At 44.3% G+C, this 60,948-nt stretch overlaps 1 protein-coding gene across 3 annotated transcripts; it reads right to left on the bottom strand.

Annotated features, from left to right (window-relative positions):
* Positions 1-279: 279 nt before the first annotated feature.
* Positions 280-30,656, bottom strand: PRDM1 (PR/SET domain 1). Of its 3 annotated transcripts, none has more exons than XM_086745078.1 (7): positions 30,597-30,656; positions 20,838-21,086; positions 13,980-14,099; positions 10,583-10,835; positions 1,701-2,809; positions 1,272-1,400; positions 280-855 (listed from the first exon to the last, which is right to left on the bottom strand). In XM_086745078.1, exons 1-7 carry the CDS (start codon positions 30,654-30,656, stop codon positions 280-282), a joined length of 2,496 nt encoding a protein of 831 aa, XP_086601204.1. The 3 variants fall into 3 exon arrangements, with proteins under 3 accessions (XP_086601204.1, XP_086601205.1, XP_086601206.1); XM_086745079.1 differs by lacking the exon at positions 30,597-30,656 and adding an exon at positions 27,047-27,085; XM_086745080.1 differs by lacking the exon at positions 30,597-30,656 and adding an exon at positions 22,606-22,657.
* Positions 30,657-60,948: the final 30,292 nt, after the last annotated feature.

Below are 60,948 nucleotides of genomic sequence, written 5' to 3'. Positions count from 1 at the left end.
ATAATAAATTATGAAGTACTATCATTGAAAAAATAATTATGGATAGAAGATTGTCTTTTAGTAACTGGCGAGGCAACACAGAGTCCTTTGCCCCTTTTTCATGCCCTGAGAAAACAGTAACTTTGGAGTTCCTTCTTTCAGCTGGAGAGCGCAGGGAAACTACTGTAAGCCAAGATTGCTTTGCAGCATTGAAACTATGTACAAGCAACTGCTACAGGCACCCTGACTTGCCAAGTCATAAATTAAAAAAAAAAAAAAAAATCACTTTGCCAAAAAGTCTTAAGGGTCCATTGGTTCAACTGTTTCTTGCTTGACCTTTACAGGTAACAGAGGTAGTGGGTGACCATGAGGCAACTTCATAATTGACATATCTGACGACTCGTAAAGGTTGCATCCTGAGGAGATAAGTCCATTTCCCAGGTTCCTCTGTAGAGACACTTTCAGATTGGCTCCTTCCATTTCCCTCCTGAGCATGGTCAGTATATCCTTCTCCACAATCGATGTTAAGTCGATATTGTCCTCCACTTCTTCCAACTTGTCGGCATTGTCACTGATGTCGAACTTCTCGATCTCCTCGTTGATTCGATTCAGGTCCTCCATGGAGAGGCCGGAGGCAGGGGCGACAGGGCAGTTGCCCTTCATGTGGACCTGGAGGCTGCAGAGGTGAATGTAGCTCTTGTGGCAGTGGATGCATTTATGGGGACGTTCCCGGGTGTGGAGACGCTTGTGCAGCTTCAGGTGCACAAACTGGGTGAATTTGGCTGGGCAGAGCTTGCACTGGTAAGGCTTCTCTCCAGAGTGGAGCCGCAGGTGGGTTTTGAGATTGCTGGTGCTGCTGAACCGCTTGTGACAAACCTAACGTGGGGGGTGGCAGAGAAACAGCGAATGAGTGGGAGGGGAATTTATGGTTTAAATCACAGACACCTAGGAGGAGACGGCAGGATGAAGCAGCAGCTTTTTATACCTTCACACTTTCTCACAAGGGGAAAAAAAAAATCCCCGCCTTTTTTATTTAAATATTGCTGAATAGCATTTTGAGTACAGCCAATGGCAAAACTGTATCAGGCAGATGTTGCTCTAGCCGGCTAAAGGCAACCCTGTGTCGCACAGATGCTGCTGCACCACGGCTGGAAACGGCTGCGACATGGACTCCAGCCCCGAGCAGCCGAGAGTTTATCGCTCAGCCCTCCGCACACACCGTACGCGGTGTGCACGAGCCCTGTCGTCCCTTCGGCCTCCGAGGGAAGTTGTCTCTGTGGCGCGTTACATACCTGGCACTCGTGGGGTTTCTCTCCCGTGTGTACCAGATAGTGCTTCTGGAGGTGAGCCAGCTGCGTGAAGCCTTTATTGCAAGTCTGGCATTTAAATGGTCTCTCTCCGCTGTGTACTCGGAGGTGCACCTAGGGAGAAACAAAGCAATTAAGAATTTGCAGTTTCCAGTACTGTAACAGAAGTGCTTTCAGATGTTTCCTGAACTCAGAAGACTCCCTGTACCAAAATGCAATGTTACCTAGTTAATTATGTGCCGTGGGTATTAAAACATTGTCTTTACAACCATGCTTTCTCGCTGGGAGGTGCCATATTCAGACTGATAAACAGCCTGACGAGCAAGGGAGGCCTGTCCCTACTTCTCCTAGATAACCAGTACGGAGAAACCAGAGCCTTTGACAAAGACTTGTGTCTTATTCTCCACTGCCTACCTTCAGATTGGAGAGCTGGCCAAAGGTCTTGGAGCAAACGTTGCACTCATACTTGATCTTCCCATTCTGCTTCTTCAGTGGGTACGGGAGGGTTTTGTAACCGGTCACATTCCTCTTACTTTTAATGAGATTCATGGCTTCTTCGCCGCCGGTGGCAGCCAACACCACTGAGGTAGGTTTAGGTTGCATTATGTGTTCTGAACTGGCTGCTGTACCAGCTGTGGGTGACCCGCTGGTGGGGCTGCATGGCTTGTCCTTCATGCTGGCAGCAGTGCCCGTGATAGAGAAGGCACTGTTAGGTGCTGGTATGAGGAAGTCTCTCGGATGATCGGGCTGCAGCAATCGACGGCCTCCTTCACTGGGCAATGAACTGGGGAGCGTGGTGGGGTTCAGCATGTGGTGGGAAAGGCTGCCTCCGCTGAGCACGTTACCATAAAGAGGATACATCCTTGGGAAGAGATTGAAATTGTTGATGCCATTGATATTGTTCAAAGCGCTCAGGTTATTACAACTCATATTGAATGGAGGTAACAGGAATTTGGGGTAGTGGGGGTTATAGGACGGTAGAAAGGCAGGTGGGAGGTGGCCAGGAGGTGCATATCCAGGGTAAGACCCCAATCCTTCTGAGCCATACGATCCATTCAAGTAAGAGTACGGCTCTCTGTGCTCTTGGGAAGTAGGTGCCAGAGGTGAAACCGTGACCCCTGGACTGCTGTGAGGGCTTGAACTTTTTAAACTTTGGTCTGGGCTGCTCTTCCCAGAAGGACTCGGCGTAGTAGAGGTCTGGATGGGAGAGTGAGTAACGTAGCTGGGTCTGTCCATCCCATATGCTAAGGAAACTTTCAGATAGTCTTCTGGAATGTGAGGTCGGATTGGGTAGACAACTCGAGGGAAGAAACACCTCTCCGGGCTATAGTTCTTACGCAAATCATCCAAGTCTTTTTCTGGAGTAACTGGTGAAATGTTGGTCTGGAAGAAGTCTTTTCCTTTTGGAGGATTGGATTCCATTTTCAGGATTTCTTTCACACTATGCTCCTTCTTTGGGATGCTTTTCTGATAGAGCTCGTCTTTATCAGCACTGTGCTGCTTTGGATCAATGTGGGTTTGTGCTGAAACACAAAGACACGGTAATGATTATTCAGATATGCCACTGTCATTATCTCTTTTCAAAACACAATCTAACTCCTGCAAGTTTAGTGGGAAGGAAGGGCCACTCTCGGAGACGAGCAATCATTTAACTGGCCAAAAAACTAATTTCTGTGTGAAGAAATGTCTGCTGGTATTGTTAACAAAAAGCATGGTTAATTTAAAGGACATCAGCCAGTACATATGGATCTGGATGATGATTCATTTGCAGAGTGCTAGTCTCCACTTTGCAAACCGATTTCACCTTTCTTTCCCCTTAAATCTGACTAGCTTCACTGCTGCATGTCTATTTAGGGAGTATTTCTAATAAATGCGGTAATAAGCATTTGTTCACAATACAGGTTTAACAGAAGGACTTTGCAGAACGCAAGCTCTCAGAAATGTTCCTCAGTAAAATAACAAGGCATGACAAATCAGCTTTTGCCAAACCGCAGCAGTCACTTCACCAGCCAGTTCAATTACTTACAGTACCAAAAAACCCATGGCTGGCTAGGATGAAAGCCTTCTTCAAAGAGAAGGTATTCTCCATCAGTAAACAGATCATTACTCATTAAATATACTGCTTAGGAACATCTACAACAAAGCAGACTATTTACTGCAGATTTCCGTGGCATTCAGTCTATGCAAAACTCCTCTGCTTACAGCTGTACTTTATAAAAAAAGTGCTGAAGCAAAGCAAAAGAAAGCAAGGCTGGCTGGCTCCAGCTTAAGTTGAAATGTACTTTAAAAAAAAAAAAAGGCAAAAGAAATATAGATTTGGAAGGAAATGGAAGCTAGCATTCATTTGAATCAGTTCAGCACACACACAGTTTATTTGTATTCAAAGACTCTACCTTGTTATCTGGATGTAACATAATATAAACAGTAAACTGAAAGATGTCTTCAATAGAAAAAGAAGTCTGCCTTTATCAGATCTCCCAAAGCTAATAGTTATATCATCTTGAAATGATGACTTGTAAGATATTTTATTACAGGGGAAAAATGGCAAGAAGGTTTCATATTCGTGGTTAGTTATGTGCAAGGTTTTCCATCAGGAGGTACAAGCCAACGCTGACAGGTATGTGACTCGAAAGTATCGCAGCCCTTTAGCCAAATGTCTACTTTTGTTCGACTGACTGTTCTTACTTCACTCATCGGGCTGAGAAACAGTTATTTCTGATTTTTGTAGGACCAGCTGAAACCAGTGAGGAAGACAGGAACAGGCAATGACTGCGCTTTCAACGCAGATTCTTTGCTTCACTATTCACTACTCAGACGGAACCTATCATTTGGCAACATTACCCTATAAGGCAACGAAGCAGCCATTTATTAAATGTATCCAAGAAAACAGCTGTTTTCAAAGCATGCTCCTACTCACAGCAACCCACTTTTACAGTAGCATCCTTTTCCAAATGGAAAGCAAAGTCACTTTGAGGTATGTAGGGAGTTTGTATATTTTCAAGTTGCAATGAAATTCAGTTGAACACGGTTATGTTAAATTAAAATATTTATGATAAAACATCGGGCGTGTTGTACAGCATGCACGTACACACATAAGTGTGCAGGCTGCTTCCCAGTTACTTGTCTCAATGTCAGAATTTAATGCAGTTGCCTGGCACTAAAAATAAACTACTTTCTTTTGTCATTTTGTCTGTACTCATGGACTGGTAACTCACTTTCTAAATGTCCACCCAGATTTTTGGGTATAGCATAGAGGTCCTACTAGGTTCAAGAAGCTGCACCACGGCGCTGTGGATAATATTATCTAATCTTCTTATCAGCTGCCTGTCACCACCCCAGCCTCTCAGAGCAAACATTCCCAGTGACGCTATCAGCATCGGGAAGTATCGAGACGGGGAAGTATTGAAAGCTGCCCGGGGCGGGGGTGAGGGGTGGAAACGGGACTTGTGAAGCCTCACAGCAGAAAAAATAAATAAATACCATCTTATCAGCCCATATCAGTTTCTCAGTGGGGTCTGTCGAGCAGGAAGTTCAAATTGACACTTTTCTCTTTTAAAGAAAAAAAATCTGGGGGGAGGGGAAGAGGAAGGAGAAGTCCCGGCACTGCTGGAAAAGCGATAGAGAAACCGGGGCCACTTCAGCTGGAGGAATGGCTCCTGCTGTCACAAGGTTAAACATCAGGGTGGGGATGTACGTGCCTTATGCGCCGGAGCAAGCTCGCCAGTGACAGAAAGGAAGCTCACATGGAGAACGTAACTTTCTTTGTGCAACAAGCCGATGTCCCCACTTGACAGCCTGAAGATAATTGCTTTTCCTTCCCTTCAAAGTTTTCCTGGTAAAGCCTTCCCCCCTACTAATTTCCGTGTGTAGACAGAAGTTGCAATATTTAAAGACTATTTTTCAAGTCTAACTGTGACAGCTCTCTTCAGTTTGCAAGCTCTCTTTGGTCCATAAATCCCCTCTTGGCATTTTCCCCTGTTACCTGAGCACAAGGGACACTTGGGAACACCAGAGAGATCAAAACATAAACAAGTGTGTCAGCACTGTGTAAAATAAGAGAAGGTAATGTCGGGGGCCAAGGAGAGGAGGTTCTTATGTTTTATACTGAACGTGGATTTAAACCAGGGCTGAAACTGATTGAGAGGTTTACAGCCTTTCTTGTTGCTCTTAAAGGAGCCATACTTCAAAGTTAAAGAGATCTATTTCTTACAAATTGATTTTTTAAAAACTTGTGGGTTTAGATTTAAGTTCTTACCAATCACAATGTCTCCCTCTTGCTCTTGAAATGCATTTTTCCCTCCCACTCCCATATACATATATATACACTAAATATAGGCACATACTGTTCCAAGATCTGTGTAGTTTCTGTGGTCAGACAGACACACAGAAAAGAGGTTCATGACAAAAGAACAGTGCAGCTGCATTTGGAAGTTACTGATCTGAGGGGAGGGGAGGAAAAAAGAAAGAAAAAAAACCCCAGACATGCCTCTTTAGGAGCCTGATCCACTTCTAACCAAGGTCAACAGATTACTTGCTCAGATCTGAGATCAGTGAGTGCGTGCAAGAGGAAAAGGGACAAAACTGTTACTTTTAAGTATTAATAAAACGTGAGCGGAGGGGCTGCCTGAAGTCACTCCAATGTGGGTGTTCCAGCTACAGACTGCTGCAGGCTCTGCTCTCATTTCTTGTGCTCTGAGCTATAGCCTGAGACAGACTTCATAAAAACAATGATCTGTTTTTTTCTAAAAACTTGAAAAACGGTTTTAGGCAAACAGTAACTTCAACAGTAATTTCAGGAGTGAGATGGTGCTGAACACTTTGAGTGGTGGAGCTTAATTATGCCGATTCACATTTTCGATCTAAATTAAGCACCTCTTTTGCTAGTAGAAAGAGAACCTCGAAGTTGTGAAGCAGGCAAAACAAAAAGTGTTTCCACTCAAAATGAGAATGGAGACCAACATCCAGAAGTATATAATTTGATCATCTGTTTTCTAAATGTGTCCAAGGCAGGGTAACATGCCTTTGAAAACATTTTGCTTAGAGAAGGTCTTTAAGGGAGCCTTCAAATAATCCTCAATACTAAGTCAACTTCAGCCTCCAAATTCTGGTTTTGTGAAGACAACCTTTCATATCATTTCAAAATCATTTTCCTGAGCCCTTTTGAAGATTCCAGGAGGCATTTTTTTTAAGCAAGTGCAGATGTTTCCTCTCAACCCAAACAGCAAAGCTTCAAAACCAGAAAGTGAAACTGTCCATAAACAAAAGGGAAAGCGAGCGGCAGGGCTTAGCCAACAGCCAGCATGTCAGGGCCAGCAGGAAGAAGAAAAGAATAAATCACATGGAAGAAACAAGCATTAAAAAGTTAATCTTCACAGAATACGAAAGATTTTAAGTAATACCTCGTTAAACCTGTTAATGAAACAAAAAGATTGCCAAATGTTTTGTAAATATGCAAATTGCCTTTCCCCAACTCAAATTTTTTTCTGAAGCTTGACCAAAAGAAAATGTCACCTGCTTGTACTTGACTGAGGAGACAAACACGACATGAGCAGCAGGAAGTTGCATCATGTGATTGCAATACATGAACATTATTATCAAATAGCCATGTCCTGAGTCAATGCAGGTATTTTGGTTTAAAAAAAAAAAAACAAAAACACAACTGTTACCTTCTCCACCCTCTATCCCAAAATTATGCTCCTATGATGAGGTAGGAAAGAAATGTTAGATTATGTGGGACCCTGAAGCAAATTTCCTCGGTCTGTTTGCTAGTCCAAACACCTAGTGTATCACAGACTAATAGACAATCTGAGGGCACAATTGTAAGAAGTTAAGCACATCTCACTAATTAAAAAAAAAAAAAAATGGGGTTTTTGGCGAGCAGAATATAGAAAGCTTGTGCCACCACACTAAAAACCACCTATTGGACAATGGCACTATCTGAAGACAGCGTATCTCAAATCTTGATAGAAAACACCACCAGTGGCCTCAAAACAGGCAGGAAGGAGAAAGGGATCGTCTGAAGCCAGACTGAGTTTCCACTGCTGGAATAACACGGAGTTTTGCCTCTACAACTATTATGCAACTCCTTGCAAGCACTTCAACATTCACTCAAAGTTACGTAGCTCCACTTGGAGCTAATCAGGGCCATGAAGGTAGGTGTGCTCTTCAGCGTCTGAAGGACTGGGTCAAAGGCCTCAATTCAAGAAAACACAGAGGACAAGGTTAAACCCATAACTAAGTACATGTCTAATTGCTGTCTTGAATCCGGATGCTTTCCTTCTATGGCACAAATGAACTAACACTAGACAAGTTACCTTTAATTTGAAAGTTGCTGTTACAGAGGCAAGTAGATGTTATATGTGGGTGTGTAAATATATTTACGCTCTAAAGTGGTAGTTCTCTCATTTTTGAGGCCACTAATTACAGGAAATATAGCCAGAGAAATTCTCTGATACATTTTTGCCTGGAGGTCCATCCCACTTGAGTACTTAAAGAGGAACTGAGGTGCTGAACTCCAAGACCGTGATACCCAAACCCCTGAGGCACCTACGGCAGCTGCCTGTATTTTAAGTTGGCAAGACTGGAAGCTCTCCATAGGTGTGTGTCCCAGGTGGACTCTCCTGTGCCGGGCCAGGAAATCAGCCAAGGCACGGCTCTTCCAAGGCTTTCCGCGGGCATCGGCATGCTCTGCACACCCAAGATGCGGTGAAGGGAGGGAGGGAGGGAGCTGGGCTCAACACACCACGGCCGTGTGCTGGCACTGCTGCTGTCTCATGCTCGCGCATGTCCCAGTGAGAGGGAGCCCTGACTTCAGCCTGCGGTGGAACCCGGACCCCAATCGTCCTTCCCACTTCCTCAAAGTGTGCCAAAATCAGTAGCAAAGAGCTAGGAGAGGCGGTGATGCTCACTTGCTCCTCCAAGGGAAGCCATGTCACTTCAAACATCAAAATATTAGTGATCTGTTTGGCTGGAGAGGGCCTTCTCGACTTTACAGCAGGCGGAGGAGGTGACCAGTGATGGAGTCACCCCAAGTAAGACTGTGTTAAAACGTCTGATGGGGCAAAGCCCCACATCTGCAGCAGGCAGGCTAGCTATCTGGGGATGAGCCTTCTGCAGTTTATTCACAGATGAATGCAGTGTGAGGGCATCTTGGCCAGACTTGTGCTAGAGAGAGAGGCTGGAGAGGCAGCGGGATGGAATGTTTGCTAATTTTAGGTTTAACTAGAAGAAGTGGCCTGAGAGGAAGGGGAAGAAGAAAACTGAACAATACTGACATTCACTTTAAACTCATCTGCTTCCAGTAATAATGCTAGAAAAACCACCCCTGCTCAAACTGTTGCAACAGAACCTTCAGCACACAAGCATCTTTGGGAAACCTCTGGATTTTTTTCAGTACTTTTCAAGAAACGGCACCGAAACAGCACCGAAACTTTAGAAAACCTCAATCCATATGGTCCCCGGAGGGTTTCTGGCCTAACTACAGGCCATAGGCTTGAATGGGTTCGTCACAAAGATGAGGGGAAAAAGATTTTTTAAAAAACTGAGAACTTTTTCTCTTTTTTCTGAACTGCTATTTTCTTTATGTGGAGGGCGTAACATAAAATTTCTAAATGGTTTAAACATCAGAATTATCTTTAAAAAAGACGAGATAGTTCAATCTCAGCATCTGGAAAGACTGCTCTTTGAAATGTTAAGGCTGAACTACACAAACATTGCTCAAGATCCTGTCTCTTCAAATCCATGTATTGAGCCTACTTTTACTCAAATGAATTATTCTGCACATGTCCAGACACCCCCAGTTTGGACCTGAGTAAGAGTAACCAGGTAATTAGTTGACACTTTACAAATAAATTCCTTGCTAGATGCCAGCAGATGCAGGAAGCTGAGGCTGCATTTATTTGTGTATCCTCCTAGCCAGTGGCCAAATGCGTCTGGCTGGATCTTTGCAAACTCCTCATCCACAGGAACCCTTAATGCCATTGTCTCGCCTCACCTGAAGGTTGCACTGAAAAGTCAACAGTTCATCATATCAGGAAATAAAACTCACAGCGAGTGGTGAAATGACACATGCATAGACGACAGAATCAGTGAAACTTCTGAATAGGGAATATATTAGCATAGGATACTCTCTCCCTCTCTTCCCTCTGCCATTAGCAGAAAGCAAATTTTCTTCTATGATTTGTTACATTTAACAGGGAAAGACCAAAAATTGGTGAAAGAACGACATCCATGAATCCATGTAATCCATGATTACTTTTGATTAATCTGAATGTGTGACATCATTTTCATGATGCGGGGTTACGTTTTAGCTCTAATGATCCCCAAAGTAACACTGATGTTTTATAACCCATTATTTGTTGCCAAATAACAGTAAATAGTCATTTTTATTAAAAAAAAAAATGCTTGCAGTTTTTCCTTCAAATTTCAGCGTAGGCGCTGGCAGAAGGACAAAAGAATGCTCTGCTCGATCTCAGAGCTGCTAGCAGGAGGAGACGCAGCCTAAGAGTCAAATGAGGAGTCAGTAAGAATCTTTTCCTCTCTTCAAGGGGCTCTGGGTGAGGTGCTAAGCAGAGATTAAGCTATGAGTAAAGCGCTAAGGCTGGAAATGGTCAGAAACCACAGAGGAACAGAGAGATAAACTCCTGGAAATCTCTCTTCTCCCTGCTACTAGTGCTACTATTTTTGAACAGAAAACGAAAGCTGTGATATACAGCCAAGAAATGGGGACAAAATACACTGAGCTTAAAAAAAAGTAACCAGATTAGAAGACTGTATTTGCTCCCATAAGATAAGTAAGCATAGATGCAAGGCTCAAAGAGCATTATACAGTCAATACGTATTTTGTCAGACACCTAGACAGAGTCATGGCACATGGCCACTTCATTGTACAGTGAGGCAGCCCTTTGAAAGCATGACTGGACAGCCTTTAGTAAATGCTATCAAAGCAGACTTTTGCTCAGTGCACTATGAGATCTGGACTTGGAAAGTCTAAGAATGAACCAACATCTATGGTTCTGAAGGAAAAGGATATATTCAGGTTGTCGTCCAGAATTTAACCAGATAAGACTTAGATTGTAAACCAGTAACTGTTCAGATTTTTTATAATCTGTTTACATTTGAACAGGCATAGGGAACTCATTCTGCTGTGCTGGGTTTTTTAATTCCCCTTTTCCACTCCGAGCTACCTACTGTGACACAACAGATGATGCAGCTGTATAATTATAGAACTTATTATTAGATCATACAGGCTGAAGAGACATTACTAGCATTCCTTGTTTATACTGTAATTCACTTACTGAGGTTCATCATTGTCAGCTCTCTGGAGGAGGGATAGTGCAGCCTCTCTGCAAAGTCTCTGCAATACCACACAAGCAGCTCTTGGTTGGCAGGGATGGGCTTGATGGTGTAGAAGTAGATGTTCATTCCATTCTGACAAGCAGCCAAGTTCTGTTCCTGAACGGAGTAGCCAGGGTTTACATAACGCATCCAGTTGCTCTTGTCCTCATTAAATCCGTCAATGAAGTGGTGAAGCTCACCACCTGAATAGATCTGGAACAGAGAGGAAGTGCCTGTGAATATATATACACACAATATGCAACACGTGCACACAGACTCCAGAGAGGAAAAATGATAAGGTTGGTTTTGTTTTTTTTTTTTAAACCGAGATGACAGTACTGAAATAAGAATCCAAGCCGGGTCTCTCCCTTTCCAACTATGAAATCCTCTGCATTAAGAAAAGAGATGCTTATTCAAAGGTAAGTCCCCAGTCACCTTTTCCATTTCTACTTAGCCCAGGTGGCTCTGCTAGTACAGACAAATCAGACCCAAAATCTGAAATGCAGAGTATTTGTCCCTGCTACCTCAGAGTCCTTTTCCTGCTGCTATGATCAACAAGTGGGTGATGCTAATGACTGCAGGTCTGAGTGCATGCTTGCATTAATGCTTTGAGTCACCTGTGTATAAGACTAACTGGCTGTGCTACGTCAGAGTCTTTCTCGCCTTTTTCTATGGCCTCTGTACTTGCAGTTTCCTACCACCTCCGCCCAAAGGTTTAAACTATGCAAACATGCTCCACCCCCCCAGAGTCCTAAAGCAACACTTGCTCATAGTTGGACTGTAGCCCTTTTGTACAAAGGCTGGGCGAGGCAAAGATGAACTTCACCTGCCATAACTTAACGAAGACCTGGAGAGGGGCCAACCGATGAGAAGTCACTTTTCCTATCGAGGGACACGTTCTGGCTTGTCCACACAGGGGAAAGAAAACATTCACCTAAAAACTGCTCAGCAGTTTGGGGGAAAGAAGTCCCAATCATTGAGAGAGGCTACTCTTTCTATAAGAATAAGAGAATTATTAAAAAAAAAAAAAAAAAAAAAGAAAAATCCAGGAGACACGTTTGGTAAAGACATATCCCTTACTCTCGGGGGGAACTAGCTCTGTGCTGGATGAAGTGAGGTTCCTGGGTTTTGTGAAACAGATGACCAGGCAAAAGCCAGACCTTAAAGCGGGAGCAACTTGAACCAGCGACGCACCTCGCTGAGCAGGAAATGCCTTTCCAAAGGGGAGACAGTTTATCTCAGGGGGAATACACTCCACGGCATGGTCCTGCCTTTATGACACATAGGTGTCTTTCGCACCGACCTGGCCGGGCAGGGCAGCGCACTCCACGAGCGCCCGCCAGCTGGCCGGGACCTCTCCTCTTCACCCAGAGAGAACTGCTGGCGGAGAGGCGTGAGGCAGCCTGGCCCTTTAACACGGGCCGTAAACACCAGAATCACTTTCTTTAAGAGTAACTTCCTGTAAACTGAGAAGGGGGAAATACATGTGGCCTCATCAAAGCAGCTTGCGAGAGATTTTGCGGTGTGTTTGTTATGAGAAAATGGAAGGGAGCCGGGCGAATTGTGCTGCATCAAGAGGAGCCTTCGGGTTTCTTTGCTCACCCCAGCTCGCAAACTTCCAGGAACGCGGGGCTTTGGCGCTCGACACCCGCCACCACTTCCCAAACCAACCCTCCACGGCTCCCAAAGCAGGGCCACTGATGCTGCCGGTCACCGTGCTTCAGCTCTGGGGTGAAGGCGCCCCACCGGGCTCCCACCTATTCTGGGGAAGGCGACCAGATGTGCTGAGTCATGTCAGGGTTCCCAGAAATGACGTTGGCCCCGGGCAGCCTCGCTCCTCTCGTGTGGGCAAGGCACAGGCAGCGTCCCCCGTGCGCACAGCAGATGTTCCTGCTCCTGCCAGCAAGCCCAGGATGCCTTTAATAACATGTGGGAAGTTATCTCCCACAATTTCCTTTGCATATGCAAGCCTGTTTCAGACCCCTAGGAAGGAATTCATTTTCAGTGCAGCAGCGTGTCTTGAATGAATCAAGAGATTATAACAGGGAATTTAATGATGCTTAGATGGCTCCTAGGATATTGTTTCCGAGGATCCCTCCGCATTAAGGCTTAAAATCTCATCATGAGAATGATGCCATTTTTCTTGCTGCAATATCTGAAGGAAGTCCTCCAAGATGGTTAGCAGCCCCTCTTCCCAATGTTTGCCCTCTTATTAGCAACTGGTAGGGCTAGGGCCAGCATACCAGTCTCTTCCTATGCCAGACACAAGCTCCCAAAAAATTCAGCTAAACTAAACACTTTGTAGCCTTACGAATGTGAAAACAGCCGCCTGCTTTGTAAAAACACCCATGCAAATAACTGCCTGTGCAATGCTGTATTACATTGCATGAAGACAATCCAAGAAAACCAAAATGATGCAATTAGGTAGGAAGAAAGGGGTGTGGGGAACGCTGGTGCTTGCCCTGGATTTCACCTGGATATGAGGTTGGGATATTGCTAAGGCAGGCAGGCACCTGGGCACAGAGGCTTGGATATACTCCCAAATCCACCAATTTAGACACAACCTAAATGGCTAGAAGGCAGCAAAACAAATCCATGGAAGGAGATGGGGCTGAAGGAATGTTCTCTAACAACTAACAATGGGTCTGTAGAGGAGAATCAGAATTACGTCAACTGATAAACTGGAAGCATCTTCCCTAGCGCAGACTTCCCAAGCCAAAACAAATTGGCTGGTGCTCCCTTACAGCTTATACCACAGAGTACAGACTAGGCATCACCTCTAGTGTTTGTCTGGCATCAATGGATTTTTCTTTGCACTAAGATGCGGGGCCTGCTCTTTTAATACTTTCTGAGGTGGACTAGAAAAATTTATGACTTGAATGCTATATGCTGAACTACTGTGGTACAGCAGTTCTTTTCAAAACTCAGGAAAAAATGTCACAAAATGTATCATAATTCCAGAGTAAAAGATGATGCAGTACTTTCGCAGCTTCTTCATAGCTGGAAAAATGAAGGATAAGAGATATTTGCATACACAATAATGACTTTCCGCGGTGAAGAAATGCAAAATAACCTGCCCCTACAGCAAGCAGCAGAACTATTTCTTTACACAATCAAGCACCAAACCATTTCAGAAGACAGAGACAGGAAAGGATATGCATCTCCCCTGCTCTCTTCACCCGCACAGTCCCTCCATCCAAGACAGCCAGGCTTTTACTTGGCTTAGTTCATCCCACTGAACAGAAGTTGCCCCCTTCATTCACACAGGTCTGAAGCAGGAAGTGACCCAGCTTCTCAGCTGTACTCATTTAGTGATCTGCTTACTGCAACAACATGGTGCTGTTTTTTCCTGCTTACCCGCCAAAAGTATTTTCTGTTCGCATTCTTGGGAACCGTATCGCTGGTATAGATCTCTCCTATCAGGGGTCCAAAGCGCGTTCCTTTTGGGATGTACTCTTTGCTTATAACTCCAGTGACCTACAAGAAGAGCAGCACAGGATCAGTCCACCGCCAGTAGAAATCAAAGTCTTCCTTCCTCTCCCTTGCCCCCCGAACTTAACAAGCTAAAGCAACCGAGCAAGAAATTTTTAGTGACAGGTCAGCAAAACAGAAATAAATTAACAACCGTGTTGGATATGATACGATCAGCTTTGTTAGATGCTAGCACCTTACCGAGACATATGGAAGCCAAAGACGAACACTGCCTGAAAAATGTGTTTTGTGGAAATAGGTTTACAAGAAGACAGAGTAAGCAAAATGTACAGAGACTGTCAGGTATCTTCAGAAGTTATTTCTCCTGTCAAAGGCAACCCCCAAAAGTCTAGTTCTAGCAAACAAAAAAAATATTCAATAGCTATCAATCACTTCATTGCTACAGAGCTCGCTTTCCTACTAAGTTAGGAACTGGAATGACTGCTCCTCCAGATCAAAATGAAACCTTCCCCCCACTCCTATCTTCTTCGCTCTATACCCATCCTGATAGCTAAAAGGAGAACAAAAACAAAAAGGCAACCCACAATTCTCTCACCAGCACACAGGGGCATACAAAACAGAGTATGAAATGGCTTTGGGACATACACTCACAGATCACCCTCTTTTATAAAAAGGAGGCAGCAGTTCCGGTAACATATGTCAAGTGGGTTTGGTCAAAAAGGTGTAAGGGTTTTGATGAAAATGCTCCACTATGCTAGGTCTAAGAAATGTACTCGTTCAGCTTCCTTCTTGACAGTAATTATACCAAAAAAAGTCACTGACCACAAATCAGGAAGCAATTCATCATTATTCAGAAGAACGTGCCTTGGAGTAACCCTTTGCAAAACACTGCTGAGTTATTGGTTTTGTTTCTCTCTGTTCCTCACTAATCTTCTTAAATTTAATGTATCTAAACAATGTCAGAAAACCAATAATTTTGTAAACAAAAATCCCAAGCCTTTGCAAGATTGATCCTGCTGCTCAGACAGTGGAAAAAAAGGAAAGGTAAAAAGCCCGCTGATTTGGTATTATAACCAAACTTCCACAGTAAAATATATTAACTGTATCCCCTTCACGTATCTTGCCACTTGTCTTTTTGCTTGCCAGGATTTCAGAAAAAGACAAGAACAGCAGAAGTGGCTGACAAACACCGAGAGTTGTGATTACTGCTGTCTGTACCCTGCAAGGAATCAACTTTCTTACCAAAGCAGATTAGCACTGATCAGACTCTGCAGATAGCTCACTTCAGTAAGCCTTTCATTTTCTTTGTAGCAGTCCTGCGCAGCAAAGGACAGTAAAAACCCTGGACTGTAGACAGCACTTTACAAATTAGCTAAGCCTCGTGATTTTTTCATGCTGCATTTTCTTCTGTTGTATCACAGACAGAGAAATACTTGCCTGTGTATTGGTCCAGATTAAAAATCCCAGTAAACAACTAACACCTAGCATAATTTCATATTAAATGTCAAAATAAAGGGGATAAATAACAGCCATGGAATCAAGGAGGTAATCCACCCGGAAGCAGATTGCTGGGTGTACATGGTGGCTGTTAGTGCTTGTCTGCGTTTCAACATGTGTTTCAGCACAGTACAAAAAAATTTTAAGGTCAACAGCAGAGGTAGTTAAATGCTCCATTGATCTGTGCATCTGGACTGAAGAGAGAGAAAAGGGACTTCCAGAAATTTTCCTACACCTACCACAAGCTGAAACAAGCTCAGTGGCTCAGTTTTATTTTTGTCTTGCTTGTACACTTCTCATAAGCAAGCTGAAAAAGGCAGATGTTCTTCTCATCTTCCCCATATATCTTCATTTACATCCATCTGCCCTCTCAAGAAAAGTTCACAATTAAGCTACAGCACACCCTACCAGTTTACTGCAAGGTAGCTCGAGTTTTTCATGGTTTTAAAATATCCTGGCCTTAATTAAAACGACTTAATGAAATTCTCAGAATCTCTAGAAATCACACCTCGAACTAGTCAACTTGAAACACTCACTGAGCCGGTGTCTCTGACACAGCAGATACTTTTTGATATCCACCTTACACGCAGTGTTTGCTTCTCCCTCGGTGCAGCTGAACACGAAGATTTCTCACCCTGTACCCGTCAGAAAGTTATTTTGGCAGAGGATGTTCTACACATCCGTGTATGCCAACACTGAAGTTCTGTTAAACCAGACTAAAGCTGTCCAGACGACTTCTAACCAAGGCTGGCTTTCTGGTCAGCAATTCATGGCCTCTACTGTGTCCCCCAAGCTCAGCTGCTGTGGTCAAGGAGGGGGTACCCTCCAGGAGAGGGGTGCCAGCAGCACCAGAACTGGCTGGTTCTAGGCTGCTGGCAGCCCCCCTGCTGCAGTCAAAAGGGGCTCCTGCCCTGCCGCAGCTTAGAGAGGGGAGTGGCTTAACAAGAGGCCACGAAGCACAGAACTGCAGAGGACTTGTAGGCTAAACAGCGAAGGAACTCCGCGTCCAGAGCCGAGGGGAACCGGTCTCCAGGCTGCCGAAAAGCTGTCGCAGAGAGGCATTTCAGACTTGTGTCCACCAGGTGTCCTTCAGCCCACTGCTGCCTCTCGGCGATGAGACCTTCCGAAACAGCCTCGTGGCAGGGAACCACAGGGGAGCACGACCTGAGCTCGCTCCCCACAAATAAAAGCCTACTGCCCTTGTGCAGCCTTCTGGGTCTAAACCATGCCACAAGGGAGCAACGCGCTGTTTTCAGAACAATCTCCTCTCCACAGACCTTTACCTCCTCTCCCTTCAAAGCTCCGACTTTCAACACTCCTGCAAGTGGGCTGCTACCACGTTTTCCCTTTCAGTACAACAGCACTTCTAGCACAGAGAAACATCCGCCTGAAGTCGTGAGGCCGGTTCCCAGCGGGCTCCTGCGGAGGCCGGGCTGAGCAAACCCGCTCTCCCCGCGCTCCGAGCAGGAGGAGACGCGCCGAGAGGAGCCGGCTGGCGAGCGGAGCCAGCTTGCAGCCCGCAGGCGCTGCGGCGGCAGCGGCCAGAGGGGCTGGCGGGGGGAGCCCGGCCGCCTGCGGGCCGGCCCGGCGCGGGGAGCCCGGGGCCGGGACCGGCAGCTGCCCGGGGCGGCGGCGGCGGCGGCGGCCCTGGAACTGACCAGGGTCCTAATGCGGCGCCGGGGGCCGGGAGCCCGGAGCGGGGCGGCGGGCGGCGGAGGGACCGGAGCCCTGCAGGCCCGGTCAGCAGAGCACATCCCGCCCGGCCCGCAGGCCCCGGGCATGAGACGGGCGGGCTCCGGTTCCAAATTTGATATTAAAAGGTGCTGTGAAAGACCAACACTCCTACATCTTTCTTCGGGGAGAGGGCACTGGAAGTAAACAACGACCCCTGTTAATTCTGCAAGAGGACCGTATTTTGCAATGGGACCATTAAACTGCTTTAAAAAAAAAAAAAAAAACAAAAAACCACAAACCAAAAAACACCAAACAAACTCTTACTGGCTCCAGTGAAATAACAGTATTCTCCAAATGCAAATAGGGAAGGCCATCATATGTCCTGGAATAACACTTGATTTTTTTTTTTAAGTTAGTTCTATAGTTGCATAAGCCCACAGAAATTTTACCCCTTCAACCAGTTTTCTAAAATAGATGTCACCAAACAAAATGCTTTCAGACTGCTTCCTCGGTGATGTATATATAAAAGAAATAAAATAAAAGCAGTAGGGGAGAGCATGTGTCTGAGGTCAGCGAGGCACACTTCATAACAGCTCAAAATCACTGCTTTCATCAAAATCATCGATTCAGGGTCTGTCTGTCTTGAAGAAAGGGCCTTATCAGAGAAATGCAACAAGTAACAGATTTGCCGAGATGTTTCTCTCTGTCAAGTTCACGGACCAGGATGAGGCAAAGTAACTGGCACTTTATATCAAGAAGGGCTGTCTGGGCTTTAAGAACTGAGGCCGAAGGGAAGAATTACTGGAAAATAACTTTTTAAACGTTTGCACGAAAAAGATTATTCACATATGGCCTTCTAGACTGTGATTTTGGCACTGTGTTTCATCATTTTTGGTCAATTGCTAAAACTGGAGGAAAGGATAAATAATTCACGCATAAATAAATGACTTAATGTAAATCCAGCAGCCTAAGATGTTACGAGCAGTAGTAATTCATTTTTTAAAATGCTGACACATACTGTGAACTCATAATGAAAAATGTGTCCTTCAGAAAAATCCCCGATCAAGATCCAAGAATAAACAAGAGTATGACGTGTCATGGACTCCCTTACAAATTCAAGAAACCTTTAAAGAGGAGCTACGCACTTCACAAAACATGCAAGGAAAAGAAACACAAAAAGCAACCCTCCCCAAACAACAGCGGTTGCACTTCCTCCTTCCTAAGAAGGCACACAGTACTTTTCCTACTCCAAGTCGAGATACAGTACTAATCATGACAGCACTAGGATTTCATGATCTAATCATGACGGTATTAGCATTTCACAAGCGATGTATTATACATGTTTTTGTCAATAAACTGACTCAGCATTTAAAACTTTCAACCAGATGAAGCCACAGCTCTCCCCAAAGTTAACAATGAAGACAGCTCACATCTGAAACCCACTGGCAAACACGCACGCATGCATCCCCAAAGTCTTACCTCATCCTTTCGCAAGTGAAATAAACCCACCCTATCAAGCTGACTCCAGTGGTTTTTCCATGCGGTCAAAACCGGAATCAGGCTCCCTCGCTGACCCCACAAAACACTGATGTGCAAGAGCAACACGCACCCAGTCCTGACCCCACTGAACAAAATCAAACATGGAAAGCAGACAGAAAAAAATTACGTCTCACATCAGAAGTTGCTAGAACGTAAGCAGATTACTCCATTTGCAACTATTTCACCCTGCAGACAAGTAGCAAATGAGTTACCTGTCCGTACATTCACAGGACCGTAGCTTTCACTGAAGGAGGGAGGGTAGGAAACGATCATATTGGCCCTTTCTTTCAGAGCTACCTTAGGAAGAGCCAGAGTTCAAAAGTTCCTATCGCTCCTTATAGTAGGTGCTATTCAGCACAAATAAAAGACTGGGGGGAACCCTGGAGAACAAAAGGAGGATGTCCTATATTCAGACTCCCACTAGCAGGGAGCTGCACGGGTCACATTTTACAAGGAAGAACCAGGAATCTTTCAACAACTCCTCTCTCCCCCCCACCTCTTATACAGAGATGGTGGCAACCCTCCTACCCCGATACACTGACCTGAGCTATAGCATAAGGAAATTACACCTCGGTGTTTCCAAACACAGCCCTGGGAATTCTGAAGGCTCCTCGGATGTCTTCTGCTGCAGCAGCAGGACTGAAACAGGGGCAGAGAGAGCAAGCAGCCTGAGCGGCCAATCAGTCACCAGCCGGCTGCCGAGGATCTGCCCGAGCTGTTGTGCTATAAGCTCATCCTTCAACCAAGAAATCCTTCCGTACCTCACAGCGGAGTCGCAGCTTTATCTCCCACTACTCTAATCAAAGTAAGACCTGTCTAACAATGCAGTAACACAAAACAAGGTTTTGCACATTTTTTCTGGAGTGTGTCCTTTCTCTGCCAAAGTTCTGCAGGGCAGGGCAGGGCAGATGGGAAAAGCAGAGTGATTTTACAGGAGAATTTAGCTATAACCTCTTACCAAACTTACTAGGCACTTGGCAGTATTAGGCACTGCCAAGCTAAATTCCACGGTGCCAACACCCTCCAGCTGGGGGTCCAGCCCTACTTCTGTACGCAGGATTAAACAAGTAGCTACTTTGGGAGGAAATATTTGATAGGCATGGATGAGTGTACCTCTTCTTTTCAGCTCTGTGGTCAGTGTGTTTAGCCAAAGTAGAAGCACAGGTAATAGCTGCTATACCACAAGTCTCAGCGCAAGGAGAAATGAAGGGTTGTCCCTTGGGTTATTACCTTGCCGAATGAACATCACACCTAGCTATAATAGCTACTCTATATGAAGGAGTAAACACAAAACCAAATTGCTCATCCGGGCTCATTTCTTTCCAGCCCTTCTGAAACAACAACAAAGAATGTACCCACTCCAGGGACAAGGATAGGACAGACTCGCACGGCTAGCTACCAGTGAAGATACTGTCCCAGATAAATAAAAGTTAGTTTAAGCTATGGTCACCCTTCTGTCAAGCTTACTACAGTTCTACCATCACTTCCTTAACTGATACGCCAGAGATCTTAAGCATTTAGGAAGTCAGGAATACGGCAAGCTCATGAAAAGAATAAAGCAATTTCATAACCAAAGGGAAAACAAAAAGAAATAATTAAACACATTTCCAGGAATTTTGGTTTTTTTTTTTTCCCCTCTAGTTTTTTTAAAGCTATTTATTGGACAACCGAGGCACTTTAATCTCTGAGCCAGAGGCAATAAATGGTCCTGGCAAACAGCAGTCTAGAAATTGGCACAGAGAACTACCCCACAGTTTAAATATGCTTATTCAGATGCTGTTCAAATTGTGTGAAAATTTAACTGTTTGCGAATTGGTACAGAACCAGTTTCAGGGATAGGCTGTCTGCGATTTCCAGTGAAAATATTACATGACAAATGACCAGCCCGATTTTCTTAAAAGACTTACTAGAGTCCCACCTTAAAAGCCAGCAGGCAGCATTCGTTGTTGTTGTTGGGTTGTCTGTGCGTGTGTGTGTGTGTTAAAGAATGGAAGCCAGGGTGAGCACACACTTTCCAAAGCGCTGTGATCTAGCGTGTCTGACTCCAACCTTCCCCAGAGCATTGCCGCTTACCTCTTTGCAGTTAGATGCATATTTGAAAGTCAAGTTCCTTGGCAAGGAAGCCTCTGCCTGAGTTAGGGTGCCTCCATCGGCACTGGGATCCAACGGGTGATCGTTTACAATGTACGTGCACTTCTCTTCAAAATCAGCTTCTGTCCACAGAGTCATGTCAGCATCCTCCATGTCCATTTTCATGGTCCACTCTCTCCCTTTCACCAGATTCTTGAAACTCACAGCGTCCGAGCTACACTGTGTAGCAGCCTGGAAAATAAGAAAACAGCCTTTAATCCTCATTGTCCTTCAGTGTTGTGGTTTCCGTTGAGACAGCGTGACTAATACAGTAGTCTGTGACACTTTAAAAGCATACGCAGGATAGTTGGTACAGTTGAGTAATAGCCAAAAAGCAGTGTAAACGAAGCTGCTCTGACTGAAGCAGCACCTTAAAACGCCAGCCTTGGTAATAATGAGGATGGAATAAAAACAAAGAGGAAAAAATCCCTAGGCTGACAACTGCTTTACCTTTTTCAGACCCTTTCCTTAATGCTCCAAGAGGAAAAAAAAAATTCCATGCTGAAGAAAACGTGGGGTCATGGCCGCGAGACCACTTAGCTGCCTGTGGAAAAGCTGCCTCAGAAAAGTGTCACAAACAAGGAGAGGAAGAGGAAAGGAGCTGCTGTCTGCGTCTGAATGAAGCTAAAAATGGAAAGCGCATGTTGGAAGAGCGGAACCCAGCCTTGCCTCTTCCAAATGGGGAAGCCTGAACTTTCCCACCGGCTTTCAACACACAAACAACTTTCAAAACAACCTGCCCCCCCCCGCCTCCTCCTGACGTCCCCTTATCCCTTGGCAGGGAAGGCTGAGAAAGCCGACATCCTGCCAGCATCACTGCAGCAGCAACAACTCTGCAAAAAGCGCTGCAAAACGTTCCCGGGGGCCCAAAAAGAACAGGAGCAGGGGAAATAAATAAAATAAATGAACTAGATTAATAAATAACGTTCTTCTATCCCTTTTGATGGTACCTCCAAGCATTAGTATCTCAAAGCACTGGATAGGAGCCTCGCAGGACAATTCCACCAAGTCCTTCAGCCCCTCTTATCTAATCATGAGGGAAGCACTGCTACGACCCTATCCCCAAACAGGTACAAGGTCGGGCTCTTTCCGCAAGGTTCGTTGAGGGACCAAAATCTGTGCCTACACCGGTAGCTGGGAATGACGCTCACTCCCGGCGTAAAATCCCGTCATTTTTCCTTTTCCGATACACAGCTACCGTGAAATTCACACCCCTCCTCCGGGAAAAAGAAAAAAAAAAAAACAAAAAAAACAACGAAAGGCGAAGATCGAAAGAGCGCGATCTTCCGAGCAGGAGACCCCCGGCTCCCCCCGGCCGCCGCCTCTGCCGCCCCGGGGAGGCTCGGCCACGGCCGGGCCGTCCGCAGAGGCCGAGGCGGTAGGTGGGTGGGGGGGGGTGTCCTCGGCACGCAGCTCCCCCAACCGCCGCGCCGGGGACCAGTCCCCCCAGTTTGCAGTCGAAGCGAGCGTTGCGATCGTCGCCGACTCTTGGCATTAAAAGGGGGGGGGAGGCGAAAAGCGAAACCCGGGGTGGGGGTGGCAGTTGCGCGGCGGAGCGAAAGGGTTAGTGGTGACCAGGGGAGCGCTCCCGACCCAGGAGAGGCGACGGGGAAACTTTTGCTCTGCAGTGGCCGGGCGAGAAGAAGGAGCCGGGGGAGGCGGAGGGGAGCGGGGGGGGGGGGGTGAGGGGACGAGGCATCGCGCTCCTTACCGGGACAGCGTCCGCGCGCGTTTCCACACCGAAGCCCACCGTCGGCGGCAAACCTGGCTCATCTCTACAGCGTAAACATTCCTCCCTCTCTCTCTCTCTCCCTCCTTCCTGCCTGCCTTCCAGCGGCCGGCTCCCCGGGACACTGACTCACACCTCCGGCCGCCGCTCCCCGCCCGCCCCGCTCCTCCCCCACCGTCAAGACAGGTGCCGGCGCGCGCCCTTGCTCTTGCCTCTGGGAAACGCTGGGGGGCCCCGCCCGCCGCCGCGCCGCGCCGCGCGGCCCGGCCCGGCCCGGCCCGGCCCGGCGCGCGCCTCCCGCCCGCCCCTCGCGCCCGCCTCGCGCTCGCCCACCGGCCACGGCCCCTCCCTTTCCTCGCCCCGCGGGGCGAGAGACGGGGCTCTACCTGCCCTGCGCGACCCACACGGATTTTTTTCTCTTTCTCTTTTTTTTTTTTTTTCTCTTAAATAATTGTTACTTTCTTCTCCCCTTTCGACCAAGATGTGGCGGCCGGCGACGGCCTCAGTGCTTAGAGAGGGAGAGCGGCGGCGCTTCCCGGCGGCCTGGGTCCGGCGGGTGGGTGGGCGAGCACCTCCGCGGAGGCAGTTTTTACTAGAAATCTGCTTTTCGTGCTATTTTAACTTCCACGTGCCCGCTTTCGTTCTCCCTCGATTTGACTAGTCAGAACACTAGAGAAATAACAGTGAAAATGACGCCCAGGTACCAGAGTATCGATTAAAACCCGATTTACAGCGCTTACTCCCTTATTTAACAGTTACAGTACTTCACTCGACATGACCAATTTGGGAGTTCCAGAGCTTTGATTTTATCCCTTTCCAGAGTCCCCCTTCTAATCAGCGCCTGTAAAAGGAATGAGGAAAAACATCTTCGTTTCTTCCTCTAAATAAAACCCTGCCCCGCTCCCTCAGTTCACAGCAGGGAAGCTCACAAGAGCGGGGCGAGGCGAGGCAGGCAGCGTTTCCAAACCCGACGCCCCTTTCGCAGGGTGGCAAGAAAACGAGCGCGGATCTGGCGCAGGGCAACACGTAAGCGACCTGTTCAGGAGCGGGCTGGTGATGGGAGGAGGATTGCTATAGCGATTAGCGGACCCCGCACCCGATTTTTTTTTTCCCCCTCCAATCCAAGTCAGCGTGCTGGCTGAAGGAAGGACATCCTGTGATGATGGCATACAATGTCCTGTTTGTTTATTATTAAGAGCATTCCTGCTTCTCATTACAAAACAACCAGATGCCTTGCTTCCTTCAGTGGTCCTGTCTCTTCAGCGAGGCGTCCTCGGGCTCAGAGGAACGGTGATGCACAATTCCATTTATAGCCATCTGCAGCCCAGTGCGAACGCTCGCTGCCTCTCTGCGAGGCAACTCTACTACTTTTCCTTCTCCTCGCACGTCTGCAAGCGAATTTCTCATCGCTTTCCCAACACTCTACGTGGCAGCCAGTTTCACATTCTTCTTTTAAACACACACACGCTTGTATTTTGGGGTGATCTGGGTGTTACATATTTCTTCACAGGAAAAAGGGAGAAAGAGGAAAAAATAAGCACGTTTTATGCAATCGGGTGCCTGTCTGTCTCTCTGATGGGTGTACACACATCCCTTTCCCTTAACCTGCTCCTCCTCCCTCTGATAAAAAGGCGTGTGAAAAGGATTACTTGCCATTTTCGGCCTGCGATGCTGAAAATAGTATATCTGTGTAAAGACCTTCTGTACGCGCTAACACAGGAGGGCTCGTGGCAGCAGACATAAGTAGGGCAACTGCTTGCAAGTGAGTGTCCTGGCTTAACTTCCACCACAGCGTAATTCCACAAGAGAGGTGGCCCGAGCACTGGGCTGAAGGATATAAATGTAATTGGATATACCTAGTAAAACCGAGGCACATCCAAAATGAGGTCTAGGAAGGCTCTGAAGTAGGAAGAACCATTCATTAAAGGAGAGAAATCCGGCCTACTTGATTGGGTTAATTAACTGATGCTGAGTCACACCGCATAGAACAGAAAAACAATGTAGTCATACTGAAGGTGATTATTTTACCGAAAAATAGTCTCACTCTGAGAGGCAGCTGTTCCGGAGCTTTTCACTTCCCTGTTAGCTTAAAAGAAAAAAAAAGGGGGAGGGGGCAAGAAAAAAGGGTCAATGTGTTTCCTTCAGGGGCTGATCTTCTTAATGTGAAGGACAGCGGGAGAAAAAATTTATGATTCTATGAAAAACAAATCTGCCTTTCAAGGAACTGAGAATGATTTTTGGCTGGAGAAGAAGAGGAAGCAGAGATTCAAACAGATCAGATGAAGTGAAATGTTTGTCAGGACGACAGGAGGATGCCAATATCCCAGGTCAGTGCAGCTCTCTCCCCGGAGCCTGGGGAGGCAAGCACAGCCTATGAAGCCTATGGACTTCAAATAACACCGTGGCACACTCCGGGGCTGTCCTGAAATTAGCTCCAGGTGTCTCAGAGAAAGCTGATCCCAGAACTACTATAGCACAGGAGAAGGGATTTTGCTGGTGTGCAGGTCTAGACTAACGGTGCCTGATCTGGAATAAAACTAACTTTATCAAGAAAGAAGAGACAGAAGCAAATTGTTAAGAATGTGGACTAAAGTAAGAATCACAAAGGAAATTCTGCCATTAAAGAAATATATAGACTGACCTTCTGACCTTCCTCCTTAATAGAGAAACATAAAAAGACGCCCTGTTCAACCAGAAGTTTTCTGCTCTGTTATAGAAATCTTTCATACCAGTAGCCACTATTGTCTGGAATGTGCAATCTCAAAATGTTGTTCATTTCAAAAAGAACATTTTTAGTCATATTTTCATTTTTTCCTTCTCGCTCATAGAAAACCTCAATTACTGTATTAATCAGCATTTCTCAGGCAGCTCTCTCTGCAGCAGCTTTCAGACTGGCAACAAATCATGAATGGCCCTAACAGCTCTGATCTCAGAAATCCCCATCCATTTCCTTTGATGCTATCACCACTTCAGCTCAACAACAAGCCTGCGCGACTCGGCCTCAGCTGCCGCCGCTGCTGCTGCTCTCCCTGCGCCTGCGAGAGCTGTAATTGTAAGGGGAAGAAGGAGGGAAGGGAGCTGGCTCTAATCGATGAAACTTCTTTAGAAAGTTGGAGGGGAGATAAAATGCACACAAGAGATTAAAGCAGAGTCTCATTTTCACATCCTCCCCTTCCCCTTCCCCAAACAAGGTCAGTGGCAGACTGACCACATCAAGAGTAACTACCAGACCCACCCCCATTTCCCACTTCCTGCATGTAGGCATCTTTGTGCTGGTAAACATTTGGGGACCAGTTGTGGTCATTACTCGGAGAAGGTACATGATGTAGTTGCACGACTGCACATCTTTTAAAAGCCAACTGAGAAATCAAACTCAAAAGAAGAACTTGCTTTCAAGTTCTGCTGAGATACACTCGTGTTTTGAGGCCAGGTTTCTAAAATGTGCTTGCTGTCAGATTCAAGGGAAAGAGAGAGACCAAGCACGCTCTAGTGACTGTGCTACAAGAAAAGTTAAAGCCTTCTTCTCACAGACTGGCCTGACCTTTGCAAAACACAGCCTATAGGCTTCAGATACGATCTCAGAGGCTTTGTATGCCCTAGACGACTTCTGTGTGGTATTGCCTATAAGGAGAGAAATTAAAATTGCACTTGAATCTACATGAAGGTTTTTGCAAGGGCATTTGGGGTGGTGTATGTTGTAGCCAGGAGGCTTTTGAATTAACACATGCAGCTTTCAGGGACTGCCTTTAATTACAGAGCACCCTGGTCATTGCCTTGTAGCACTTCCAAATGCCTTTACGTTTATTTTTGTCTTGGCTGTGCAAATGCCAAGAGCAGACCTTTCGGCTGCACTCTCAGCTACTGCCCAGTGCAAGCCTTAACATCTCTTTTGACTTTTGTTGTTTTATCCTCTCAAGAAATTTTCCTTAAAAAGAGAAAAAAGGAGTCAAACTAAAATACCATCTCTCCTTTTGTTTCCAGCTAGGCCTTATTAAAATACTGCTGAGATGACTTACAAATAAGCCAAAACAACCCTCCACCAATGGAAAAAACATTCTTGCACCACACAGAAGCGAGAACTAAGCTTCAGCCATTTCCTCTTGTCGAGGCTTGAGTTTGAGAAGAAGGAGCCGAAGCTGTCTGGGCCTACTATCAGGAGGGCAAGAAGTCACTGTGAGAAGTTGGGCTTCTCTTCACTGTGAATGCAGCTGAGCAGCAGAGACAAAACAGTCTGAAGCCACTCGCTCTTATTTCCCAGGAAGCAAGCCGGGGTGAAGGTATTGAGGAAGCAGCAGCAGCAGAGGCTTTGTCACTGTACTTCTTTTCATTGTGGGAAAAGGCAAGCAGACTTCAGGGTCTGGACTAAACGTAAGGAGCCATCTCCTTGTCTCTTATGAGAAGGGAAATGCCTCACAGCAAAGACCACAGATGTTCCCCTCTCGGTTATCATCAGCCTTCCCATCACACTTCTGATTGATGGTGGTCTTGGGAAGGTAGGAATGATACCCAGGAGCCCATACAACAACACTTGTATTGTCTTGGCATGTTTCTACCAACCCAAGTTTGTATCAGACAAGAAAACCTGAGCACAGAAATCAACCTTCCATATCCCAAACATAGACTTTTGAATATTCTCTCCACAGCAACTGAGTTTGAGGAAAAATGGCCAGCCCATTCCAACCACTTTCCAACCTTACTGGCGCCAGAGGACTGAAAAAAAAAAGTGTGTTTTGGGAAATTTTCCTTTAAAATAGGCTGATTTCCAGATTGTTATGGAGAAGGATGGGACGGTATACATATATTAGAAGGCTCATTGTTGTGAATATTTCAAAGGCATCAGCCCTGCAACAAGCTCAAAGCAATCGGAAATAACAAAGCCACCTCAGAATTAACTGCATTAGTTCACCTTTCATGTCTCTTCCCAACTTGGCAGTCATGCCACTTTTTGGGGTATCCTCTCCTTAATCTGCCTGCTAAGTCACAGTGGTATAAACCATGGTGAAACTTTGGACTCTGTTCCTGCACAATTCAGTTTTCATTTCAGATACTCTCCAGGCTGCCCAAACTCTTGGAGCTGATGAACACAGCAGAAGGAGGGTGAGATCCATCGGTGGAACCACTCCACTTTTCTCAGACAAAGAACTGGCCACAGAGCAAGTTTTCAAAACAAATTAACAAAAACAACAGCTATACACCATGACGAAGTGCATACGGTGGAAATGAAAATATTTACCCACAGATTATCACAGATCCAGCAATGCGACTCCTGTGCATCTAGGACCAAAGGATTTGAAACAGTCACTATGTTTAGAGCTGATTAGGGAATCTGGCAGGGGTGGGCTGAAGGACCACTTTTTAAGCTTCTAAGAGTACAGTTGTAATTTCTCCACCTTTCCTATCCCAGGGTGGTGAAATAACAGTCTTTTCATACCTGTGTGTTGGCTGGGGGAGGGAAGAATTCCTCTGCTATTAAACTCAACTTCTCATTAAATAGTTGACACCTTATCCTTCTTTAAATGTTGTAATGTTTACTTTGCAAAACCCAGGAAAGCTTTTAAAATAAAGATAGCAGAGAGATTCTTAAGCCGGGTGTCCTTGCTTATCTGCTCTTTATCAAGCAGCTATTGTTTCTGGAGGAGCTCGTTGGGGAAGGTGGAGCAAAGGGGGTTAATGTTCAATAGGTATCTATCAGTTCCCCTGAAGGAATAGCGCTGCTGACAGAAGGGCAACACTGGGCTCTCAGCTACTTCCTGCAGAATGTGACAAACCAGAGAGGGAAAAAAAAAATAGAGGGCTGCAGCTACTTCTTTTTTTTTCTTTTTTTTTTTTTTCCCCTCCCTCTCCCAAAACAACTACTTTTAAGAAAGACATTGTCCTTAGGAGAGATAATCCCACAATAGAGAGTCCATTAGAGGTATTAAAGCATTGGCAGCGCCTGATCTACAAGAAGGGCTCTGTCCTGACAATAGACAATTAAAGCTGATAAATCTGCACTCCTTGTTGCCGTTCTAATTCCTCGTAATTGTATGCTACTTGTCCCTGCCTCCTGCGTCCAGGGATGAAGCATGCTTCTTTAATCTCCAGAGTACCTGACCTAGTTCCTATGTGGTCTTTTCAGGACCTGTTTTCTTCCCATCTGGACTTCTTCCCTCCTACTCTCCTTTCCTGCTTCTCTCCCCTAAGCTTTAAGAAGAGGTTACGATAGAGGGCACAGAAAACACCAGAGCACAGCACCCAGATCAATAATTCTGGAGCCCCAGACAATGCTCTAATCTGCAATAACAGCTAATCATGCTCAATTTGGCACACCAGTGATTAAACTGTACTTTTCATTAGGCTCAACAAGTAGAGCAGACGCACACTGACAATTTCAAAGTGCCCTATCAGTAAGAGCTGCCAAACTCATGTGCGCTTCTGCATTTGTAGCTGCTGCATCACTAGTCTTGCCAAACAAGGCACTTTGAGGGGGCTTATATTTTTTTCTTTTGACATGTTACGGACTGGGACTCTTAGCTGTGTTTTCTATAAAAAGCAAGCCCCCTGTGAAACTGGGATGTGCTGTCCAGGACGCTGAAATGATCATCACCATTACGTGTTCCCTTCTGGTACTGACAACATCCTAGGTTTTATTTTACATCTCAAAGATATTTGGTGTTTTTCTCAAATTTCCAGTGTTTGTTTGTTGTTTGGGTTTTATTTTGAAGAAAACTTGGAAGCCTGCTGATGACAGAGCACAAGCATGACAACGTGCATCACAGGACTTAAAAGATGGAAAACAAGTAAAAATTACCCTGGACCGATTTGTTTGTCAAACTGAACTGGTCAGCTAACCTCACAAAACATTCGTAGACTGAAGAATGGTTTGGATTTTGTTTTTTTTTTCAGCCCTGAAGTTGTGAACAAGCCACTACTGTGTTTGCCTTAGAGATCTACACAGTTATTAACCTTTACATGCCATTTTGATAGCGACCTTCCCATCACCTCCATAGAACAATTTATTCTGACAACAGTTTCTTCTGGTTACAATTGTACCTAGTGGACCCATTTTGCAAACTGCCCTGAAAGTCTCACCCAAGAGTTTACCACAATCTTTCCCTAAAGCACAGCACCAAATTCCAGGACTCCTAGAGACCGACCCCACACACTCAGGGGTCTCCTTCTGTTTAACTTTAGCTTATCATCCTTGTATTAACTTGAATAAGTGTTAAAACTGCACTCCAAGTTGCTCTTAAAAAAAAAAAAAAGGAAAGGGGAAAAAAAAAAGAGCGTGGAAGATGTCAAACGAATGCAGGAAATGTCTATTCTACTATTAATATTAATGAATCCCTAATGCATTTGCAACCCACTTGTGGTAAGTCAGTAGAGTTCTCCTGACAGCTATTCCTCATCAAACTACCACTGCTAAAGATGTTGATGCTTTCCCTTTTGCTTTGTAATCTAAATCAAGTTTAAATCACACCAGAGCCTACCGCAAAATAATGTATTTTATCCTAAGTGAACACAAAGCCTTGGAGACAGGGGTTTAAAACAGCACACATGTCCGCTCAATTTATCATTTTAAGATAGGGAGCTGCCGCAACAAACAAAACACCTCCTTGAAAGTGGGACAGCAGCAGATTGCGGTGCAGAAAGCTCCGGGATCTTTTGTTTTCCTGGAGAGCAACAACCGGGCTTTGCAGAGAAAGACGACAGCCTCCCCTTGCTGAAATCTAAATCAGTTCGTACAGGAAAGCCTGCCAACTGCTAGTTAGACGGTAACAAAATATTGCAGATAATTCACTTTTCATGATAAAGCAGAAACAAGCAGGCATGCAGCACCCAGCAGGGGCTCAACTGATAAAACGGTGTCAAACTCAAACCATTTGTCAATTGGGAGGGAAGAGAGCAAGCTGAAAGATGGACTCAGGAAGTAGATTTATCTAGTGCGACACATTAACTAGTATAAATACTAAGGAAAAAGTAAACACATTTACCCAGCAGGATCTCCAGCCAGCAAAGAAAGGGCTTCTGAGCCTGAGCCCCACGCTGGCCATCTAACCACTCAGCTGTCAGCTGCAACAGCAGTAGCATTTTTCTTCCCGTGCCGGACTGCAATGCCATTTCATTCATGGCACTAAAAGGTTTTATTAAAAGCGTACATTATAATTAAGCCAAACAAAAGCGTGACTCCTCTGCTGTTCAAGTCTCCTCCCTCCACCCAGTAGCCAAAACAATAAAACCACCTTGGCAGCAAACAAGTCAGGTAACATACCCCGGAGAAGAGCTGAGATTTGTTATATCATCATTTACTTTGCGCCCGGCTTGCTCAAAACTGCCTGATCAGAAACTTCTGTCCCGGAGGCTCCTGAGGCAACGGCGGGGGCTGACAATGCGGGTCAGGCGCAGTAAGTCGCCAGCAGCGTAATGTGGGGCACAAAAACAAAACGGAATAATGCAGGGCAGAAGGGCTCTTCGGATGTATGCCTTCCATCGGGAAGTCTAAACAAATAAGACAGTTTGTGGGCAGCGCTACTCCGCTGCAATCACTGGGAAGAAAGAAAACGGTTTGAAGGGATCTAGGAGACCAACCCGGATGCACAGCTTGTGCTTGCAACTCCGTGATACCAAAGGATGGCACGTCACATCAGCAAACCATTCCAACACTCAACACAAAATTAAGAAATGAACAGCAAAATGAGTAATCTGCATCGTGCCCCTCCCCAAAAAAGAGAAAGAAAAAGGAGTTAATTCATAAAGCAAAATACAGCACATTTCTTTGTTCAGCTGTACCTTCATGTGTCCGCACAGCACAGGTTCCCCACCTCCAGCTCATGCATCTCAGGATTTTAGTCCAAATGGAAAGTCCGTCATTCACTCTCACACCCTCACACGCACGCACGCACGCTCGCACACCCGTACACGCACACCACACCCGCGCTCTCGCTCCCCAACACGCACTGCCTGGAACCGCTCCGAGGATTTTAGAATTTCCTCTTGCTAGCAGATTCCTCCCTCCCCTCGCATCCACTCCACCCCGTTCTGTAATTAGGCTTAACAAGAGCAATTAAGAAAACAAACTCCTCTCCGCCTGGTGGCCTGATAATTCTGATTGTCATAATGTATTAAGATGTGTAAGCCAGTTTAAAATAAAGGTAAATTGCGACATTACACAAGAGCCAGTTTGCACCTATTTTTACTGCTTTTATCATAGGGATGATTAACATTCAGCCACGCCTTTAATTTAAAACACAAACCACAAAACTCACATCTGAACAGCAGAACTCAGAATTGTTGCTTTTGGACCAACTGGACTATTTTGGTTTTTCTCTAGTTTATTAGCGGGCAGCTCCTTTCTCCTATGCACAGCAAACTCCATAGAAACGTTATTTTTCTTTTTGGAATTACGTAGTGACCCCAAAAATCTAAGATGTAAAATCAAGTTTAAATGCATCTTGTGGCTTTACAGGCGTCCACATATCAATAGATTGTAATTGTTCCTTTTTCCCCGCCTGGTGTCTAATGGCACGATACAGGAGACAAAAGCCTCTAAAATTTTCTGATGGTTTTTCCATCCACTTTCAGTTTGCTTTCCTTCAGCAATCAGATCAAAGAAATTTAGTGTTAGAATCATCAAAAAACCAACAACTGCGGACTAACTGATTTCAGGTGGTCAGTGGAGAAACTCTGATGTCTTTTGATTTCAGTGAGCTGCAGGTCCAACCCACACAGAAAATTTACACACAGCCTGAATTCAGTTGGGAAACGTATCTAGTTCTTGTTCTGCTTATACACTCTGGGAGTGTGTAATTAAAACTGTCAACATAAAATTAGTAAACATACCAAAATCATAAGCGCACAGAAAATTAATGAGCAGAAAAGAAGACCAGAAAATAAAACCAGTTTGGCACGTGGCATGGATTCATGTTCATATGAACTGAAAAAAACATTCTGCTCCCTCAGAATAACCCGATTCACAATACCATCTGCCAACTGACCACAAACAATAAAAAAAAAAAAGAAAGAAAGAAAGAAAAAAAGAAAGGTTGGTGTTGCTAGCGCATTGTTGGAATCCTGCAGTTTCTGATAAGCTAGATATGTTTTTCTAAGTCAAGGATTTCATCTCTGCTGGGTGTCAACATTTGCACAAGAATAATTTTGGGGGTCAGAAAGACATCAGCGAATGAGATTTCAAAAGGTTTCATAAGAGCGCAGATTGCTCAAACACAGGGAAAGGAGGGTTTCAGCTTCCAGGAGTTCACTCTTCTGCTTCTTCATTCCTCCTTCTCTGAAGCTGAGTCAAAGTTCTGTAAAAACCTACAGTGAAACATGAGATTTGCAAGATAACAGCCTCACATAAAAAGCCACACTTTGCAGTGAGACAAACCCTCCAAAATGACAGTAAATGGAGACTATTATGGTGTAAATCCTAGGAGATGCCAGGCGTAGAATTGCATACAGAAACCCGGTTCTGCACTCCTGGCATACGGTGCACCATCTTTTTTTCCACCAGATCTCTTCCTCGTTCAGTGTTTAGAAAGAAGAGTGCTGACTAAAAAAGTCATGTTTCCAGATGTTTTCCTCTCCTCTTTCTCCTTGAAAGGCCCAATGCCTTATTTCTACCACAGACCGTTCAAACGGAAGACAAACCAATTTTGTCCTGTATTTTTCCACTTTGCTCATCACAACAGCAGCACTTGAATGCCTCACAAATATCAAATAACGAATAATCTGACTTTCACAATACCTCCCCAATATGCTGATGAAGGTATTACTGCTATTCTCGCTCTGCAGAAGGGGTATGGAGACACAATGACATTCATCTCAAAAGTGTATATTAATTTTGGGATGCAGAGCAGCTGATTTACTCAGTGCGGCGTATTACTTTCCATGTTCAACACAGTTCTCTCCTGGGGATCTGTGATGGCTCTGTATTTTGTAGGGCTTCACATCAGGCACCCAGGAAGATGTCAAAATTAATGCCTACCTGCAAAAGGCTTTGCTGAGGTGAACTGGCATGAATCCTACTCCGAATCACGGGCAGAAATAACACCTGGTTCCTCAGAGCGGAGCTCACCTGTCCCAAGAAGAGCAACACTTCTTCCTACCACGGCCATTTTACTTCCTTATGCTGCAGTGAATGAGATGGGGGGAAGAGGTGCCTTAAAGATAACATTTTATTACACCACCCCAATTCATCTCCCCTAGCAAGCTCGTCTGATTCCTGAATGAGGCAAGTAACCCATAGAAAAAACAGTAATTAAATGAGTAATTAAATACTGTATCATAATGCATAAAAGGATCAAATTTGGGTTAGGCAAACAAGCTAAATGCTGGAGAACTTGAGTTTGCAATTTCAGTAATGTTCTTCAACAATTTTTGTGCTGATTTTTGAAACTGCAAATAGAAAAGCAGAGATCCCATGACCTGGCATCACACCAACGCCCACATGGATCATCAGCAGAGCTGGGATATTCTGATCTGCCTCTGCAGGGAAGCGAGCAGACCGGGCTCAGAGCCACCATACGGTTGTTTTTGGCAAGGTTAGCACAGGCACTGGAAGGGACAGGACACTTCTGCTGGTAGGCTTCCCCAGGTGACATGCTGGAAGCAGAGGAATGACTGCTTTCAGGCATCTCGGTTTCATGCCAGGTTTGGTGTGGAGTTTGTTCCTCCTCATCCCTCTTCCTGTCTCTGCCCATCTTCCAGACCTCCTCTCAGACTTCTGATTGGTTTCCTTGCCCGGCAAGTCCTCTCTTTGTTCCTCCTGACCCCTCTTGAAGTTTCCCTTTCCAGTCACTCCCATTTTGCACTCCCACACCCTGGCTCCGTGTGCCAAGTCTTCTCATCAAGCCAGTTTCAGTCCCTCCCAGTTCCTCGTCTGCACTCCGCTTCTCTCCCCTCCTGATCTAAGCAAACATGGTATGCTCTCCATCCCCATCTCCCCCTGTCCAGCAGGCCTGGCCTCTGCAACCCAAGCAACAGCATGGTGTAGCCAAGCCTCCAGGCATCTCCTGGTGCTCCTTCTGCAGGCACGTAGCAGTGAGCCCAGTCCACACATTGAGCAGTCATGGTGTCAAGCCAACTGCAAGTCCTGAGACTATGTTAGTATGGCACTGAGCCCGAGCTAATAAGCCCTGGTGAGAAGCCGGATATATTAGCTTGGGCTTAGCACTGTGCTAATGCAGTCAGGCAGCTTTTGGATCAGAGCTGGCTTACATCCCACCCGCTTTTAACACCAAGCTTGCTCGTCTTCGTCTACAATAACCCATAAAGATAAATCCCTTGGTCTTGTACCAACCTTACTCTCAGTTTCCCTCCTCCCTGACACTGCTGATCTTCAGGCACAGTCTCTCCTTCTTCATAATCCCCTCCAGGTTCAGCTCTTGTCCACAAGCTTTTAAAAACAGCTCCTTTTGATGACTCTCTGGCCTCAGGACAGTTTTCAGTAAGCATGCACCAAACATGCCCTCTTCTGCTCTCATTTCAGTTTTAGGCCCAACAGCGTTCACTCACAGAAGCGAGCCATGATGCCCTTCTACAGCTCCTGAAGGGGCTTCTCTGCCAGTCATCTAGGTTGGCTTCTAGCTCAAAAGCAATTCTCCTGGGCATGGGAGTCAGGGATGGAGGTGGGGACAGGACTGGTGTGTGTCCTGGTCCTGCTCGGACAGAGACTCGATGTAAGGGAAACATGTGAGCAGATTCAGGAACCAGGGAGTGCTCCTGGTAGAGGGACGGTACTCGGAGATCCCTGACAACAACGGCCACCACCCTCCCTTGCCACATATGCTGTCCTTCCCTAGGCCATTGAACCTGTCATTCAAACTTCTGCTTCAAAAAATGGGAGCTGTCATGGTGGAGATTATTTTTCAAAAGAAAAGTCGTCACACTCTTAATGTTAGCAACACAATTTTTGACATCGCCAGGAAGCTGGAAATGGCAGAATAGATTTTGGGGAAAAATACAGCCTGAAGAAAATAAAATGTAAGAAACAACTGAGCCAGGAATTTAGAATTTGGTAGATTTATAAGCACCTAAAACTGGGATCTCCTAATGCAAATGGTCTGTCTCTGTTAGCAACAGGTGACGCTACCAGTCCTGCTTATACTAGAGATCAGTTTCCTGAGAGTATTTTTAGGAGGATGTTATTGAACATTCTCCTTTGTATGAGAATGAGAATATTACCATTACACACAAATCACATTCAAAGCATGTGGATAGATTTAAACTGTGTTTCTTTGGCCTGCTATTCCTCTTTCAGTGGCCCAGGCCAATGCACTTGAATTGTATTCATAATACAACATGGCAAGGACGCTCCCGTTCCAAGAAGTTTACGTAAAGTGCTGCTTTTCATATGCTAAATCCTAAGGGGCAATGGAGACAACAAAAATGCTGATGCTACTATTTTTCATCACTGTTAAGATTTACAAAATAAACAAGTGACTATCTAATTGCAGTAGTTCGCTGTAATAAAAACCAGATCCTTAAGTGACTAATCTCACCACCAAATAATTTTTTTTTTTTTTTAAAGATTAATTTGCAGCAGTCTGTCCTGGCACACCCCTGATCTAAAATTATTAGTGCTACGTGCACACAAATCAGGCAACAGGGAGTAAGGGAAGCTTGCAATCAGACCTAATGTCTTCCCTTCCTCTCAGCCCCCAGTACAGGACAGCCACTTCCTTTCTACAAACGCTTCGCTCAGATCTGTACACAAGACAGGCCACATCTTCCGGGGAGGCTCAAAGTCTTTGCAGACGCACAGTTGCCTTCAAAGCATCACTGGAAATCTGTGTGGGAAGACTCTGAAATATTAAAACCATCCTATACTCTTTTCTTCTAAGCCAACAACAAATCCTCTCTAAACTTATCTATCACTTCTCTGTTCACTTTATTCTGGGCTGCAGAATATACTTTCTGACTACTGAAAAAGATGCAGAAATACATAAGCTGCACCACATGTGCAAAGGAAAACAACAGAGAAAATCTATATGTCCTTTCCAGAAAGACAGTTGTCTTCCAAAACATTAAAATTATGCATAAGCTTTTCCTCTATTACCAAAAGCAGGCAAAAAGGCAGCTGATGTGAAAATATTGCGCTTCAAAATGTAGCTTATCTGTCCTAAATTTGAAGTGACTTACTTTTTGGATCAACACTCCATTACTATCTTGCCTGATTTTCTTCTCCCAAAGGTAACTCTTGCCCTCTAGCAGGTTCACAAGTTATTTAAGCCATGATCTTCAGTCTTAAGAAATCCCCAGCTGAAAGTTTGCTACAGCACTCCTAACCACAGCCCAGCAGCGAGCAGGACGCGACACTGCTCTTCCTCGCGCGGCACTCAGGCAGCCAGCCCGTGCTTGCCAACTACAGATGAGAAATAGTCATGTTTTCTCAGTCTCCCCGTTTCTAACCTGAGAGCTACCCTGTGCAACGAGATGACTTTCAGAAGACACATCCTTTGTAGCCTCGCCTTGCTACCAGATGTCCTCTGCAGCCAGTTCATGGCTTTCATTTTGTATTTCGCAATATCTTAGCATTTTTGGTAAAAATTCACAGACTACTACTACTGAAAAAAGTATGTATTATTTTTAAAGAAGGTGGAGAGTCCAGAAGATCTAATCTCAGTTAAATCCTCTGAATTTCTCTCATTGCACATTTCTTTCTCACTGTCAAAGCCAAGCTTTTGCCAGTCCCATGTATAGATAACTGGATCCCTTTGAAATGCGGTCAAGCTGACAAGGTGTGGGGCGGTATGATCGAGATGCTATTTCCTTGAAATATCTTGCATGTTTGTGGTGTGTTAGGACACTAGAAGAGCGTAAATTATCACAACTCACTGCGCAGACAGAAGAGTACCCTAACAGCCCTTTGGAGTCTCCTGATCCGTTTCTGAGGATGGATGCTGTAACCCCACAGATAACAGCGAGGCTGGGTAAACTGGTTTAAGTCTAGTGAGGATCTAAAGACAAACAGGTACCAGAAATTCAGTATGTGTGCTGGTTACTGAAACATACAAGACAAATGGAAATATTTTTTTCAGATTAATTTACATAAAAATCTAGATTTGACTTTTGGATGTACAGTAAATGTGATTTTGCAAATCACTGAGTCAAAGAAATCCAAACAAAATCCATCTGCACGCTTATAAACATGTAAAAGTGTTTAAGGGACACAATATGTTAAAAAAATCAACAATAATGGTTAGTCCATGCTTCCAATTATATTCTTTCTTCAATTAGTCTTGAAGAAACTAACACCTCTATTAATCATTTCAATTAACTCCACGCACCACATGACATCCGCACCAGCAGCCCATATGTTGCGTTCCAATCACCCAAATATTAAAGCCTTTTTAATTGATTGATCTAAAGAACATTCAACAGGCTCAAGGTGGCAGCCAGCCAGGAAATCCCAAAAGAAGATGACAAAAAGGTGGGGGTGCTAAACCAGCTTCCCAATTTGTTTTTCCTCTTCCTCCAGGGTTCACTAAGTTAATCCAATCACAGCCCATAAAGCCCCTTTTTAATAAAATAAATAAATAGATAAGAGAACACACATGTTGGCTTTCCCCCAGAGAAGCCCCCTCCGCTAAACCCGGAGAGCCATCCTGTTAAGAAAGTGCCGCATAGGAGGGTGCATTTTTTTTTTTATCCGGCAGAAATATTTAGCTTGGCCGCCCGCCAGGGAATGCTGAAAGAATAGACTGAATTAGGGGATTTACCTTCCACGTGTTTGGCACGCGTCATTAGAGGCTCTGAAGAGCTTGACTCTTTCGCTCTCTCACTCTCTGTTTTTTCTCTCCCCCCCCCCCCCCCGCCCTCCAACCCCAACCACCACCACCGGAGCTTTGATGCAGAGAATAAAGTATGAGCTACAAGAGCAGCTGATGTGTTGCGTTTCTAAGTGTTGGCATGGTGGCTTTTGTTCTGTCGAAGAAAAACGATGCCCAGTTTCTGAAGGTACATTTTTTTGGTTATGATTCCAGTCAGGTATGGGGTGATATATTTCAAAAGCATTCGCTTTAACGAAGAAAAAAAAGCATGCTATTTTTCTTTCTCTCTTTTCCTAAAAAAAAAGGTTTTGAAGTTTTCTGTAGGCAGATTTAAACTTGGAGAAAGTGGCTTAAAAGTAAATTCCTTAAGCGAAACTCCAACCACTGAGTATTTTAGGAGCTCGTTTGAAAGGCTGGTTTTGTAACAATAACCCATGAATCGCTCTGTCATTTGACTTTTATATGCTGTCATGTGGACTTACGTTATTTTAAAAACCACTTTTTTACGTAAGTACTTTGGTCCTGCAAATAACTCTTAAGATCTATAACCAGAACACATCAGTCAAGATGGTTGGTCCATACCTGAAGTAACCCATGCACCTTCCCAGAGTTTCTAATTTGTGAAGGGAAAGATAACATTGTGTGTTAGCCTCTGCCCCCCTTAACTTAAAGGGGGGGGGGGTGCCTTTCACCCCAGTTTCCAGCTGAATAAAAGCATGGAGGCCCTTAAACCAACAGTAAATGCAAACGTTTGTGTCTGGCACACATGCCAACACTGTTTACAGGGCAGAGTTTCGCAGAACAACTCGTGGTGCAAACCAACACCCATCCACTGAACCGGTGTGAGCACCGACCGGAGAGAGCCCCGCCGCAGCTGCCTCTGCCGTACAGTTTCGTCACAGCCTCGGATAAATATAGGCCCTATTCACACATGGGTTTTATCATTATTGATTCAAGCAAATCAGTTTAGAAGCTATTTGTTGACATGCTTACTCAAAGCAAGGTTCAAGCAGGGTTTCTGAACCAGTGCTGGCTGTATCGTTATCCTGTCTGAGCTTGCAAATAAATCTGGGTCTGACTTTGGTTCAGCTAAATTCATGTCACCAGATGACAGCACGTGATTTTTCATCTCTCTTTCAGTAAAACCAGTTCATTGTGCCCTGTGTGTCAGGGGGGCTACAGAAAAGCAACTGAAGGGATAGATATCAGCCCAAACTGAAAATACAATCTCGTAACCCCAACTTTGGAAAGGTACTGAGGACCATCTCCTCGACGAATGTCAAACACCTCAGCTGTGGGGACCTCCTCATAGCTGACGAGCAGGCCCATAGTTTATCGCTTCTTAAATAAATCATTCATAATTCATAGCCAGGTTGAAAACCACATAAATAATGAGCTCTCAGTATTACTCAGCGGAAAGTGAGAACTGGAGTTTTCCACCCAAACCCGTAAAGGCTGACAAGCTCAGACATGTTTGTGTGATCTCCTTCCTGGACCCCACGTTTTTAATTCAATTTAAAGAAAGCCAGGCAGCCACTTCCCCTCTCTCTTTTAAGTAAAGATGTTAACATCCGTGCTAATAATACAACTACCCCTTCTCTTATCAAAGGCTTCAGCAATTGCAGAGGCTTTCTTTTCATCACAAGGAAAAAACTGCAAAAACAAAGCTGCCTAGTTCTGCTGCTGATGGGGCAGGTTTGGCTCTACGTGCTGCACGGATGCCAGCCCCTGGCTGAAGCACTGCTTTAGGTTTCCAGTAGAGCGTCTTTGCTGGTAATTGAATCTCCGAACCACTGGCCCTACAGCGCTCGACTATGGCACACCAGTAGCAGTAGGGACTGCAACAGATTATTCCCCACTGGTTGTTTCCACTTTATCAGAAAATGGAGTAAGTGTTCTGGACTGACAGTCCCCAATGGGATCATTCCTCTGCAGAAAGACTGCAGGTTTAATAGGAAATAATTATGAATTAAGGTGCGGGTGCCGCAGGCTCGCAGTGCGCGACAAAGCACCACGGGGCAGCACGCACTTTTTGGTACAAACCCGTAAGCGGAGGCGTTTAGTGCTCCCCCTTCCCCTGGCACAGGGCACTGCCTTCCTGGAAAATGCCCGCCAACGCAGAAGTTGCGTTTCTGTTGTCTCTGGCCTCCCTCACGTACGATCATGGGAATATCTGGGTGCCCGCGGCCGGGAACGGCCTGCCTGCTTTGCCTCTTGAGCGGTTACAGTGAGGCCAGCCCAGTTTCAGGATTGTGACTGGCATTTTGAAACTTGGGCCAAACAACAGAGAGCACTGGCCTGACAATACCAGTTCAGTGGCAAATTGCTTGATGTATTTGCCATCATTGCAACAAACTCACTGTGTTTAAACACAGTCTGCGATGCTTATCGTATTTACAGGTTAAAAAGATGGCCTTTGTAAGGGAAATAAAAGAGCTCTTTTTTCCCCCTGTACGTCTCCTCCCTCCGTGTTTTTAATTAAAACCACGAACCAACACATGTATCCATCCTTCCGTCTGTAATAGTTTGGGATTCCACTCTCAAATACTACGCAGATAAAACGAACCTTTATGCGTTAGCGATGCGCAGGGCAGTAAATTCTCCTCTCCAAACCTGCCATCTTCATTAAAATCTTATTTGCTTGATAATCTCCTTTGATCGCTAAAGTTATAAGAAGCCCCCTCCTCTTCTTTTGATACTATCAGTGTAGCTTTTGACCGGAGAGCGTGATGAATTAAATGTATGACAGATATGACAGGTGAGGAGTGCTTGGAGAGGGCTTAAACAGCAGGGATAAGACAAAGCCTCCATTTAAGAACAAAACCCCTACCCGATGGCTAGCCCGTTAATGACCAACCACTCTATTTGTCCTGGTGGATGAGGAGCAAGCTGATACTACAGACAAAGCTTTGTTAGCCACTGTTCTTCAATCAGGCCACACAACCAACTAATTGAAATGCCTAATTTCCCCCCCTCCCCTCAGGATTTGATATACAAGCTAGGGGGTTTGTAGGTATACTCATTTTTTTATTATTTTTTTTTTTTCCCTCTGTAATGTATTAATTCAGCCACCCACAAGTTTACAGCTGGACTAAGTGGAATTACGGCATATAAACCTGAAAATCTATCTGCAGGGATCCAGTTAAGCCCTGCAGAGAGACAAGTCCAGCAATACAAATCCAAGGAATTTTGGAAGTCAATCCATTAGGATTACTAGGCCTGTGATTTTGGAAGTCGCAGGCTCAAAATATGGAAGCGATGAACTCTCAATCTTCCTTCATTTTAGCCTCTTTTCAGAGGACTTGTTGACCCCATTTTTTTTCCTATTAAAACACATTGATAAATGTGGACAGAATTATATTTTTTTTCCACTATATTTACCATGAAGGAAGACAGGAAAATATCTGTTTTCCTGAACTGATGGTTAACAGGCCCTTTAAAATTTCGTATGTATTTTCCACATATTTAAAGTTGCCACAAGCAAACTCATCACCCTTCTTGTCAACTAAAGACCCCTCTCCCCCTCTTTAAAGTTCATGTTAATTTTCAGCACGCTGTGCTGTACCTAAACAAGGAGTTTTGGGCTCTAGTTACTTTAAACTACAGGCTGCCTCCCAGAGGTGGAGAAATCTCTGTGCCTCCTCCAGACCAGGATTATATTCTCGAGGGGCAGTCTCTCATTTTAGCCTACCAATCTGTGGTTAGCAGAAGGCCAGCAGTTTCCCAAGGTAGGTGCCAAAGCGACATTCATGGTTAAACTCAACTGTTGAAGAAAAGAAAAATTAGATTACAGGGATGCAGCAACGAATCTGACTTTATCATTGTTCCGGAGATACGGAAAAACACTAACTGAAGCAAGAAGAGTCTTCACTTTCAGAAGAAATTCAGTTTTTATCTTTGTTCCTTCCTGTCCTGCCCTGGCAGTGTGCTGTAGCTGAATCACAGGTGCTGGTATCAGGAAACCTGTGTTCTATTCTTAGCTCTGCCACAGGCTTCTTACGTGGCTTCTGGCATGCCTTGTACCCTCTCCGTGCCTCAGTTTCCTTATATAAAAATGCAAATATTCCTACCTATTTCAGAAAGAGTGTGGTCTGGTGGTTTAAACCACAGAATCAAGACATCCGAATTCGCAAACTGAATACAGTATCAATTTCTGCTGCGGCTTTGAAGCAACTATCCTTACCTACCCAAGGGGTCAGCTTCCTCTGGAAAATGTTGAGTGGCCAAAACCCAGGTTTCCCAGTAGAATATGTGTGCTGCTTTTCAAGTGAGTGCTATTTCTGGCTGGATGAGAGCTCAGCGTCACCTTGCACTGAGAGCGCTTACCTGGAGCGCAAAATAAAAGATGGTCCAAGCTATGGCCAGCAAAGCTTTTGGGAGCTGCTCTCACTAGAAGGCTATGGTGACCGCCTCTCCAAGCAGTTGTCCCCAGGCCACCCAGCAGAGCTGGCCTGACTCTGGCCCAGCCATTATGGTCCTAATTCATGTGGAGGCGTAAGGCTGAAGTCCCAAATCTTCACCAAGTGGGACAATGGGCTGTGGAAACGATAGCCTTCCCCTTCCCCGGGGAGTACTCTGTAACTTTTGGCTATTCTGCAGCAAACCAGTGCGTCTCTCACGCTCTCTCCTCCTCCACTTTTTCTCCATGAAAAACTCCCCAAAGTTTTGAGTCCGTTCCACTCAGAGTAAGTAGCAATTTAAAAACTTTCACAGGGCAGAAAAAGCATTTCCTGCCTGGCTCTGTCTCACGGCTCTCTGGCTCACTGGACACTTGCAAAGGTTAATTTAATAATGCTTAGATATCCATAATATGCAAAGTCCCAGACAAGTGATAAGTGTTTATGAGGCATAAAAGGGTCATTCAGAAAGAATAACCTTACAGAAATCCAGAGGAAAATATTGTTAACGTCGTAGAAACATGCGTTTCTTCACTATGGACTCCAATAAAGCTAGGCAAAGTTGTTACCTTTACTAACCTTGTACTGAGAAAGGCAGACTGATTTTTAGGAAAAGACCATAGGGATTCAGATCAATGAACTGGGCGGGGGTGGGGGAGAAGCCCAAAAAGCGTGAATCTGGGGTATTTTGGTATTGGACATGCAGATATGAATGGAAGCTGCGTTTTTGTAGACAGCTTTCCAATCTCCCTATTAGATATAATGTTATAGTCTTATTACACATGTTGCCTACTAGACGTGCTCTGACTTTTATAGATGTCAACCTCATTTCTTAATTCAAGCCATTTGTCTCTTGTGATCTCTGTGCCTCTGGGTTAGAGTTCCAACCAAAGAGGTGAGCCAGCTCAGATCTGCAGTGCAGCCATAAAATCCTCCGGCGCTACATCCCCAAAAGCTGCTGCTGCCCTGCAAAAAGGCCTGGATTTTGTCTGTCCGCAGCTCAGCACCCCAGAAAGGACATTTTGCAGAAGGGCTCGGTGGACATCCAGGAAAACTGCTTTCAGGACCTTATCTGAAGGACAACACTTAACTTTCACCACCTGGGCCTGGCCCCTGAAAGGAAACAGTCACACTCAATTATTGTCTTTTTTGAGACAATTACTATTTAATCAAACCTCCAGCTGATATTAACTGGTGGAAAAAAGGCTATTTTTAGTCAGGACAGTGATTCCCCCTCACTCCTTTCATCTATGAGTAATGTATTTCCTTTTGCTCTCAGTACCACAAACCAGTCCACACCAGATGCTCAGTATTAGGTAAAATTAAAAATGTGGGCATCATACCCTTTGAAAGATGCTTTGAACTCAAATTAATATACCTAAACCCACTATTTAAATTAAAGATATCCTGTCTCTCTGCTGTGTAGTTTTCCCTTTTATCAGAAGGGGAATTTTAGTCCATTTAGAGGTTTTTTGGTTCAGCTCCACAGACCACGCTTTGACTTAACAACACATTGTAATTTCCTTTTAGCCACAAGAATAAAGGAAACGTATAGAAGCAACACCATAATCTTGTCAAGCACCCTCTTTCGTTTCCCTGAACAAGCCTGTTTGAGAAAATGTGAAGCCTAAGATTTTTAAGATGTTATCTGGAAGAGGTTTAGATCATGGAATACTTTTATTGAAAACAGACATATGTATTTTTACGCATCTACTGATGTACCCACACGCATAAAATATATGCCTACTAAATTCTTTTATGGACACGAACAGAGCAGTCTGCAACCTGTAGAGGTTTTGCAGAGTTCAATCCCCTTGCCTCAGCATTTTTCCTTTTCCAGACTTCTTCCCCTAATCCGCGCGGGTACCACCCGAGAAAGCCCCACCAATTCTCACACCCAGGGAAGTAACAAGTGGGGAGCGGCTGTGCCCAGACTCCCCTGTGAGCACGGCTCTCCAGCTGCTGTCAGAAGCAAAAACGTGGAGCAAGGTAAAATACAATTTCTCACATGCCTTATGCATATATAAGAAATGGGATCCTGCATTACTTGTGCCATTTATTTGCACCTTTAATCTTTTTCAGAATGCAATGGCTTAAATGCAACTGCTCCACTTCTGGAGAGCTACAGGACTTGATGCAGCCTGCTGAACATACTCAGACTTTATATTTTATAAGCAAACACCGTCCACCTTCACATTCAGTCTGTCCCCTCGTAATGTCACCCTTGATGTCACCACTGACAACACTCAAGAGTACAGGCAGAGGTGTAAGAGCTGCCTTTGGTGCTGAGCCATGGAGCTGCGAGTGCAAGGGCAATGGGGACCTGGCCTCGTTTGAGGTCCCATGGGGCCGCGAAGCGTGCCCTGATGCGCACCGCAAGCCCCGGGGGCACCCACGCGTGCTCTGGGGGCACCCAAACCTGCATGGGACGCTGCTGCCTCTGCAGACCCTGAGGTCTCGCTCAGTCCCTGGCAGCTTCGCTGACGTGCTGGTGAGGCAACGGAGGGCAGCCCAGCCCTGGCCACAGCACGGGGAGAGGGACCTGCCAGGAGAAGAGCCAGCCACCGGGCTGGAGAAAGTGATGCTGAACCCACTGTGCTGCGCGAGTGGAGAGGTATTAGCTGGCAGGGCTAACGATGCCAAGAAAACATATTTTGGGGCAAAGCAAAGGGGCAAGTTAAGCATCTGCGAGTTCTCTCGGCGCGGGTCAGACAGTGACAGTAAGGCAGTTTATCCCCAAGAGCTTTCTCCTCGCTGGAGGTGTTGAGTTAACCGGTGCTGACCTCCCATTGACCCACCGGCAGTGTTTGGGAGCGCTGGGCGACGGCGGCAGGCAGGAAGCCCTTCTCCCAAACAGCGCCCGGTCGAAATACCACCCCGAAAAGCCACAGCGGAGGTGACCCCAGAGTCAGCAACCCAGCCCCGTCCGGCACAGAGGACGTCTCCCTTCACCCTCCTGGGGTTTCATCCATCTTCATTTGCTCTTTCTTGCTGCCATTTCCTCTGACTTTTCAAACTTGGGACACTGGTAGCTATTATTCATTCTCTCGTTTCTTACCAGCCGCACAGCAAAGAGCTGCAGCTTTCTGTCAGTAAATACCACATCAGTGCTTATTTAGCCACTATTTTAATCACTGGTTTTTGTCTGCTCAGGTATCTCTTGAGCAAAAGCAGGTTTTACCGCGTTATTACAGTTCAGATTTCTAAGAGAGAAACATCTCAATGCAATTATTAAACACCACTCTGGGTAGCCGCAAAATAACTTGCTGATGAAAACTCTGAATAGGAATGAAAATATAACTGAGGTATGAAGAAAGTAACCATCCAAACCATTTGAGGTTAAGCAAGTATGAACAAACATCTTCACTGTGCACCCTTTTTGTCTATAAAAAGGGTGAAGAGGTGAAGCAGCAGGATTTACCCCTTCCACCATGAACAATGGTGTAAACACCAGAGGCTCTCCAATTTCCAGCTATAACAAATCATTTAGCTCTGGGTAATTCCAATAATTTTAGTCAGCAAATTGCAAAACTGCGTAACTTGTACTCAGTTGACATCAATTTGAGTAGTCTTGTTCCCACGTCTGGTTAAGAGGAGACTGATAATAATATATTTTCATTTCGCAGTGGGGAGAGGGACAGCTAGCCCTTCTCCTCTCCACTTCTGGGTGGTTCAGGAGGGATGGGGAAGAAAAGGAGGTGTTGAGGGGGAGAGAATTGGGAGAGAGATGGAAAAGCAAGCAGGAGTCCTGGTAGCAGATCTGGGCATGGGATCATGTTCTCTGCTCTAAGAACAGACCCCAAAACTCTCATATCTGAACCCTCCTCACCAAATGTGAGAAGGCAGGCTGTCCAGCTTGCGTTAGTGGACGACAATGGTGGGGAAGGCATACAAACGTGCAGCTGGTGACAGGAATTTCTCAGCTCAACAGAAAAGACAGAGAGAGTCAGAGATTTTGCATAAGAGGAAGAGATCGAATGACTTCCCCAGGGTTTCACTGAAAGCAGGCAGCAGGGACAGGAGCTGAACCCACGTGTCCTGAATCACAGCCCTTCGTCTCAATCACAAGACCCCCCTTCCTCTTGTATGTTTTGTGCTATCTAGGGTAATCAAGAAAAAGACTGCCTTGCTCTCCTAAATCAGGAATTGAATTCTAAACCTATAAATCACCTCAAAAATTTGGATGTCTTGATGGAAAGGCAGCGGGTTCCAAAGAAATGACAAATCTCGCTATTGCTCCGGAAGGAGGGTGTCATTTCCTATGCTGGTCACCCGTGTTGAATCAAGATCAATTTAGACGGCAATAGGTTAGAAAATTTTCCTAGAAAAGATGCAAAAGGGCACGCCTACGCCATGCAGCGTGCTCTGCTGCAAAGCTCACAGAGCCAGCTCCAAGCCTGCTGACTGTGGCAGCGCGTAGTGTCGTGAGGCGCATCGCCGTGTTGAGAGAGTGAGGCAGACAAGTTAGCAGCTAAGTTAACAAACCTTACAGCTCAGAAAGGCACACAAATGTAAGTCCAGGGACATACTTACACTGTTTATAAGGCTACCTCAATCACTGCTCACACTCTTGAAGGCCACTGAACCTTGTTCCATTACGCAAGGCAAGCGTGATCTTTCTTGCTTTCTGGCTTTGCCAAGGTTGGGAAAGGATATGGTTGTGCTGTATAAATATGCTGTGGGGTAAACAGTGAGGAGCTGTTTCTTGAGCCTTTTCAGATGAAGATTTTCACAGAAGAAGAAAAGTGATCTGCGTAGATTTGGGCCAGGAGTTCTTTAGTCTGAGAGGGGCTTTTCCGTCACAGTGGTGAGGCAAAAATTCCTAGCCTTGCTAAGACAGGCCTTGTTCATTAGTAAAATGATTTTTTAATGAAGTTGCCTCTCCCATCAGGAGACTGAGCTAAGTGACCAGGAGACCTCCTCTAGACTCATCTTTTGTAGGAAATCTTCTAAGACATTTCTAACAAATACCACAGTGGTCTAGATATTCGGATACTTCCAGAAGGATGAAATAGTACAGCATTATGCATACATTTTTCAGAGTAGACCATACATAATAAAACAAAGCAGAATTTTCCACCTTTGGAGAAAACGCTACCTGACTGAGTCGTATACATGCACATGCATGCCCATGAACACACACTATTTTCAGTATCAAGACTATCTTCAAGCAATTTCTCACTCCCAAAATGCATTTATTTTATGTAAAACAGATGCATGTCTTTGGGGTAGGCTTTGTCTTTTAGTCTTATATTGTGAACATCCCTTTTAATTAAAAAGGGAAACACAAATTTCCTCGTCTTGTTCCAAGCCTGAAGCCTACTAGCACAAGCAGCCATCTGCAGATTCAGCTGGGACCCCTTGCAACATGCCACAATAAGTCTGCTGGTTCACGAATTCAGGATCTTTGGACAGGTATAAATCAAAGTGGCTCCACTGAGCTCTGCCCGTGTACACTCGCCATAAAGAAGCTGAAGTAGTAGTGATGTATGCAGCCCAAGTTCCTTAAGTCAGTCCTGAAACTCCGTCACAGATTGCTACATTAGTACTATTTAATACCTGCATAGCTGATGAGAATGGCACCCTTGATGGCACCACCTTTTGAAGTGGTGCTGTGCCTCATGGGATGAAGAACAACTAAATGAGAAAAGTGCAAATGTTACAAATTGAGATTACCAGACTGCACTAGAAATGTGGGGGTGGAAACACTGAATGATCCTTAATGCAAAATAATTCAGACCCATCTTTCTAATTATATATATCTTTTAAAGTCTTCCCTTTTCTTCCCGTACCCAACTGAAGGCGGAAGCAAGCATTTCCTTTCCTGACGATGGAAGTGATACCAAGTATTATGTTAGTATTAAGCGAACCTCCTCCCATCCATTTCTGTCGAGTTAATGTTGTCTGGTGCGATTCATAAAAGCGGGCTCCTCAGTTCCAAGAAACGAAAGCCTTGCAAGTTTAGAGACACAATTGCCTCGGGCTCCTCCTATGGTTGACCAGATAGAGTATCTTTCAAATGGACTCAAAGAAACACATTTTCACACCTGTCAGGCCTAGATTAATATCCCTGCTAATTGCACTTTAAGAATGGCCAATTAGTTCTAGTTATAGAAGCTTTGATAGCGTAAGGGGGAGAAGCAGCCTGTTACCACCATCAGGACTTACTGTTTCCCAGAACAGATTTGCATCCCAAACTGCACGTGCCTCAGCGGCTGGACTGGAAGCCCTGCTGCACACCACTGCAATGATGCCTGTATCCCAGCCCTTAATGGCGATGGAGACAGCAGAGGTGACCATGATCCTAAAAGGAAAATAAACTAGGACCATGCTGAGATTACAAAGCCTAATACCCATTTTCAAGCCAGAAGCAGTTTGCTGAAATTTCCTAATTATCCCAATTTATTTTCTGTCTAAGGTAAAATCTCCTTTTTGCTTTAAAGGCACGGCACTTCATTTGTAATAAAAATCTTGCTCCTACAAGGGAAAAAAATGCCCAATAATGTTGCTGAATTTGCAAAAGGGGGATAAGTAAAGTTCTGTCCTTGAAAGCAGCAGCCTGAAGAGTGACAGCTGCAGTGCCAACACCGCTGGTTGGACGCTTGAAAACAAGTCAGGGACCAAGGGTTAGTCCAGCCATCCGAACGTGACAGGAAGGCTAGTTAATAAACACCAACTAACCCCCTCAATTACAGCAATAAATTGTTCAATTGGTTAAATGTCCACAGATTCTGCCCCAAACACCGCTGTGAACTGTTTAATTAGCAAACTCTTGCATCACTGGACAAACAGATCCTTGGCGAGAGCCAGGGGTGCTGGCGCCCCGCGCCACTCGCCTTCGCAGGGCTCACCTTCACGCCGCGCAACCCGCAACATCTTAACAGCTCCGCAGATTATTCATTCATCACTGCCTATTTTTCAAAATAGAATTAAGACTGTAGGGGCCAAATACGGCTCAATCACCATTCTTTCCCCATCAGTTTTCTGTATTTCGATAAGGCGCCCCACAAATTACAGCTTCTACCTGCCCAGAGATTAGATAGCTGTGCGCGCAATACGGAGTTATGCAGCACAAGAGATACCGAGACCTGGAAACTGCATGCACTACAAAACAGATCTGCAGACTAAAAGCCAGCAGGGCTATTTCTTGAAAATATTTAACATGTTAAATTTGGGATTATCTCACTAAGAGCTAAAAACATTCGAAGCCTTGTAAAACGACTTATCATCCCGAGCACTGCTGGCTATGAAGGGTATTTTAGAGTGTACCCATGAGGCATATGCCACTGTAACATTAAAAAATTCTGATACAAAAAAAAGGTTTTGGTAAAAGCTATTTTACAAAAAAAAAATTATTTCAGGTGAACACAGCAACAAGTTTAAGTTGATCACGGAGGATCAATTCAGAGTTAAAGACTCAAGTAAGTTGCCTTCATTGGACCTTTGTTCACTTTGATGAACCACTGATTCTATATACTCCCTTACTAAACAAAAACGACACACTGATGTGGAGGAAAAAATGTGGGTTTTTACTTTTTTTTTTAATATTAATTAGATCCATTTACCAGGAATTTCATGTCTGAAAAACAACCAGTCAAAGGAGATAAGTACTATTTGTTATGTTTACACAATGAGAAGAAATTGCATTTTCCTTGCTGAAGTCTTCTCAATGAACTAAAACAGAGGTAAACTTATCACAGTTGGGAGTAAAACACATAGAGTGTTTGCCTGTGGCAAGCTATCAGTCATTGCTCCCTTTCTCTCTAGCAAAAGTATTTATTTGGAAAAGGGCTGTAGGCAGAAATGTTCATTTAGAACCAAATTTTGTTATAACATTGAGGAAATCTACCATTTTGCACTTCTGCCTGAGAGGTCGAGCCTGGATCCCCAAAGGATGTCTGAAGGACAGACAGGCAGTTCAGTTTATTGGGGAGGGAGGGGGTTGAACCATGTCCCATCCTCCACTTTGCAAAAATGCACAAATCATACCATCGAACTGAACTGGGGATGCTTCTGGCTGAGCTTCGTGGCTCCTGGGAGTCCCCTCTCTCCTGAGCACTGTCTTCTCCCAGTGAGCCACTCGGAGAGTCCAGCACCTAACTCAGCCTTGAAGACCTACCACAAGGGTTCAACTTTGAAGACCTACCACAAGGGTCCAACCGGTAGGTTGAGTGGTGTGTTACTGCCTCACATTTAAGGACATAAATGGTCTTACTTGATTTAGCACATACATCTTGCAGAGCTAGGCAAAGCACATGCTTAAATTTGGATCCACAAGACGACTTCTCTTGACTTCAGTGGTCACCGGGTCAATCTTGTACGGAGTAATTCTTTAATCTTTATGATGCCAGACCCAGCAGAGAAAAAAATGCTGCAAAGAGACGCTTCACTGCTAACAAATTACATTAGTTACCTCATGTTTGTATGTGGTGCTTAATGTTAAAGAAAATAGCTCTGTTAAATCAGGACCATTAGAAGCTGTGTACTCACTTAAATAGCTTGCTGGGTTTTAGTACTGGTGTCTCAGGAGCGGATAGTTTAGAACTACTTTCTTTTTTCTTTTTCTTTTTTTTCCACAGTTTTGTAAGTGCAAAGCAAATTAACATCTCTGACAAGTCTCGGGGTCTCAGGACAGGCTTTCAGTTGACATCGATTAGCATGGCCCCACTGAATTAAATAGACTGAAGCAATTCAGGCCATTGAGAATCCACGGGGGCAGGGTGGGGAGAAACTGCAAATTAGGAAAAGAATAGAGAACACAATACCGGCACTGATGTCCTGGCACACAGGCTTTTATTCTGGAGATAGTTTACAAGCAGTTCATAACCTTTGGACTCCAGACAGTCTGTGGAACCAACTGAGGAGGTTCACGATTTGGTCTGAACTTTCCATCCAGCCCCGGCACTGTCAATATTTGGAAGGTGCACTGGAACTCATAAAGTACTTCAGAAAATGGATGTTAGTGAAACAACAACAACAACAAAAAAAACCCCAAAACTTGCATTCATAAAGTCATTTTAGACTTTATTACTTTAATCCAAAAAGCTATTAAGGAAATAAATATTTGTAACTTTGCTATGCTTAAAAGAGGACTTTCCCAGCAAAACAGCTAATGCATTTCTGTTTAACAAATATAGAGTCCAAAACCAGTCTCTCATTCCAGATTCCTAATTTCAGACTCACTTCGAAAATTGCGATTTATAATCTTAAACTTTCTGCAGTTAACAGAATAATTAATACAAATGGTCCAAGTGTGATTTTTCTGCCTAAGAAAAAAGTGACTGGAGAATTCACAAAGCAAAATCATCTGTGTTTCAAGCCTGTTGATATTTCATTAATCTGTTTAAAATATCTTCACTTCTATTTCATTCTCCATTAGAATATCATATCAAACCATACTCATGCATGAACAAGTCTGTCAAGAAAAAAATGATTTTAACAAAATAACTTCAGGCTACAAATTAAGGTTTTGCTCTTTGATAGTCATTCTAAAAGACTAAATAAGAAAATATTTACAGCTATGTATTTTATTTCTGTGAATGAAAGATTATTAAAATACTCATTATGTACTCTAGAGGTTTTCACGACATGTTAACTAGAAAGTGACATTTACCATTAACTTATTTGACAGAGCCTTTGTGCAACTGAAGTCAAATGAAGTATATTATTAATAAAAGAGAAAGAGCTATCTTGTAATTCTCTCATCATTTTGTTCCTCACATGTTTAATGCTCTAAGTCACAGGGAACTTCATTGAATTAAATGTACTTACACCAGCCCAAGGATAACCTAAATAAAGAGGGAGTTGAATACCCAACAATGTTTTAACAAAGAATTTTTATCTGGTCAATAAAAATACCTTAAATGCATCAAATTCTCAGCTTCTGTCCTAAACAGACGCTTCTATTGTGAACAGTAGATGCTATACAGTTATAAATCCATTACATTATTCAAAGCTAACAATCACACTTGTCTGTAGAGGTAGGTCACTTAATTCATCAAGGCAGGAAAAGTTAGTCTGAAGAAATAATCACAGAGACAATTTCTGAAGCACTTAATGTATCTCCTACTAGCCATGGTCAAAAAACTGAAACACCAACTTACTCTGCCCATAACTGTGAAAAAAACCCAAAATACACTGGTTTTACTCTGGATGTGCTTTTGAGCCTTCCATGCTGAGTTCTGGGTATTTACCTGTAGGAATGGATAATTTGCTCATGCTGAACAAAAGCCTACTTTTCTTATTTCCAATACATAGAGGGGATTTCTGTTTGACATTATAAAAAAAAAAAAAGATTGTTATGACTCATCCAGAACCAGCATTTTTCCAACAGTTCAAGAACTGTTTAGATTAAAGATACTAACTCAACACATTTATAAGCCAAGATGATTGATCAAGCTGACCATGCAATGCTATCACTGCAAGAACTGTGCTTAGGTGAGAGGTCTCTCCCATATATAAAATACAAATTTTTGCCTTGGTAAAAGTTCAGAAAACAATATTATTATCCCATACACCTTATGACACGCCATTCCACAAAGTTTTCAAAGCCCCCAGCACATAAGCAAGATCCACAGAGTTTTGACTCACCTGATCTATTAGGTTTTTGCTTTGCACAGAAAACTCACAAGTTTCAGCGCTATCTTGCCCCTTCATTCACCGTACAAAGTATCTCCACACGGTAACCTCCTACATAAAGCATAATCTTGCCTCTTTCTCTCCCCTTTCTCAAAGCATGAAAGCAAAGTTACGCCAACTATCCGAAGAAGCTTTATACTGCATCAAGCACCTGTTCAGACAACAGTCAGTTAAAAAAGCAAAGTAACAGCTGAGTTGAGGTCAGCCGCCCTACGAACTTCAGGACATGTTCAGAGACCCCGCTACCCTCATCCCTCCCGTCTTTATTTGAAAATAGCAGCTCTAGTAACGTGATGCCTTCCTTCCCTTCCCTGTTTGAGCAGGCAGTGAAAGCCCTCCTGCGGTCTTCTACTCTTAAGAAGAAAGCGTTAGTCTCCAACCTGCACTACGCCTGTCTGCAGAAATAAGACAACTCATCCCACACTGATAGCATTTGTTTAAGGAGCACAGGTTCCACAGAGCTGGTTAACCATTAGCCAGCACCCGTACAGATCATATTACACTCACTATGCATACTTGTTAACATATCCTTAAATAAAATTTAGTTTAGGATGAGCACTTGGGTCAGTTCGTCTTCTCTAAGCATCACCAAAGGGTAACACCAGCTGTCCCAACATAGAACATCATGAGGCACCCTAAGCCAGCTGTGGGCACAAGCTCCTGGTTTGTAGAAACGATGGCTGTCAAGTACTTCACTTACACAACCCAAAGGTGTATTACCAGTACCAAAAACTGCTCAGAAGCAATTCACCGGCACTAAAAAGACGTGCTAGAGGTTTGCAGACTTAACAAATGTCCCTAAAACCAGTGCAAAAAAGGTTTCATTCCCATGCATTCATCCATAAGCAACCCAACTCCAGAGTCTAAAAACAGCAGCTGTCTTCTTGAAAAACAGTGCAAAGTTACCACACTTCTTCAAATCTTTTTTTCTAGAGTCTCATAAGTTACTCATGCTGGTCAAAAAGCTAGAGTGCTGCTATTACTTTGTATTAACCTAACTCTTGACAAAAACTTTAGCTGTAATGATACTCCGTCACGTCACATAAATTATTTTGCCAAACCCAAAGCATAAGATTTATTATTATGGGCTTTTATTGTAAAACCATCTAGAAGCCACAAGCAAGAGCACCATGCCAGGCATCACATAAACACACAGAAAAAAAACCTCACCACCTCAGAGAATTTGCAATCAGATAGAGAAGGGAGACCCAACGTGAAGTAAATGGCATTACCTTCACTTCACAGGACAAATGGAGTATGCATTGAGGCTGAGAAAGACTAAGCTCCTTCTCCGGCAACTTTAGACGTAGCACGGTCGCTATAACGTTGTAGGGCTTTATATGCACGCCAGGGCTCACCAGCGCCAGGACTGAAGCACGGGGGATTGTCAGTCTCCAGCAATTTCGTCTGAAACAGACGTAGGAACTGAACGCCCATCTCTCTGATGTCCTATCCACGATTTTAACAACCTCAGCTTCACCCCATTTTTACACCTATGCATCCTTCTTCTTCTTGTGACAGTTGGTGCTACCCTGTTCCTGGTTTATATTAATTCAAGATCCAAATCTAGTGCCTAGCTTTCCAATCTTTGTGGCACAAATAAGATTAATTTTTAATTTTAAGGCCCTGATTCAGCAAAACATTCAACTACATGCTTAATTCTATCCCTATTCAGTAAAGTACTTAAGTATTTGCTTAATTCTCATTTACTCCGCTGAGACTTGAACATGTGCTTAAAGATAAGCCTCTTCTTAAGTACTTTGCTGAACTAGGGCCTAAACTGTGACCTAGGAGCCAGGAAGAAAAGAAAAAAATAGATCAATAATGTCCTGTGTTATTTCCTCACAAATATTAGGCTGCTGAAAAAAAAAAAAAAAAGATTAAGAAAAAATGAAAATAAAAATCACTTTGATTCAAAGAGTACATAGAGTTAGTACAGTTGTTTTATGGGAAGAGACAAACTTTACAAAATCCTATTAAGAAATCTCTTTTAAAATTCCTTCTTTTGGCCGATTTATGTCTACAAACATGCACTATAACAATCTGGTGAGCCAACCACTCACTCTCAGTTACAGGGTGGGAATCTTAAAGTTTTTCAAGCTAAGTACTTGATGATTAAGTATAAAAGAAAATTTAGAGCAGAATCCAATTTAATGAGTACAGTGGAATAGAATTAACTTTTCTATTATCTTAATACAAAAATAATGGGAGAAATTAGGAAGATGCCAGGGAAGGCACTCCATGGTAAAAGCAAAAAGCAAAAAAAATATAGACTCTGGTATGCCACTGAGAAGAAACTGCTAGAGTTGAGTTACAGTCAACAGAGATCATGCAGACTCTGCGTAATACATTAACTTGCAAAAAAAAGTCTCATCATAGGTGGATCCTTGGGTCAGCATGGAAATAATACAAGACCAGGATCAAAGAAGCCCTTGGCAGGTAGGGGAAAATGTGTCTTCACATCTAAGATTAGGCCCAGATAGCAGAGGAAACAAAATAGTACCTTCTTTCTAAAAAGACAAATGTATTTGCCAGTGGCTTATTTTCTTATGCATTTGCCTGTCCTACCCTTATGACCCTAAATCATTCCATAAAGCATGGTTCTCCAGTGGAAACATCCTAAACTGACCAAACATGCCCTTTTTGCTCCAGGTTCAGTCTTCAAACTAAAGCTACCTTGCCTGTTTCAAGGCTATCAGCATCAATTCAACTGTCATGGCCAGAAAATACCGGGAACCTACAAGTCAGGAAAAATATCTGCAGATGAAACTTATGTTCTATTTCTTACAACAGTGCATCTCTGTCATTTCACTGGCAAAAAATCTGGTCAAGCCCAAGGACTACAATTGGAGACGTACTGCTAAACTGTAGAAAGATGCTTTCACTGTATGTGTGCCCGCGCAACTGGAACTGGATGCCCCACATGCCTCCTGCTCTCAGATAAACTGGCCCATTAGCATTTTGCCAGGAGAAGGGTCCTTTTCACAAATAAAGACCAAATGCTTCCATGTCACTGGCCGGTCTTCTGTTGGCAAGTCTTTCCTGTCAGCTGCTGCTGCTGTTCCTTCAGGAACTGCTGTTCCTCTGTAGCTGGGGTCACAGTTTTCATCTACCTTTTGATTTCTAGCAAACAGGAATGCTATTTAATCTCTACAGTTCCTAACTTACACAGATGCTTAACTTCATGCACTGTGAATGGTTCTACTGAAGCCTGAATTACAGGACGTAAAGCTAAAACATATGCTGCAGCGCCTGCAGGATTGGGGCCTAAAAACCTGAGCATTTACTAGCTATTACTCTTTTGATGGATCCATCCCACTATAACGATGGATAAAAGTCTTTATAAAAAAAAAAAGCTTTGAAGATGAGAGATACTCCATAAGTACATGTGTGGGGCAGGGGAAGTGGAAAGGGCTAGAGACACAGATTGCATTGGCCATCCTGATGTTTGCCATAGAAACCCACATCATTATTAGCAGCTGTAGGATTAAGAAGCCTACGTGGTTGAGGAGGTTCCTCATATTTTGGAGGAGCACAGCCAGATAGCCGAGGGTGCAGTTCCTCAGCTCCCACCTCAGTTTGGTCCTCAAAAGGAAGATGCCCCACGCGGACACACTGTCCCTCAGAAGGCTCTGCAGCACTAATACCCACGCTCACCACCGATGTGCACAGCCACTCCTGTCAACATGGCCTTTGTCTCTCTCCTGCCCATGCAGCAGTGGTCACGGCCAATGGCTAAGAGAGGAAAGCAAAGGGATGAAAAATGTTTAATCTGTTTTCCCGTTGTCAGAAGGGTAGGAAAGGTCACCCGGCGCTTCTCTTCAATCACACAGGTACCTGCCGTCCCCTCCTGAGCTACCGGGGATGTGGATGTATAAAATATTTTCTAACAAAAAGAAACTGGATCACTTGCCTGAGGGAGCCGTAACGTTTATTCTGACGACAATGAAAGATGGCTTTGATCATCACAGCGGCCATACGTCTCTGATTGCAGACGACAAGCCCACCTCAACACAGTTACAACGCATGTACCCGCCTCCTTCCTCCTGCCAGGCTGGATGTCAGGCTAATCAGTTTGATCTGACAGATTTTAATTAAATTAATTAAGACCTTTCTGAATGGACTTGATTAGTGTTCCATAGAGGAATCCCTCGTGAAAAGAAACCCTGTCAGGAAAGGCACTAATATTTTTCTCCCCTCACAGTAAGAAGTTTCTTGGGTTGTTACCGGATTTTTTACACCATTTACAAAAGTACTTTATAAACACATACTGTATGACGGTTTTTGAAGCTTGACACCCAGTTATATTAAATTAACACCAGCCTTCTACAAAAATCCAGATTTTCATGTCCTCCGTCAAGTGATTCTGTTACTCTGCAGTTTCACAGAATTTCACAGAATTTCACAGAATTTATTATCAAGATTGGAAAAGACCTAAAAGATCACCCAGTCCAACCATCACCAATACTTCTCAGCTAAATCATATCCCTCAACACAACATCCAAACGTTTCTTGAACACCCCTGTGGTCGGTGACTCCACCACCTCCCTGGGCAGTGCATTCCAGTGCCTGACTACCCTTTCCGAGAAGTAATATTTCCTAATGTCCAGCCTGAATCTCCCCTGGCGCAGCTTGAAACCATTGCCTCTAGTTCTATTACTGTCTACACGAGAGAAAAGGCCGACCCCTAGCTCACTACAACCTCCCTTCAGGAAGTTATAGAGAGCTATAAGGTCTCCCCTGAGCCTCCTCTTCTCCAGACTGAACAATCCCAGCTCCCTCAGCCGCTCCTCATAAGGCCTACGCTCCAGACCCCTCACCAGCCTCGTAGCCCTCCTCTGAACGCGCTCCAGGGCCTCAATGTCTTTCTTGCAGTGAGGGGTCCAAAACTGAACACAGTACTCGAGGTGCGGCCTCACCAGTGCCGAGTACAGGGGGACAGTTACGCAACTCCAGCATTTCAAATATGACCATTTACTCTGATTTAAACAGAAATATGCAAAATCAAGATCAAAACCAATCCTGATCCCTTCCACTCAGCGTTCTCAGAGTGGCTTCTTGTACAAATATTGGAAACTCAGCATACATAGAAATGCAGTGTTGCTAGCACTGTGACAAGCCACCTTGTTCTCCACGTTGGTTTGTGGATCAGTTTTTGTTCCACAGGACTTGACTGAGATTGCGTTGGCATCATTTTGAAAGGGTTTATTCAACATGGGCAAAACCCCCTCTTGTCCATACAGATGCAACAGCACGGCCGAGTTAAAAGGCATCATCTTGCTTCCCATACCACACTTGTGATCTGCAAAAGTGCTGAAGCTGGAAATCCCCTGGTGCTGGTAAATGACAAACAGCAGTGTGGTCACACTCACACTGTCCACAAGAGATGTCCTGCTGCCCGAGACAGGAACAGCTACTGCAGGCTAAGAAGCAGGTCCTGCAGCTCGTAACGCCCACTGCTGTAACAGAGCTAGTCAAATGGATGTGTGCTTCAGAAGCCTATTAAAAAGTGACATGAAATCCCAAGTTTACAAATAGGAGAGCTCATTCTACTGTATTTACAGTAAGGGCATCTTAATTGGATGATAACCATAAAAATGCAGGTAATTCTTATGGCTAGTTTAAATTAAATGTGCTTTGAAAAATAAACTCACCTCTAAATCTTTTTTAAATTCTTCCCTGTATATCAGGCAGAAAGTGGACTTCTCTACCCACTTTTCATATTTTCTCCCCACTTTGTAGGTTTAATTTAATAGTAGATGAAGCTTCCCAAGAGTTGCAAAGGATTTTTAATTCAACCTGAGAGGAAGTAGCAACGATGTTGTTGTGACTGAAAGGATGCTAAGAGCTCAGGTGCTGAAAAACCACTACTTCATCTACCAACACTTCCTGTTCCTCTGAAGCCAGGGTGGTCACTGAAAACACTCAATGTCCATGTCATGTCAAATGATTATGAGCCCTACACTTTTTTTTTTCTGACACAGGCTGAACAGGGGAAGGGAACTTTGAGGTGGCAAGACACTGCATTTGAATGGAAGTCAAGATAAAGGAGGAAAAAAAAAAAGCAATAGGAAAAGGATAGAAAAAGGACGCAAAAAGGGTGGAGCAATAAACTAGAGAAGATTAAGGCACAAGGTATTCTGAGGGAGAGAGTGAATGAGATAAGACAAGAAGTAAGGCTGATGGCCTCCAAAGAAAGAAAAGATCCTGAAAAAGAGAAAAATAACTGTTAACAGGCACTTTATAAAATAAGAAAGAGGAAAGAAGAAAAAGAAAATGCCATTATAATTTTTATTCCATGCTCCCCTCTTTGTATTTTTTTCATTTTGCTTTCAACATTATCTGTTATGTCACAAGAAAATCCTGTGTTTTGCTAAGTCAGCATCCATTTACTACAGTGCTTCAATAAACAAAAGGTATTCCAGCTTATCTGCTGGTTAGTCTGAATCCAGCAGAGACTCAAATGCGTTTCTGGTGCTATTTTGATTAGAGTCTCATGGTTTTCTGAAGTTCAAATTCATTTATTCTGAGCTTGAGCCAATAACGAAAGTCTTCTCACAGTACTGAGATTAGATTTACATGTCAATGTAAAAATTCCGCTCTCAAAAACATACCTGGTTGCAGCATCTGTTGCAGTTTTATTCTCATGATCACACTCAGACAAATATAAATTGGCTAGAGTGTAATTCTGTCTAGTAATTTCACAGAAACATCTATTTTGAGACTTTTGGGGCTATTTTATAAATGCTTCAAGGAAAGAAGGAAGATAAACAAAGGGGGATAGATTTGGCTTTGCAGGAAACAAAAAAGGGCTTTGTTTAATAAATTATACAAAGAAAGATAGATTGCAATAAAAAAGACACATCCAGGAAGAAAAAAGAATTCAGTGCAACTGACCTTCAAGTTCCCTCTGCTCTTTCATTAACTGTCCACTGAGGTGATCCCTGGCCAAATACGGGCAATTCAGAGCCTGTCATAGAATTACAAGATGAATTAGGGACTGCTGCCACAAATTTACAGCTACCAAGGCCTCTGCTGATTAAATTTTCCCAGACTTGAAAGTAATTTCACTGGAAACGCTCGTAATGTGGCCCTAAGATCAGCACCACGACAAATGGGGAAGGGCAATAACACTTTTCCCTTCCAATTATTGGGTGATTTTTTTTTTCTCCTGTGTGATTTGTAAGCAAATAGACATAATTTAAACCAGTGTGACATGAAAGTGCCAGATCTAACACGGATTGTTTGCATCCCAAAAAACCTGCCAGACAAATCTCAGTTTTCAATTCCCTTAAGGAAAGGTGACTCCTGTGTTTTAACTTCTGACTTCCAGCTCTTACTTACTAACTCCAGCTATCACACTAAACAATTACTGACTCACAGCGAAATCAATTGAAAAGCTAATGTAGCTGAAACTGCACACAGATACGCTCACTACAGGTGAGTAACTTCACATGCATGAGTAGTGTCACTGCAATCGGTGGCATAACTCCTGTGCATAACTATTTGCAAAACGAAGGGCTCAGATTGTAAACTCACCC

Source organism: Chlamydotis macqueenii, chromosome 3 (genome assembly GCF_036417535.1).
Source record: "Chlamydotis macqueenii isolate bChlMac1 chromosome 3, bChlMac1.mat, whole genome shotgun sequence".
Classification (NCBI taxonomy): Eukaryota; Metazoa; Chordata; class Aves; order Otidiformes; family Otididae; genus Chlamydotis; species Chlamydotis macqueenii.
Note: the sequence above shows the minus strand (reverse complement) of the source record. Positions and strands in the feature narration are given on the sequence as shown.

Excerpts from the sequence above, each read along its gene's own strand:
- PRDM1 (XM_086745078.1), bottom strand. The coding sequence starts at position 30,656 with ATGGCCAGCGTGGGGCTCAGGCTCAGAAGCCCTTTCTTTGCTGGCTGG. Across the intron at positions 21,087-30,596 it reads CTGGCTGGAGATCCTGCTGG|GCTGCTACACAGTGTAGCTC; the intron begins GTAAATGTGTTT and ends CTTATTTTCCAG. Across the intron at positions 1,401-1,700 it reads GCCAGCTCTCCAATCTGAAG|GTGCACCTCCGAGTACACAG; the intron begins GTAGGCAGTGGA and ends GTTTCTCCCTAG.